Raw genomic sequence first — 72089 nt, forward strand, 5'->3', positions numbered from 1 at the left:
GGAAAGGAGGAAACGAAAAGAAAGAAAAAGAAAGGAAAAACAAGGAGAAAAGCTAACCTTTGACTTCTTGACTTTTGGGTGGGAAAATTTTGGGGATAAATGGAGTATTTATAGTGTAGAGTAGGTTAGGGTATGTTTGGGGTGTATAAAAATTATGGACTTGAATAATATAATAGTTGGCTCAAATATAAATATAGGATGGTTGGATTTATTATGAAGATGAGCTACATTTGGATAACATACTTATTGACCCAAAAATAAAACTCTTTTTATTTAAGTCTTATTAATAAAATGCCTTGGCCCAAAAATATATTTTACAAATAAAATAAATAAATAATTTATAAAATATATTACAAATACGGGGTATTACACCATGGACTAAAGATAATCTTGGAAGGAGGTTCATGGCATGTTCAGATTATGATGCAGACACTAACAAAAGGGGGTGTAGGGTTTTCAAGTGGTTTGATGAAGGGCAGACTGATTGGCAGAGAGATGTGATATTAGGGTTAATGGAAGATAAAAAAATGTTAAAGTGATTATGTTGAGCACCTCAAGGTGAAGATGAATGAAGCAAAGGAGTATGCAAGGAAGATGCAAATAGAGTATTTGATGCTGAAGATGAAAAAGGAAAAGGGAAGGGTTTCTGTAGGGTTCAAGTGTGAAGTGTGGGTGTTAATTGCATTAGTAGCAGTGTGTGTTGGTGTTTATGTGCTTAACAAAGTTGTCAATTAAGGAGTAGTTGTAATAATAGTGCTACTTTATGTATTTGAGTTCTATGAATGAATAAGAAAATTTTTTTTTATCTAATTTACCTTAATGTTTCTTCTTTGGTACCTCCATTTGTTGTGCTCTAGCTTTATTCTGCAATGCTTGTGTTGAAATTGTTTGCTGTTGTTGAGACTGGGACTATGACAGAGGATACTCTTGTGAGAAAGAGTAAATGGTTTGTTCCCCTTCAAAGTCAGAATAGAAAGCTGTTAGTCTTTGTGCAGTTGGCTTAGGAATGGAGGATGGCTGTCAACAATGATTAAAAAGTTAGATATACATATTAAGACATGCACCATTGTAAAAATAAATAAATAAATAAAATTACACTACTTAAAGTTGACAATACTCACAGTTTCAACCCTCTGAAATCCACTAGGATAGGTGTACACTCCAACACCTCTATTGTGCATAGGGATTAAAGAGGTGTGGGTTGCTATTGTGGCAATTGCAATATGAACTGATTCTTCCCTTGAAAAAGATGGATTGCAGTCTTGGTCTTTTGGTGCATTCTTGCAAGACCTTTTGTTATGGCCTGGAAGTCCACATGTTGTGCATTGTTAAGGTACCCCTGTCTTTCTTAGCTTCCATGATGCAATGACTTCTCCAACCCCTTGCTTTCTCTTTGTCTTAGGCATGTGGTTAACCTTTTTCAAGGGAGGTGCAATGACTGTTTATTCAAAACATGGCCATTCCTCTAGACCATTGAGTGGCTCTAGCAAGTATTGATATGCCAATGCATAGGTTGACTTTCTGAAGTAGTCATTCGTCAACATACTCTTCAGGTTTGTCAACTTTGTTCCATATGGATACAATTGCATGCTTGCATGGTATACCACTCACTTGCCATGCATTGCAGCTGCAGGTCCTGTGGGCTAAGTTCACAACATACTTAGTCTGTGTTGCCCATCCTATAACACCATAAGAAAAAGCAACCATCCCAATATGCAGTCCATCCCCTAGCCCAAAGCTTGTGCTTCTCTAACTATTGGTGAATTCTAAGACATAAAGACAACTCAGCTTCTTTATCATATCTCTCTTTTTGTGAAGTCTTTCCATTAAATATCTCTCTTATGTCTTCTAACATTGTTATAATTGGTTTGTGTCTCATTTTGAGTATGTATGCATAAAATACCTCACTCATATTATTGTCCACATTGTCAAAGCAAGACAAGGGTGTGTAAAAATTAAAGCACTGCACCACTTCTTGTAATTCTTTTTTAGGAGGTCTTCAGCAGCATCATTTGACAGCTCTCTCATTCCCTCAATCTTTGTAAGGAAATCATTCTCAGTGTTGATTTTTTCTATTATCTAGAATTGTTTCCTTAGCTCAAGGATTCCTCCAAACACACCCCTGAAATTACAGTATACATGTGTTGCACACACCCTTGTTTCTGCCTGTGTAAAAACCTACTGCCCTAAGTAAGCCTTTTTGCTGATCAAACATAAAAGTATACCCTGCACTCTTAGTAGTACCCAAGTTAGCACCCAACAGGGTCAAAAACCAACTCCAAGTGTCTGTACTCTCTACCCCCACTACTGCCCAAGCTATTGGGAACATTTGGTTGTTCCCAATCTTTCCCAACTGCAACCAGGAGCTAGCCCCCAAAAGGACCCTTCAAAAAGCAGCCATCTATTGAGATAAATAGCCTACAACTAGTTAAAAAAACCTTTCCTTAAAGCTTCAAAGAAAATGTAGATCCTATCAAACACTTTAACATTCAACTTCAACTTTACACTGTTCCCCCTGTTACTTCTCATAATATCCTAGTAGCAGAGCATATTGTTCCTTATACTCACCAACTATCAGACCTTGCCCTTTATTCCTAGCTATGAAAGCCAGGTATTTAGTAATCTTAACACCCCAATCTAACCAAACAGACTCCATTATATCATGAAACCTCATGTAGGGGTTCACTTTGAACTGATTCTGGTAGGTTTTTGAAATCTAGAAAGATTACATCCTCTTCACCTTGTGAGATCTACCACATGTATGGTTACTAACATATGATTTCACATAAAATAAACTCTTGTCTTTAGTCCATGAAGCCCATATCCTCCAAGGGCACCCTTTACTCTTTTGCTCACATTCAACCCCCACTCTAGCCTTATCATTCTTAGTGTAAGGCATGTTCCTACTCGGTGCCACACAAAAGTTCCTAAGGGCCATTTTAAAATCAGAAGGGTTGGCAAATTTTTATCCATGGTAAAAAGCTGAAGTCTGATCAGCAGGCTGTCTTTTAGCCCCACTGTATTTATCACTGGTTGGTGGAACCGGATACCCACAATCACCTTCATCATCTGACTCTACAAGGCTATCAAGGTCACTAAACCCCTCAAAATCACTTCCAAGAGTCTCGTGAAGTTCCCTCAAGCCTTGACCATACCTTACCTAAAATGCTTTAATCCAAAATCATTCATTTCGTGCCCTTAAACCCAAAATCATTCATTTCGCGTCCTTAAAAATCATTTATTTCATGTCCAAAGCACAAAAACGTCCAGATCAAATTATTTTGGTGCATGATTTCAGTTCAATTATTGTTTATTTGGATGTGGCTTGAAAAGAGCTTTCCAACGATATATTATAAGCCCAAATCTAACTTAAAACGAATAAGTTATGGCCAAAATACTAAACTGAGCCCAAACCGCGCCTAGGTCTACCTTACCTACGACCCAATGATCATATGAGGGTCCAAATACCATATTCCTAATCCTAAAGAAATTAGGATTCTTTAGGAATTTCTAGAAGTCTCTAGAAGGTTCTAATCTATCCTTTCCGAAAAGATAAAGATTAAAAGAGTTCGAAGCCGAATAAAACTTCTCATATGATAATCCTTATCCCGTTAAAATTAAAAGGCGTCCGGATATATTTAACAAATCTAATTCTATTAGAAATCAAATTCCGTACGGCTTTTTTATCTATAAAAATCATCGTAGAATGACAGAACCAACGCTACACGTCAGCTTCATCGCGCCGCGATGGACACTGGCGCGCTGCGACAAGTCTGTCGCCCAGTATCAAGAGTAATTTAATTCCGTTCCAAATTCTGATCTTTTTCTGATCACCAGATTCTCTTTTTTCCCTATAAATAGAGGATGTTTTACCCTATTTGGGATCATCAACAATTATCACCATCAATCCTTTCCTATTTAATCTTAACTAAATCTACTCACCTTTCCCATCTTATCCCAAAATCACTTGCCATTTCATATGACAATCCAAACTCTTTATTTCATATCCTTTGACGATTTGGAATCCTTTTTAGGAATTTCAAATTAATTATTTTCACTCACTTATTTTTTCCTCTCATTAATTTTTTTCATTTTTCTTTTGGGGGAAAAAGTCAGATATCCTCCAATGATAATAAAAATGACGGAATTTTTTCGCAAAATTTGTCACAAAATCACACACTCTCACAAGGCACACTCATGGCACACACTCATACGCACATAAAGAAGATGTATAACGAAATAGAGTACATAAAGTCAATGAATATATACATAAGAGTCTGAATAAATGTACATAAGTGTCATAAGAGCCAATAAAGTGTACAAACATAAGCAAAGTCCAAATAGTCCAAAAAGATAAAATGCAGGAACAACTAAGACTCTGGCAGACGAGGCTCCTGAGAAGAAAGACCCATGAACTCGTTCCAGTCCCGAGTCAGAGGAGTCACCTCCTGACTGGAGCTGGCACCACCCGTCGTAGGGATCACGATCGTGGGACCGCTCCACTGTGTGAACTGTGGACCTCCTGGAAACCGTATTGGTAGAAGCTCCCAACAGCAAAAGGAGGAGGCACAGGTTGCTGAGACGATGAACCAACCTCATATTTACCACCAGTGAACTGAGGTGGAGGCATGACAAGCTAAGATGATGGACCAGCTCCGAACAGATCAGGAACAACGTGCGGTCGCACCACCGAGGGGCCAAAACCTGACGGATACACCTCAGTCGGAGAGGATTCACGGTCGAAGCTATCACCATGCATCACTGACCTCTGCTTGGCCAGCAGTCTCCTAACTGCCCGGGATCTCAAGAGAAGTGCGACGGCATCTCGCTCCTTCCTCCCTCGAGCCGCCCTGCCTCGAGCGAGTGTGTGACCGAGAAATCGGCTGAAACAAAGACAACGAAATGCAAATCAGTTAAAAGCATGTAGATAGACAAAAATAGAACAAATATGCATAAGAAAAATTCATACCGGCTGAACACCATCCGTACGCTAGCTGGAAATCCGGTGGCTCCATCTCGCCAGCTGATACCTGCAGGCGTTGACAACAGCTGCCAATCGCACCACAGTCTTCCGAGAGAACTGCAATAATCAGACAAGGTTAGAAGAAAATGATATATACATGAAACTAAGGAAAAGATGCAAACTCACCGATCTCATCGAACGAGGGATGGATCGATCCACCATCCGCCACTCCTCAGGAGCTGGAGGGATCGTCTCCTCGATGGGACCATGTACCCCCTAATACCGGATGGATAGATGTGGGGGCTTGAATACCTCAGGCTCCCTCTCCTTTTGCTAGATAATCCAATAATCAATGCCGCTGGGGGCTACAGAAAAGGAAAAAGAAGGCGAATGACGATCTACAAACCTTGTCACAGTAAGGTGGACAAGCTAATCTGGGAAGCAGCTTCTCCTCGTAAACTCTGTCGAAAAAGACGTGCTCCCGGAAGTCCTCTGATAAGTCTAATTTATATATATTTTTATTCCCCATCCCATGGTCATATTTGTGCTTATTTGAGCTCTGCGGAGCTATTTTTATTACTAATATACGTTTTATAGTGTTTTTGTAGAGTTGGTATTGTTTTGTAGGAATTTGCAGAATTATGACAATTTCCGAGCTTATTATTAAACCACTACGAAGATATTAGAGTCGGATCGTATTTTATGACTGATTATTTTAAGCTCAAGACCGTACTAAATAAATTTAATTTTGTGATTAAGGGCTCGATTTGGCAAAGGATTAACTTTACAAGCTACCAATTAAAGCTAGTCCAAATAGAGTAATCAATGATAAGGCTCAAGCTTGGGCCCAAAGTAAAAAGAAGCCCAGAACCAAGAGAAGTCAGCTGCTGGGCGGTATAAAATAGCGGGCCCGATCAAGCGGCCCAATGCCCGATTGGGAGAGTGTGCTGCAACCCTTATCTTAGTCGGTTTTGTCACGTTATTAGGCCTATATAAATACTACGATTTGGGCAGCTTTTGGAGGGAGGTTGATGTCATGTTATTATTATTTTAGCTTAGTTTTTTAGGAGTAGCTTTTATTTGTTTGCAATTGACTTAGATTTAGTTTTATTAGTTTTTGAGTTCTTTATTTGCAGCTTTTCTTTAATTACGATACTTTTAGATTTCATTAGTTAGGTATTAGCTTTAGAATTATTTTCGTTCAGCTTCGTAATTTTGTAGTTTCATTGCTATTACTTTTATTAATACCTTTGTTTTTGCTTTTGTTTAATGTTATTGTTTCGTATTTGTTTCGTTATTATTGGCTTTATTATGCTTAATTTAATTGCTTTAGTTAATTTAGTTTTAATTATGCACGAGTAGTTTAATTGTAGGGTTCTTGGGGATCCATGAATAATATGAAAGGATGATTTATTATTGTTCATTGTTAATGTTGTGGTTAATTCCCTATTGGTTGTTATAATGCTATGCAATTAGATTTGCGCAAGTTTAATTTTATGAGTAACGCAATATTGATTCAAGATTCGACATATGAGAATTAATATTAAGGCCTAGTTTCAATAGGTAGAATTAATTTATAAATGGTTAAGTCAATATTCGAGAGATGCAATTTAATACCACTAAGTTAAATCTATGATTGTAATACGTAGCGAAAGCCCTTTACAATCTGGTTAATTAATGCATTGATAATTGATTGTTGTCTTTCATCCCGGAGTATTATTTATTGGTGAACCTATGACCCTAGGTCTTTTTATTATTGCTTATTCCCTTAGTTTAATTATTGTCATAGTATAATTCTCACAAAAACACTCGTTTCTTGATAATTTGGATTATAATAATTTATTAGGAATAAAAGAATATTGTTTCCCTGTGGATTCGACCCTACTTCCCTATCTATTTTAGTTAGTGGTTTTAGGAATTACTTTAGATTAGGTGATACGACTTTAGCCTGTCATCCTCGAACAAGACGCCCTCTCTAGCATATGCCACGAGCATCTCCTGACTCATCATCGAGCGAGGAGGATCCTCGAGAACTAGAGGCACGTCAGACGAGTGCTGCATGGCTACCCTCTTGCCCATATACCACACGAGGTGAAAGGTACCCCAGAAGAGAAGCCTCTCAGCCGTCATTTGAGAAGCCCGCCGGAAATCACCCAAGTTAGCCCATGGGCGATATCGTACCATAAGGCGCTAAAATCAAGAAATATGTCAGAATCTATGATGAACTGAGAACAGCATGAAGTAAGAAACGTCCTTACCTCAAGAATAGCAGTCCTAACGGCAACTGTAGTAGAAGCCGAACCAGCAGCACGGTCATGCCGGCTGACGGCTACCGGGAACGCCCCACCCCTGGGCCTCCTTAAAGCTAGAGAAGGAAAATACTCGTAGAGCCAGACCTGTGAGGAATCCAAGAATTCTAAGAACCAGTAAACAACGAGACTCGAATTAAAGTCCTAGAATTAGAGAAAAATATACCTCTACGACCTTCCAGAGACTAGAGACAATGACTTCCGTCCTCCCGCTCTGCTGACGGCATCCCTACCGTAGACTCAGGAGCAAGTCACCATAACCAATACTGGCCTAGTAGCGCAAGGCGCGCAGGTAGAAAAGCAAAGAACGACTTCCCCTGTCAGGAGAAATAGTCCCCGACAGGAGGATGAGGATGAAAATACGGACCCGCTGCTCCGGAGTAGTCCTCCGATGGTCGAAGCCCTCGGCTAGCAACTTAGAACGAACTGATCTCAGGCTCGTCCTCTTCTCTCTCGCCTCAGACAGGGCCCTATGAACGATAGGACCTAGAAGAACCTCGGTCCCCGGAGACGACAGCTGCAGCGGATCTTTCATGGGAAACCAGAGTGGAGGGGAGCTCGAGTTCGCTGATGACAGAGAAGTCGAGTTGGGTGATAATCATCTCACCCCATGGAAAAGTGAAAAGTGTTCGTGGTATCCATGAAGAACTCTAGGACACCCCGAACAATGAAACGACTCTCCTTAAAAGTCTGGAAAGCCTTGGTCACACGCAGTAAGGAAGTCAATCCACAGGACTCCCAAAGCACCCAAGTCGCATCATTTCTGGTGAGACGCCTGTGCAACGATGAAATGATCTCGTTGCCTGAACCATGGCAACGCAAACCCTCCTCAGTTGAACCTAGGAAGACCCGGTGAGAAATGTGGTGAGTAGGCTCGAAAGGAAACGTGTGCTCGTCCCAAAGGGGAAGAGTCCACCCTGATGACCGGCTAGTAGAAGCACGACCTGCATCTCACTCCTCCTCCCGGATAGGAGAATCCTCTTGGTGTGTAGACCGTGAAAGCGAACTAGAACCGCGACGACGAGGAGGCATGCTATTTTGATACAACAACAATAAATTAATTGTTCAAAAGTATCTAAGTTCGCCTAGCCGCGTGATACTATGTTTATCAAAACAGAGTAACACGATGATTTTGCATACCAAAATGATTTCTTGCAAAAGTACAACAATTGTTGCAACAAATCAAGAGCAAAGGAGAAAGAAAAATCAAGCCACATTGTACTCACGAACTAAGAGTGTTCAATAATGGAAAATCGCTCATTTCTTCACCAAATCAAGCAATTATGGTCTCAAATCGCTCACGAACTAACATACATTCACATACAAGTAAATCCATGACAAGAATTTCGACAAAAGACAAGCAAACAAAGAAACCCCGATTCGAATTATTAGGGGTTTTCGCACAAACATGCTCAAATTCAAGCCAAAATTGAGATTAATTCAAGAAAACTTACATGGATCGGTGTAAGGGATCGAAAATACGAAGATTTGCAATGAATTTGAGTTGATTTGATGAAGAAACAAGTGAGAACGAGCAAATTTGAGCAGCGGCGAAATGCGAACAGCGAAAAAAATGAACCAGGAAAAAGGAAGAAGAAAGGGTTTAAAAACCCGAAATTCGATCCCGGCGCGGCATAGCAGAAGTATTGCGGCGCAATAAATCCTAACCCGTCGCAATAAACTTGTCGTCGCGTGTTGAAATCTGACGTTGCCATGTCAGCTTTTGAGTCCCGCAAAACGAATTGTTGGACTATGATTATTCACTCGAGCCTCATGATGAGCACTTGATTTTTCCCGAGCCTCGTGATGAGAAATTGATGAATAAATTTTCCTTCCTTAAGCCTCGGATGAGTGGTTTACCAAAGATCTTGATTTGATTGGTGGTCGGCCTGATTATGATCATATTTGATTGATGATCAGCCCGATTACGTTTGATTGGCCCGATTACGATCACATTTTGATTGATAATCGGCCTAATGACGATCACTTATTGATTGAACGCCCTTGATTGGAGATCGGTTCGATACGATCACATTTGATTGATGATCGACCTGATGACGATTGCATTTTTGATAACACATTGATTGAACACATTGAGAAAAGATTGGCCCAATTACGATCGCATATTCCAAAGACGGTTCGATAGGACTCTCCAGGCGAGATATAACCGTCGGAGGAAGATTTCTACGGAAATCAATTTAAGCTCGGTAAGATCTTGAGGAGTATGGTTTTACGATAGGTTTTTCGAAGTGTGAGAAATTGTCACTTCCAAAGTGTGAAGGCAAGAAGTTTTGAAGACGGCTCAAAGCGAAGTGATCTTCGAACAGCGCTCCCTGAGAATGTGGAGGTTGTCACCCAATTTTTGAAGACGGCTCGAAGCGTAGTGGTCTTCCACAGCGCTCCCTGAGAATGTGGAGGTTATCACCCCTGATTTGAGAAGATGGCTCGAAGCGTAGCGGTCTTCGACAACGCTCCCTGAGAATGTCGAGGTTATCATCCCAACTTGAGAAGACAACTCGAAGCGTAACGGTCTTCGACATCGCCCCTAAGAATGTGGAGGTTGTCAAACAAAACAAACTTTGATTTGATGTCACCCCAGAGATACGTGCTCGGCAAACCCAGATACGCGCTTCTTTCCCTTAACTCCTTTATTTGCATAACTCACGCTTTCTGCAGGTATCGGTGTTAAGAAAAGGATGATTTAGGATCCCATAACGTTCTAAATCATTCTCCGTCCCCATCGGCTTACTTTAACTTTTGTTTTTGAAACTTACGTTTCTCCAAGCTCAGTCAAAGTGGGGGCTTCTATAGACACCTGATTGTGTCTCCCCAAAAACTAAACCTAGTGATGAGGACCTTTCACGTCTTTGATTAATGAGTTCGGTAAAAAGTTGAAGAGTCTCGTGAAGTTCCCTCAAGCCTTGACCATATTCCTTACCTTACCTAAAATGTTTTAATCCAAAATCATTCATTTCGTGTCCTTAAAAATCATTCATTTCGTGTACTTAAAAATCATTCATTTCGTGTCCAAAGCAAAAAAAAGTCCAAACCAGATTATTTTGGTCCATTATCTCAGTCCAATTATTGTTTATTTGGATGGGGCTTGAAAAGATATTTCCAACGATATATTATAAGCCCAAATCCGACTTAAAACGAATAAGTTATGGCCAAAATACTAAACCGAGCTCAAACCGAGCCTGAGTCTACCTTATCTACGGCCCAATAATCATATGAGGGTCCAAATAAATCCTAAACCAATTAGGATTCTTTAGAAACTTCTAGAATTCTCTAGAAGGTTCTAATCTATCTTTTTCGAAAAGATAAAGATCAAAAGAGTTCGAAACCGAATAAAACTTCTCATATGATAGTCCTTATCCCGTTCAAATTAAAAGGTGTCCGGATATATTTCACAAATCTAATTCTATTAGAAATTAAACTCCGTACGACTTTTTTATCTTCATAAATCATCGCAGAATGACAGAACCAATGCGACACATCAGCTTCATTGCGCCGTGATTGACACTGGCGCGCCGCGACAAGTCTGTCACCCCGCGTCAAAAGCAATTTTATTCCGTTCCAGATTCTGATCTTTTTCTGATCACCAAACTCTTTTTTCCCTATAAATATAGGACGTTTTCCCCCGTTTGAGATCATCAACAATTATCACCATCAATCCTTCATAAGCTTCAAAGCTCTTAAACACCCATGTTCTTAGCCTTAGCCTAAACACATCCTTGATACATCTAAATCATCCACAATACCTCATTCATGAGATTCAAATACTCTAAGCCATCCTCGACGTTGCCTTCGCCCTCGACGTGAAAGGTTGATAGTTCTGAGGGTTTGGTTCCAAATCTATATTTCAATTCATATTTGATTTATTTAACTTTCTTGAAGTTTACTAACGTGTGTATTGTTTGAATAGAAAGAAGGTTGAGGCATCAAAGTGACTAATTCAATCACCCTTCTTATTATTCTTTTGACTTTGGAATAGAAATCATGCTTACAATGTTATTTTAATTCCTAGTATCATGCTGAGGATGTTATATGACTTCTAGTATCATGTTTAGGATAACGCTTTGATTTTGTTATTAGTGACATGCTAGGATTGTTATTAATCTGTTTAGTATCATACCAAGGATCTTACCACTAACAATGTTTTTATGATGCTAGGATAACACTTTGATTTTGTTATTAGTGACATGCTAGGATTGTTATTAATCTGTTTAGTATCATACCTAGGATCTTACTACTAACAATGTTGTTATGATGATCGTTATGATTATTATATGTTGCTTGATTATCAATGATTTATTGTTATTGTTTGATCACGCCCCTTTCTTGCAGGTTTAAGGGGAATTTGTACTTGAAATCACGCCTAATAAGATAATTAATAATTTGATTTAGGCTAATATGACTTTAATTCAAGTGATCACCAATAATAGATTTGATTGTGCATTAATAATCAACCAACATAGATTAAATAGGTTTAGGGTTAATTTGATGTATGTATATTGATCGAAAAGCGCACATGAATATGATAAGAATTGAGTAGAGGCCTATTTAGGGTGGGCTTGGCTTCTCTTAGATCAAGTTCGTACCATCATTCTCGAACATCCAGTCATGGTTCCGGACCACTATGGAGTTAGCGATCATCGTGATCGTGAATGGGGTGTAACCTTCACACCCGTGAACGGTTTACAAGTTCCTAAAACTTGTTGGCGACTCTTTTTCTCTAGATTCTTTTCCTTGGAACGCCGCCATGCCTAAAAGCATGAACCAGAGTAGGGCGAGAGTTTAAAAATTCCCTACAATAATCATTCACTACAAATCAGCAAAAACTACCCTTATCCTTGTTAGGTTTTCAGCAATTCAATACAATAAGAATTACTTAAAGATGGTGGAACAAAACCTAAGCAGTGTATAATTCCAATAAAATTATACAACAAACAATACTAATCAAAGTATTACAAACCAAACACCAATATATCAATGTAATCAGAAATTACAAGGAAAAAGCAATAATATGAAAGATACTAAACTTGCCTCTACTCCAAGCCAAAGAAATCACTAAGAACATGAGAATACCAAGGACCACGTGAGTCTTCAATACCGGATACTTGTCTAAGGCGTGTAAACACTTTCCTAAAGTGATTATTTCCCTCACCACAGTGCTTGGGTTGAAACTGGAAAATCACTTTGAGATACAATAGACAACACTACAATCTTTGCACTAAGATTTGTAGCAAGATGATTAAATTCTCAAAGATTTAACTTAATTGATAGAGATTTCTATAAGAGATTGCAAGTTTCTTAGAGAAAAGTGTGAAGAAGAAGAATTCTTGGAGAGGAAAAAACAGAGAGAGCAAAAACCAGAATTATTATCGTTATTCTTTTAATTTCGCAATTAAAAGAATAAACAAAACCGTAACTGCCAGGAGGAGCGGGCGCTTCACCAGAGAAGCGGGCGCTCCTCACGACCCCGCGGGCACGGCAATTCAGCCCGCGGGCGCGGACAGGGAAATCGCAGATTTCACCCAACTTTTTGGAGATGCTTGGCCACGCCCATGCCGCGGGCGCGGCTCATAAGGCGGTGGGCGCGACTTTCCGTGGCTTCCCAGCCGCGGCCTCTCCATTCCAAGGAGAGGGCTCTCTTCTACCACACTCTAAATTTCTAACAATCCTCCCCCATTTAGAGTTTGTCATTTAAAACTTTCTCCACTTCTAACAATTAAGCCACATCTCATGCATCAATGTCAATGTCCCTTCGAATTGAATTGACACCTAGTAAAACACACTTAACGATGATCATATTCCGTGATTTCCATATGGCTTGAATCACACGAATATATCCAACCATTCGAAGGTGAAGTACATACAAGACAAATTGAATTTATCATCACTTGATACTTTTAAACAGCCATGTGTCTGTATCTTTCATAAGTTCATCAAAGTCTATATGTCTATCTAGACTTCTTGAAGCGGCTAAACTTCGAACTTTTATAGGTAGGTTCTCATATACGTAATAGTGCCCTTGTGACAAGACACCGTCATCTAGAGCTTCTCAACTTTAGATCTTTGAGAACTTAAAATAGACGCTACCTTACACATCACAAGTAACATAGCAACATGGGTCACAGAACATTGCTAACAAACATCAAAAATGCAATTCAACCACATTGAATCTAAGACTTGATGTTTCTTCAAGTGTTAGATTGGGTTTCACAAATTTGTGTTTTTGGACATAAACCCATTCCATTCAAAGCAAAATTGATGGAATGCCTTGGCATTGCTTTAGTAAAGCAATCCGCCAAATTCAATTTTGTAGGAACATAGTCAAGATTTATGACCCCATCATTGATAAGCTCTTTCACTAGGCTATGCCTAAGTGAAATATGCCGAGACTTACCATTATCCACTAGACTATATGCCTTTATTAAAGCCGAATTCGAATCACAATGGATTGCCACCGGTGACATTGGCTTAGGCAATAAAGGCAACTCTAACATGAGATTCCTCAACCACTCAGCTTCCTTACTAGCTGAGGGCCTGAGGCAAGAGCAATAAACTCTGCTGCCATAGTGGAATCGGCAATGCAAGTTTGTTTCTTGGAAGACCATGATATGGCACCTCCCCCAAACATGAACACCCAACCACTTACAGAAGAGTCATCCTCTTTGTAAGTGATCCAGCTTGCATCAGAATATCCTTCTAAAACCGAAGGAAATCCACTATAAGACAAACCATAATCCAACGTACCCTTAAGGTACCTCAAGACCCTCCGAACTGCAAACCAATGTTGTGCACCCGGGTTACTAATAAATCTACTAAGTTTTCCCACAACCAATGCAATATCAGGTCTTGTACTTGTCATGGCATACATCAAGGATCCAATTATCCTTGAATATTCCAATTGGGAAATTGTTTTCCCCGAAACCTTAACTAATTTAACATTAGGTTCCATGGGGGTGTTTACAGGACACTTATCAAACATATTAAACCGTTTGATCATCTTCTCAATGTAATGAGATTGACTTAGAATAAGTCTTCCATTTTCCCTAATGATCTTGATGCCCAAAATGACATCCGCCTCCCCCAAATCCTTCATCTGAAAAGATGAGGTTAAGAATTCCTTGGTCAATTCTACTTGTTGTAGACTTGTACCAAAGATAAGCATATCATCAACATATAGACAAATGATGACACCATGACCTTTGTCATCAAATTTGCTATAAATACACTTATCAGTTTGATTCACTTTGAATCCAAAGGACAAAATCGTGTCATCAAATTTTTGATGCCACTGCTTTGGTGCTTGTTTAAGTCCATATATACAAAGACTTAACCAATTTACACACCTTATTTTCCTGTCCTTCCAAAACAAACCCTTCGGGTTGTTTCACATACACTTCTTCCTCTAGATCTCCATAAAGGAATGCCGTTTTGACATCCATTTGATGAATCACTAGATTATATACTGAAGCCATTGCAATTAATAACCTTATGGAGGTAATTCTTGCAACCAATGCATAGGTATCGAAATAATCAACACCATGCTTTTGTCTAAAGCCTTGGATAACTCAGGCTTTAAATTTCACTATGGAGCCATCCAGTCTCCTTTTCCTAGTGAAAATCCACTTGCGACCAAGAGGTTTGCAACGCGAGGTAAATCCTCTATGACCCAAGTATTATTTCCCATGATGGAATCCATCTCATCATTTATAGCTTCCTTCCAAAATGCACTATCTTGGGAAGATATGGCCTCACTATAAGTCTTTGGGTCACTATCCACATTGAAACAATATGGAGTAGTGGAACTAAGGACATCCCTAGACCCTTCAACCAAATATATTATGAAGTCATCTAAAGGATTCCTAATTTTCCTTTGTCTCTTACTTCTTCTAACATGAGGAGTCTCATCCTCATTATTAGGAGAACATTCATGAGATTCAAGTTGATCATCAAAATCAACAATCTCCTTTCCTTTGGCACTAACTTGTAGATCCTTAGGTCTACTCATTGATGAAAAACGGTTTTCATCAAAAATTGCATCCCTTGACTCAATAACCGAATGAATCGATATATAGTCATTTTGTTCTATTACATAGAACCTATAGGTTTTCCTATGTTCAGCATAACCTATGAAAATTCAATCCAAGCCCCTTTCACCGAGCTTTCTTTTCTTGTTGTCAAGCACTCTTACGATTGCCCTACAACCCCAAACCTTGAGATACTTCAAGTTTAGCTTTCTTTTATACCAAAGTTCATAAGAAGTAGATTCTTTTCCCTTAGTGGGAACCCGGTTAAGAATGTGACAAGCAGTCAACATTGCTTCACCCCAGAACCCTTCACTCAAACCAGAGTAAGATAACATGGAATTAACCATTTCTTCAAGAGTTCTGTTTTTCCTTTCAGCTACACCATTTGATTGTGGTGCATAACCAGCTGTAGTCTCATGAATTATACCCAAAGATTGGAAATAAGCAGAATCATAATACTCTCCTCCCTTATCAGTTCTAATTTTCTTAATAAATGATTCTACTCGTAGTTCTACTTCTCTTTTATAAATATCAAACTTTGTCAAAGCTTCATCTTTGGAATGCAAAAGATACACATAACAAAACCTATAAAAATCATCTATAAAAGTAATCTTGTATCTTTTGTTCCCCAAAGAAGGAGTACTATGAAAATCACACAAGTCACTATGGATCAGTTCTAAAATATTAGAACTTCTCTCAACTCTCTTAAAAGGAGTTCTAGTGATCTTGTTCAACATACAAGTAGAACATTTATAGAAGAAATATCACAAGGTAGAATTAACTCTAGTTTAGACATGCAATTCAACTTATTGAAATTAACATGACCTAATCTAGAATGCCATAAATAAAACAAATTCACACCATTGTCATTATCAACATTAAAACAAACATCATCCATCATTACAAACTTCTCTCTTAACGAGAGTTTAAACAATCCATGAGTTAAATAACAACGTCCAATAAAAGTGCTACCTCTAGTAATAATACATCTATCTGCTTCAAATACTAGTTTATATCCAAGTCGATTCAGGATAGGGCCTAATACAAGATTTCTAGAAATATCCGGAGCATATAGTACATCCCTAAGAATGATACCATTGCCCGAACTAAACATTAGCTCAACTTGTCCTCTTCCTTGGACCATGATGGAAGAGTTGTTCCCCATATAGAGCTCTTCACCATCAACAACAACCTTGTGAAAGGTTTTGAACCGATGCTTCACCTTGCATACATGCCTTGAAGCCCCCGAATCCATCCACCATGAGTCATCATCCTGTACCATAAAAATGTTAGGATCCGTTGCATTTAAATCCATACGGAATTAAATTCAACCTCATGTAAGGGATTACCTTTGACAGTTGGGTCCTTGCTACTAGAAGCATGGCCCTCCTTGGATTTCTCCATTTTCTTCTTAAAAATGTAACAGTCCTTCTTGCGGTGTCCAGTTTTACCGCATTCCCAACAAGCAAACTTGTTGTTGTCCTTATTTTTCTTGGACTTTCCTTTGGAAGAATTAACATTCTTCCTCTTTCCACTAGTTGAAGCACTAGATTTACCTTCTTCCACCACATTAATGGTGGAAGTTCTAGGATTCCCATCCTTAGCATTTTCCATGGCCCTTATCTCTTCTTCAACTTGAAGATGGGTAGCCAAGTCAAACAAAGATATGTCCTCCTTTTTGTGTTTTAATTCATGTTTCACATCTTTCCAACTAGTAGGTAGCTTATCAATGATACTTGAAACAACAAATAGTTCATCAACACTAATTCCATGTTGTTTCAAATTACCATAAATACGTTGTATCTCATGAAATTGATCCATGATGGACCTACTATCAACAAACTTAAAATTATTGAAATTACTTACAAGGAACTTCTTGCTAGAAGCATCCTCAGCCATATATTTACCCTCCAAAGACTCCCATAGTTCCTTAGCAGACTCAACATGTTGATACACATCAAACAAATCATCCTCCATCCCATTGAGAATATGACCCCGACAAATAAAGTCTTATCCCACTTTGATTTCTCACGAACATCTTCCATGGTTTCATTCTCATGTTCTACAGGCCTAGGAGTACTAATGACATAGGCAACCTTCAACGAAGTATTGAAGTAAGAAGAAAATACATCTTCTTCTTGCTACGTCGAAATTCCACACCATCAAAATTCTTAAGTTTGACAAAATTAGTGGTAAGTTCTTTCACACTAGACATGATTCTAGATAATCACTTTAGATTGTTAGGTTTTCAGCAATTCAATACAAAAAGAATTACTTAAAGATGGTGGAACAAAACCTAAGCAGTGTATAATTCCAATCAAATTATACAACAAACAATACTAATCAAAGTATTACAAACCAAACACCAATATATCAATGTAATCAGAGTTACAAGGAAAAAACAATAATATGAAAGATACTAAACTTGCCTCTACTCCAAGCCAAAGAAATCACCAAGAACATGAGAATACCAAGGACCACGTGAGTCTTCAATACCGGATACTTGTCTAAGGCATGTAAACACTTTCCTAAAGTGATTATTTCCCCCACCACGGTGCTTGGGTTGAAACTGGAAAATCACTTTGAGATACAATAGATAACAGTACAATCTTTGCACTAAGATTTGTAGCAAGATGATTAAATTCTCAAAGATTTAACTTAATTGATAGAGATTTCTATAAGAGATTGCAAGTTTCTTAGAGAAAAGTGTAAAGAAGAAGAATTCTTGGAGAGGAAAAAACAGAGAGAGCAAAAACCAGAATTATTATCGTTATTCTTTTAATTTCGCAATTAAAAGAATAAACGAAACCGCAACTGCCAGGAGGAGCGGGCGCTCCTCACGACCCCGCGGGCGCGGCAATTCAGCCCGCGAGCGCGGACAGGGAAATCGCAGATTTCACCCAACTTTTTGGAGATGCGTGGCCGCGCCCATGCCGCGGGCGCGGCTTTCCGTGGCTTCCCAACCGCAGCCTCTCCATTCCACGGAGAGGGCTCTCTTCTACCACACTCTAAATTTCTAACAATCCTAATTCATTCATAAGTCCAGCAAGCAAAAAACAACATGACCTATCAACTACAACTTTGTCCAACAAAAAAAAGGCTACCCCACCCCAATTCCTTATTAACAGTCTTCATCCCCAAACAATAGAGGAAACCCATCACTGTAAGCCCACCATTCCCCAAACATGTGAACCTAGAACTATGATCCATCACAACTAAAAACAGACTGCAATGCCCACTTCTTGGTGGAAAGTGTCAAGGTTCTATGTGAAAGGATACCAAGACCTCTTCCTCCACATCCTTCTTCAATCCTTGCACACCAACTCAACCTTCTTCGCATCCCAGGAATCAAGTTTAACAAACACATTCTTGCACATTATATCCTCCATTCCCAGAACTAGATGGGCTTGGTTCAGACCATATCGAGCTATGTTTCTCCACCCCATGCAGACACTTGTCACCACTCAGTGTCCCTTGGGTCTCTAAGCCGAGGGAAAACGTGAAATTGAAAAACGTCAGACATGGACAACACTGGGTGAAGTTCATCAAGATCGGCCATTGTTTATCCTAAGTAGTAAAAACCAACTGTGAGCATAAAACCAATTTCAAACTCAAACTACAAATTTTTTACGCTACTTCATAGGAACTTCTAGGGTTTCAATTCAACAAGGAATTGGAAATTTCAACACATTTTAATTATCTAAACAAGAAACGCATACTAACACCTTGTTTACTTACAACAAACAAAAAATTTAACATAAAAAATCAACTGATCATCATAAACCCTTAAACCCTAACATTACCTAGAAAATTTTAAACACAAAACAACCACAATAATAAAGTAAGTAATGTACCTTGCAAATCACTGGAAAACGAGTCGAAATCGCACAACGAACTGAGGAATCGCCTTCCTTAAAGGTCTAATAATGGTTGGGTTTCGTTTGGAACAGGGGAGAAGAAATGAAAGGGCGACTAGATTTTTTTGGTAGAAATGAATATTTATTGCTGACTTAACTTACTTCAGTCATTTTGCGCGCTTTCCCAAGTAATTTAACCATAGTTTAACTTCACCAAGGTTAATTTTCACTAAATTAACCAAACACTTCGTTCTCGCTTTTTTTTATTTGTCCACGTGTCCCACTAAGTCCCTAATGTTTTCCTTGTAAGTGTTGCGTACGCAAGAGGATTCCCATTTAATTATTCCCAATTCCACGTCATTGCTGTAGGTCCCTAATGTTTCAAGTACTTCCGTCATGTCACAAGTCCCTGATGTTTGGTCCAGTCATCAAAGTAACCACCCAAAGTGGTGGTAGAAGGACCAAAACCAAACTTCTCAAACGTTAGGGACTTTTACCAAACTTTTGTCAAACGTGAGGGACCTATTTTGTACTATACTCCTTTTTTGGATCACCCCCTGAATTTGTCTATGAGTATAACTTTAGTTGATAGTAGTGTGAATGAGGAAAATTATGTAAATAAATATTTTTAGGGGTACACTAACTTACAAGTTTAAAAAAAAATTATAATTAACATTAATAAGGGCAAATATGTAAATAAACATTTTAGGGCATTATCATCTCAACACTATTCATAAATGTGTGGGTTTAAAAGGGTAAATACGTAAATAAACATTTTTAGGGGCATAATCATCTTAACACTATTCATAAGAGTTTATTCGTACTTTTGGAAAAGTAGGGATATAGGCACATAGTTTTTGGTAGTATAATTACAAAAATGCTATACTGACTAGACATTTTTGTTGATTTACGTACTCCCTCCGTCCCATAATACATGAGACGTTAGACTTTTTTTCACTATTCATGCATTAGTTTTGACCATAATTTTTTTACTAACATAATAAAAACATATGTTATCATAACATATGTTGTTAGATAGATATTAATATAAAGATTCATAATATAATTTAAAAAATAATTTTTATTAATATTTAATTATCATATCATATCATATATCATTAATAAATAAAGCCGGTCTCGCAGCCACACCATGAGACAGCGACACTTGACATTTCAGTTTTTCGCCAAGTGTCGCGCCACGTAGGTGACAAATACGTATTTTTATGACACATATGATGCTAGATAAGCGAATTTTGGATAGATTTTTTTAAGATAAAATTTTCGTATAGAGTTTTATTGTCGATATACTTCTAATATTTCATATATACAAAATTAATCATAATTTTAATAAATATCCTATATTTCGGTTTCATTTTCATCATAAAATTCATTTTCAAAAGTTCTTTAAAATAAGATCTATTTATAATGTATTTATTTATTTTAAAAAATATAGTGAATATTGGTAAAATTACTTTCAGTTCAATAAAATTTTAAGATGAAAATGTTGTATAGAGCTTTATTATTACTATACTTCTAATATTTGATATATGCAAAATTAATCATAACTTTTAATAAATGTCGTATAACTCGGTTTTTTTTTTCATCATAAAATTCGTTTCAAAAATTTCTTTAAAATAAGATCCATTATTTATAATATATTTAATTTAGTTAAAAAAAATAGAGAATTAGTAAAAATAAATTTTAATCAGTAAAAATAATTTTGGTTTGGTAAAAATACTTTCAGTTCAGTAAAATTAATTTAAGTTTAATAATAATAATTTCAAAACTACAAAAAGTACACTATTACGTATATGATATCGTATGTCTAAACATCTTGCATTATCAAAAAGGATTATACGCCCATATTTAACAATCTGGGCATCGCCTGTGTAACACCCCCAATTCACTAGCTAATAATAAGTAATAAATAAAGGAAAAACAAACAACCTTTGAATAAAAGCTGCGGAAGCATACACCTAAATCGGAGGTATTACCACCACACTCAACGACTTGTCAAGTGCTAAGGCTTACAAAATCCCAATAATTACAACTCAATAATCTAAGTGAGCTATTTATACAACTTTACAAACTTGTTATAAAATACTAATCGAAACACTTGAGCTCCTTTAGCTACGATCACTTGATCAACCTGTTTAGACAAACTAGACTATTCACCATTAAGGAGAAATTCCGAAATAGATCGTCGCAGGGCCACCATAAGAAAAAGACATGGCCGCAAACACAAGTAGCACAACAAAAACAACACACACGTCAGCAAAAAGCTGAGTAATCATCACATATCAGAATACAGAGTATAATAGAATAATTAACACTAATAACTCAATTAAACAATGTAGTTCAAAACTACATTACACATTGTACTCTGGAAATAACCTTTGTCAAACCCAACCTCGAATAATAATACGATATTTTACTCAATTAACTCATCTATCCATAAGTGTGCCACGCTCTTTGTTTAATACCTAGCCTTGGACATGAGTAATTCGAATAACAAACCAACAAGTATAAAAACTTGAATACTCTCAATAACCAGAAAACACCTCTAATTATGACCAATATGGGTCAAATCCCACTGTAGGGGACCATAAAAAAATATAAATAAAGATTGTACCTCATTAACTCATGATCATTATCTCCTTACCAACATGCCAAGGACTAAGGTAATTAACATCGAGCCTCAAACCAAGATCAAAATAATAATTCTCAATCTTTTGATCTCATACATCGATCAAATTACCATTCACGGATTAATAAACAATATCTCAATAACGGCACATGTTCCCAAATATTATAAAAATTCGAACTCGATTCAATCATAGTATATCTCAACTCTTATAGGGCAATAAAACTAATACCCAAATATAATTAACTCACAACCCAAAAACAATACTAATAACCTAAAACCTCAATATAACAATACTCCATAGAGCAACAACATTGAAAACCCTAAAATAAAAACACAATCAATCGATACGACACTTAAATCATATAATACAAGATACAACACACTAATCACATACAAGTATATATAAATCTTTATCATACAAATAACGAATCATAAAATTTACACACAATAATATGTTGTATAATCAATACAAACAATAATTTATAATTAAACAATTCCAAAGATTAATATTGGTGTGATTACCTTTCAACGAATCACAATAAAACTATGATATATAAAAGGGACGAAGTAGGTCGGCAACTTTACAATTCACGGCTTGCAATCAACATATAGCTAGATCAATGTGATGGTGGAGATTATAGAATAAACCAAAAACATTAAAGAAAATCAAATTTGGGTTTACTGATTTATGAAGCTAGCGTGTAAGCCAATAGGAAAAGAAAATAAAAAAACAAAAAAACGGCTCCGCTCTCTCTCTCTCTCTCTTTTTTTTTTTTTTTTTTTTTTTTTTTTTTTTTTTTTTTTTAATAAAACAGTAATGTAGGGTTAAAGGATATAAATACTTTATCATAAAAATATTCTGACCAACATAAAAATTAATTTTAGAATTTTATCAAATAAGATAAGAAAATAAAATTTTGAAATATACTACGACTCTAATTTTATAATTTATAAAATCATAAAGTATACAGGTATTACAATTTACCCTCCTTAAAACAAGTTTCGTCCCGAAACTTAAAAAAAAATAACTTACTCATAAATTTGAGAGAAAGTAAAACCAAACCAAACTTTTCTTTATAAAATATATATAGATGGAGTATATAATTATTAGGGGTATTACAGCCTGGGACGAAGGTTGATTCATAAATTAGTATAAAAATAAAGTTAAACTAGTATATTAACATGTTGATTGTGTCATATTATGTATTATGGGACGAAAGGAATAATATTTACCATTTTGCTACTTCATAAACGAATTCAATAAACTCGACCTCCCTCGTTTTGTTGCGGTCTGTTAGTTAAAGTAAACCCGTCTAGCCCTGTCTCGTGGATTCCTCCTATTGTACATGTTCTCGGAGGTAAATCGAACAGAGGTGAAAGAGAATTCAAGATTTGCTGACTTCAAATTTACGAATTCTGCCAAATCGCCAACCCCCATCTTAAAATTCTTCCAAATCCTCGAGAAAATTCAGCTCAAATCTCTTCCTGTTTCCAGAAAAATTCAATGCACCAGCTACAATTTTCTATGATCGATTGCAATCGCCTGAAATTCACCAAAATTGAAGTTTGAGCTCATCTTTATCTATTGGATTACGTTGATTTTGATTCGAAAGCGAAAATGATGGTGGAAGACCTCGGCGTCGAAGCCCGAGAAGCGGCAGTGCGCGAGGTTGCCAAGCTTTTGCCTGTTCCTGAACTCCTACAATCTATTTCTTCGATTAAGGCTGATTACATTTCGCGTCAGCAGGTAAATAACCTTTCTTTGTTTTTTGGTGCTTTTCGTTTATTGCCTTATATACTGCAATTGTGCGCTTATTAGTGGAAATTGTTCCTGGTGATGTGTGATTAAGTTTTAGCTGAAATGTACTCTTTCGGTTCGGAATTAATAGTCGTGTTGATAGTGCAATTTGGATCGGTAATGTGGATGTTAGGGAGTTGTTAATCTCATACTATTGTGGATTGATAGGTTGAAAACATGTTTGGATTGGAGGGTTTACAACCCTTTATTTGTACAATTAGTAATCACTTTTGCCAGTTTCCTAATGAAGACAATGTTTCGCCTTAAAAAAATGTAATGATGTTTATTGGATTTAGTAAATACCTTTATTTAATCTTCATACCCCTGTATCATGCTGCCGAAACATGGCTGTGTTCTTGGATACTTAGAGTTGCTGTTCATTAGAATTTGAACACTATTATGCTATACCATCTATGGGATTTTGCTCTCTTTTTCGCTTTTGAAAGAGATTTTGGAATACAAAATGCTGTATGGATTAATTATCATTCAGGCCGGACATGGATTGACATGGTGGAAAGTTATGTTGACTGGCATATGTTATTCTAGACAATTACTGTTCAGGATGCCAATGGACCTCATAGCCTGAGAAACTTCAAATGTGAGGAAACATGGCTCTACTGAAGACCTGAAGTTAGATAAATTGATTTATGAAGTTCAAGAGGCTAGAAAACCTAGAAATTCTTTTCCTTGCACTTGTACTAAGAATGATGCCTTGAAAATTCTTGAATTATTCTGTTCTTCAGTGAACTCAAGTGAGCTTATCACCATGAAATGAACTAAAGCATATTTACCGTTAATTGCACTGTACCTTATGGCCTCAAATATTTGTGTGTTGTTTTCAACTTACCAACCTAGATGTATTGTTGTTCAGGGTTAGGTAAAATTTTAAAACTTTCTTAGTTCGTCTTTGCCCTTGATGGGATTTAGACTAGATGCTGTACTTTTGTTTAACTCAAACAAGATTGGTCTTGAAAGTCCACAATTATGCTTGGATTTGCATTTTCTTGTTTTTCTTTTTACTCCTTAGCAAGTTAAACCTATGTATTGATCGTGTATATCTGCAGTTGAATGGCAGCTTAATGGTTTCAAACTTTATTGTTTGGAGATTGAGCTGGTAAATTTGCCATAAGCTGATGATTTTGGGATTGTTTGGACATGTTTTTGGCAGCCTGAACTTTATTAGACAGCAATGGTGATCTCTATGGCTAACCCTTCCACTTTCTAACTTCACTAGAGCCTACCATTATCCATTTTCAGCATACTTTAACAGGTTCGCTAGCCCTCTTATTTAGTTTTATAAAAAGGCGTAAGCATGGCTGCGAGGGTAAATTGCCAACGTGAATTCACGCTAGAATGTGGCATGACGTTGCATTGGAGCGTGAATTCACTTGATATTGAAGGGACAACCGAAAGGGACAATTTGTATGGATTTGCCAATGAATCTTTAAAAAAGATTTATATGCTTTGCATGGCTTTAACAAACAGTGATAATCGAAGGGACATAAAACATGCAAAGGTTTCCTATCCAACTACTATCGAAGGTGTTTTTTTGGCTGACAATCTTGACACAACTCACAGTGGATGGAGTTGATCTCTTTGGTAGTTAGGTGATTATTGATGGAGAATTGTGCCAGGCTGGCAGCTGATTCAAGAACTTACTTATTTATTTATTTATTTTATTTTATTTTTAAGTAGTGGTTAAATTAGCTAACTTGACTACTTGGTACTCCTTCCATCCTTTTGGATACGAGACGCACCGCAAGAGCCAAAACCCTTTAAAATCACTTCTATAGTAATATATAAGCCTTATATATTTAAAATAACATATTATAAATGCATAAAATAGCAAAAGGAACCACAAGATACCGCTAAAGGCGCTAATGGCATAAAAGTCTTCAATTAAGAGGTCTAAGACACAATTCACACATTCAACATAAAATAAACATGTAAAATAAGTAGAGAGAAAAGCACATATAGTAGTTCTTCAAGTTTGCTACCCGGCATACTAAGACACTAGTAATCTATCTCATCAATGTCATACGCATCCTCCTCTTCTTGATTAGCTTCATCTTCACTAGTGTCCTCTTCTATCTTATCATAATAATTATCAAACACCAAAATTGTTCGAGGTGGTTTAGTAGCGGGGCTACTAGCAATGCCTTTCCTTCATCAACTCTTGTTGATCTTCTAGTTTCATACGAAGGTTCATTAGCTCCGGTAACTCTACTAACACACTCCAAGTCAATTCTTCACCATTAAAAAAAAAAAAAATGATATGTTCATATGGGGTCTTGTTAAGTTTACCTTAATGTGTATTTTTCCATACAAATACTTAACAATGTGAATGAAAATTAAAAATTCCGATCCGTTCTGATCTAATTTAATAAGAATAATTGATAAGTTCTTGTAATAAGTCAAGTGAATATAGCCTAAGTGACTTTGTCCCATATAAATGAAAAGATAAAGAGGCTTCTAATAAGATTATTGAATTATATTCCAGCCTTACACACCACATGATTGTCGTAAAGCATTGTGCCACAATAACTTATTTTCCTCACCCTTAACAACCCTCGAAATCTAAATTGCCGCCAATCAACATCTAAAGGGAAAGCTAAAAATTCCTCATGCAATGCAAATAACTTGGTATCTGGCCACATCACAATGTATAAGTACGTGAATAAAACTCACTAGCAGCTTACCAAAGCATAAATATCTGGTGAAATAACCAAACCCAGCCTACACTATTGAAGCATGTCATTAGTATTGTTCCTAAGGATCACCAAATTCCAAGTGAAAGTGCTCATTTTAGAAGGAACTCTTGTCTTTAGAAAAAAATTTGCTGCTTGAAAAGTTGGATACTAAGAGGGCTGAGTAGCAACAAAACAATTTACAAGGTGCTTGTGCCCCCTCTCTCTTATATATATAGGGGATGGCTCTCGCGAGAACCCTTTCTTTATGTGAGAACTCTTTCGTATGTGAGAACACTATCTATGTTTTAAATTTTTACTTGTATGTTCTATATATTAAATCAGGTGCTTTAAAGTTTTTGCTCGCAAGTTCTAAATTGTAAATGAGTTAAATAAGATGTTCTAAATTATTATTCACATGTTTCACATGTTTAAAATTTTAATTTAGTTCTAAGTTTTAACTCATATGTTCTAATTTAAAATTAGTTGTTCTAAGTTTTAACTTATATGTTCTAAATTTAAAATAGTGTGTTCTAAGATTTTCTAATCATATGTTCTAAATCATTACACGTATGTTTTGGACTTTTAACTCACTTGTTCTAATTTTTACTCATATGTTCTAAATTTTAAGTCAGGTGTTCTTAATTTTTACTCTTATGTTCTAAATTTTAAATTAAATGTTCTAAATTTTGCTCATATGTTATAAATTTGAATTAGGTTTTTAAAATTTTCTCAAACATTCTAAATCTAAAATCAGATGTTATAAATTATTACTCACTCAAATGTTCTAAATTTTTTCTCATATGTTTTTTACAACTTTAAATCACGTGTTCTAAATTTTTTACTCATATGTTCTAATTTTTTTCTCGTATGTTCTAAATTTTTACTTACATGTTCTAAATTTAGTTCAATTCTCATATAAACTTGGGTTCTCACATATAAACCTATTCTCACCGGATCCTTCTAATATATGTATGGACTACTGGTACTCCTAATTAATTAAATCTCTTCTTTTGCCTTTTTAATGAATTTATTTTTCAAGCGTAAAAAAAAAAGGTTCATAGTCATAGCTTTGGAGAAGGCATATTTTGCACTATTCTATTTGGCCATGATCAATCTTTTCTTCTCTTGGTTTTGGAATTTGCAGGATATCTTCTTCTTGGCTCTTCTAACTTGATGCTATGTGTGTATTGATGTATTTATGAAATGTAATATGTGAAGGAAATTTTATACTTGATGAATGAGTATAATATAAATTATTAATTTTGATGGTTGAATAATTTTTATTGCAAGCAGAGGTAACAACGTACAACAACTAAGTTTCAGGCCATTGCCTGTTATACATCAAATGTTTGGGTGCCATGCATTTTGTAGTATTTGGTAGCTAAGTGCCCAAGATGCTTTTAAAATCCCCTTATTTGCTTTCTATAGAATATTTTGGTAGTTCCTTGACCTGACTGTAAATTTCTATTGTTATCATCAGGCAAATGATGCTCAGCTTAGCACCATGGTTGCCGAACAGGTATTTTCAAGCTTTTAAATAGCTTCAATATTTTCCTAATATCTGTGTAGCGTTATTGTTGTTTGATATCTTTCATTGTAAATCTGCTGACATTTAACCAATAATATGCATTTTTGTAGGTTGAGCAGGCACAATCTGGACTTAAATCACTTTCCTTGTCAGAAAGAACAGTTAACAATCTTCGAGATAACTTTGTTTCCATCGAGAAGTATGTTGTTTGAGCATAGCCTCACTCTAACCTTAAAGCCTTCTTTTCTTATACATCATGAGTTCTGGAGATTTGGCCTTAACTAGAGTTTTCTCTTGGGTCACACACACACTAAGGATTTTGGCATGTTTCCATTATTCACCTAATCCAAACCCATATGGTATTAAATCGTGCTTTTCTTAGACATTGTCTACCATTCCTATTCGAGAGAAGAAAGGGGTGGGAGGCTAGTATGATGGTAAGAGTTTGAACTAGGCGTAGAGATAGAGGTGTCATTGCCTGGCTCTAATGATTAGCTGCTGGTTTAATAAAATTATTAAGAATGTACACCATAGGTTAAGATCTAGACTTTGATGGACTCTTGACTCTATTTCGATGTAAACTTCATATTGTTCTTAGTTTCTGAAAATATGTTTGTAGATTATTTGATATGGCTTAGGAGGTATGTCATTGCTTAAAAAAAGATAAGAGTATTTAGTGGCATGAATGCTCAAAAATTTGTGGTGTGAGGCTGAGAACAAGGGAAGTAGTTGTCCTTTTTGGCTTGCTGGAAGAGTATGTTCATAAAATGGATTGGCCACTAGTGGCGATTAAGATTTAGGTTGCCAGTGAGCAACCTCATATTTTATTCTCAATGTGGATCGTTAGTGGTGCAGATCTAAGTTGGATAGTCTTATGGAATGCTCTGCTACTAACTTCTATTTGCTGTATATTGTACACCAGTTGTTTTCTTAAAAATATATAAGAATAACATAGGGCCCACTTTGTATCCTTGGGATTTGGGGTCGGCTAACATGAATTGTCATAAGGAATCGTCCATAAAGGAAAAAGAGCATAGCAATATAATCAATTGAATAAAAGTTGGGTAAAAACAAGTGAGTAAAGTGAAATAGAATTTACGAGAATTTTATAAGAGTGGTGCACTCTTGTGCTAGCTCCCTCATACATGTCCTTAATAATGTCTATATATTTCTGCAAAATGCCTTTCCTTGTTAAACCTCACCAAAGTATCTCCCTTGGTCTCTTATTGTAGGCCTTCTCCAAATCAACAAAAACCATATGTAAATCCTCTTTATCCGTCTGTTAGCAAATCTCTATAAATTATCCATAAGAATATCCAAATTTTTGTATTCATAATGCACAACTGGTCTATGAATTCTGGTAGGTTCCTATCTCATTGTGTGAAAAACTACAATCCTCATACCTCTCAATAGGTTGTTGTACCTTCATCCGAAATTTTTTCAGTAATGACTGGGAATTATAATTTCTCAGAAGGTCCAAGTTTTACAATAACAATGTGTTTTGCTTGGCAATTGTAAAAGGTAGGGAAGGGGAGAGATGAGGATGGTAGTGGGAAAGGGAAATTATTGGGAGGAAGAAGTGGGCTTGCAGTAATATTCCAAAATTTTCCACTCCCCCTCCTTTTTCTGCTCTCCCCTTTTGATTTTTCACATTGCAAATATTTATGGCTCACTCAAAATTTGATTTTCTTGTTGATATCAGACTATGCCAAGAATGCCAAACATTGATAGATAATCATGATCAGATAAAACTCCTGAGCAATGTGAGGAATAACTTGAACAAGACTTTGAAGGTTGGATTCTCAATCATCCCAAGCTTGGTTACTCTGAAGAGATGTTGCTGTCCATCAAATTTTCCTATTATTGATTTGTAATGATTAATTTGTTATTTTTTTTTAATAATATTTAATTAAATGAACCTAATGCAGGATATTGAGGGAATGATGTCCATATCTGATGAAGCAGCTGAGGCACGAGAATCACTAAGTGATGATAAAGAGCTTATCAACACATACGAGGCAAATCAAAATTTTGCATACTTCTCTCTTTTTAGGTGTTATTATGTTTTTCTTCCCTATGCTTAGCCCTGTTAATTATGGCAGAGATTGACTGCTCTAGATGGAAAAAGGCGATTTGCGTTAGCCGCTGTTGCATCACATAAAGAAGAGGTTGGAAGAATAAGGTAAGCTTTGTTTCCTGGATGCTTGGTAATGTTTATTGGTGGTTAAAGAAAAGCGGGATAATCAATCATCCCAAGCAGTTACTTGGTGATGACATGTTTTGTCCCGTGCTTATGCTTGGGTAATTATCTAATTTCTTAGCATTTATACACATATGTCCCATTCCTATCACAATGGTTACACCTAAAAAGCTATAAAAAAAATTCAGGATTGGCATATCTAATCAAATAGTTCCTTTAGACATGGTGTCAACCGCCACCCTCTTTAGGATGAAACAAAGATAAGCATTGGTAGTGAGGAACCCTTAGGTGCTTAGATCTAGTGCTAGTAATAGTTCAAACTATCTAGAGACTCAAGAAGCCTGTTCTCAATTGGCTTATCTGTATGAGGACAATTGGATTTTTATGATAAATTTGCTGTAGATCTTGATTCTGGAGTCTTGTTTTTTATGAATTCGGTTGTCTAGTTAAAAGAGTAAGGTTTTTATATACATATAGGATTAATACCCTGAAAAACAAATTTCTCTTGTATGATTTCGGATCAAAGATGATTGAACTCTGCTCAAACAAGAAAGTGACCTCGTATACTAAGTCATCTCAACTCAATAATTGAACAAGATTATACTGAAAGCTGTGGGTTTTTTTTTAGTTTTTTTTTGTTTTCTTTTTTTTTTTTTGGCATTAATATGTTGATGATGTATGTGCTTTCGGTTTCCTTTATCATGTGATGCTTTCAAGACTTATAATATTGATTGTTACCCAGAGAATATTTTGAAGATGTAGACCAAACTTGGGAAACATTCGACAAGACCTTATGGGGTCACATTGGCAACTTCTATAAACTTTCTAAAGAAAGGTATGTGCATTCTTTGTTTGTAAGAAGTAAAAATGCCGTTACTTTCTCAAGAAATTACTCTTATTCTTTGATTTTTATGATTCAAATGCAGACCGGTTATTTCAACAGTGCAACTGAATTTTATTTATAAGAAAACGCATGCTCTTTCTTTCTTGGTTGCTTACACAAACACTTAGGGTAAAAAGAGGGGAGAAAGTAGCAGACGCTAAGGGAAAAAAGTTGCCATCCTTAGTTTGGCCGCGAGAAATTTCCCATTTGTAGTTATTTGCTTGATATTTGTAACAAACATGAATGTGATTAATGAGCAACTGGTACATGAAGGTACTACTTTCTTGAAAGAAAACCAGGAAAAAAAGTGGACCACTTCAATGAATATGTTTTTTTTATTAATGTGAATTTATGATCAGCTATTGGGAATAGTAAATTGAATGCTTTGTTGTACTCTGTAATATTCTTTTAGTTCTGATGAATATGTTACTGTACACTTTCTGTTTAGCTATTACATATGACTTGTATTACCTAATGGTCATTCAAAGATACAACAGTTGAGAAGTTAACTAGGCGCGCCAGGTTAACCTTGATGGGATTTTATAAGTATTTAGAATCGTTAATTGGGACAATTGGCTAATCTTATACGGTTTTAATTAGAAATGTTTAAGGTAGGTTAACTTATTTGATTGATAAGTGAGGGTGAAAGATTTTGTATGGGTTTTAAAATTAAAATACCCTTGTCTCTGTTTTTTGTTTTTGCTTGAACTTGTCCTATGTAAATAACATGCTTTTTGGGTTGTTATAACAACCCTTATGTTCATGTTTTGCCTCAGATATTTTGTATTCGAATGTGCTAACTGATACCTGCTATCTTCTTTGCAGTCCTCAAACTCTTGTTCGTGCATTAAGGTACACATATATGTCTGAATCATCTATTCTATGTATCACCAGTGATGGAATTGTCTACAAAGTTTTTTAGTACAAGCTCTGTCTGTTTTGTGTTGTGAGTTTGACATGGATGGTATATTATGAAACCTTTTTCATGATTGAGGTCATGGATTTTTCCCTTCTTGTTTTTCTAATCTTCTATATGTGGAAAAATATGAATCATATTCCTCAAGGACCATAATCTTTTGAATAAGCATAATTAATCAAATGAGGCCATCCTTAAATTAATGTGTCATTACAGATCTGGAAAGAAAATTAGGCTCTGATTTTGCTTGTGCTACATGTCCGGACATAGTATAGGGACTATGACATTTAAGGTTGCGTTTGTGAACTCAAATTTACTTTCAAATACTGAAATTCTTTGTGTAATGTTAAATGATGAATTTTATTTCCAATACTTGTTCTTTGGAGATAATTATCTTAATTCTAGAATAGTGAACACAGTTTGGAGGGAAAAATGTAAGCATGAAATCACTTTGAACAGAACTCCCCTCATGATGGCAGTAGCTTTTACCTTGTAAAAGACAAGAAGAGGTATCAAATATTCCTAAATTACACCTTTGATTCACCTTTGTTCTACTCATAATAGTCATGGAAATACAAAGACCAAAGAAAATCAAAAGAAGCCATATAAAGTGGAGCCTGATAAGTTAAAAAGTTATACTGCAAGTGCACAGTGTGTGTTGAGACTTAGAAAATACGGGTTGATCCAACATGGATAAGAAATTCAACTATTTTTTGTACAATTGACTTAAACTATATCAAGCAAACAAGTCTGATTTGAACAATTTCATCCATTGTTTGGTCAGACATATGTAATCTCATACCAAGAGGGTTCTAACTTCACCTATCCCCCTAGAATCCCATACCCACCTCACCCCATAAAATTCACAATCTCTTTCTTTAAGAAATGTAAAAACCATTTCAAATTGTAAACCAAACAAGTTTAGACAAGTATTGGGTTTAGAATCCATATCTCCCTAATATGAGATCCCCATACCAATCCATTCCATTTTAACGAACCAAACGACCCCTTACATTTCTATATATGTAGTATGAATGTATGATTGCTAACATTATCAGATTTTTCAATGGTAGTCCCTGCCTAGCTTTTAGCAAGCATGGCACTAATGCAGCACGAGCGTGGCTGTTGATTGTATTAATTTCTTGACAACAAGCACAAGTAAGATTACAATTGCAATGACGAAGAACAATTAGTCGTTGGCGTCTGGGCGCTTTGTTGCTTAATGATAGTGTCACAAAAAAAGCTAGGAATTTCGAAAACTTAAACAAATGATTCTTAAATTCGATCCATCACATGAACATTCTTATCCACTCAATGATTTAAATGTCTATCAACAAGATTTTGGATTCATCCATATCATATTCAAGTCGCCTCATAAATTTTCCGACTAATGCTGAAATCGCATCCACTGAAAACTGTAATAGGTTTACCTAAGAAGAGGGGTTTAGGTATTCTAGTAATATTACTTTACTAGGTTAAAATGGTATACTAAGAACTATTAACCTACTAAAGTAAAATTACTAGAATACCTAAACTGCCCTTCCTTAGGTTAGTCTATTATCCTTCCCAAAAAAAAAAAAAAAGGTTAGTCTATTACAATAATATGTGATAGTTTCAGGCCAAGCACAACCAAATAACAGAGAATTGCAAAAAAACAGTAAAATAGAGAAGGAAAAAAAAAAAAAAAACGGTTTACAGACTTTACACACAACTCTACTAAGCACTATTAATAGTGACTTGAGGTCACAACTCTCTAAGGATTCATTCCCAAATTTTGCCTACCATTTTCTTCCCTCCCTCTCTATTTATACTAAGCACTATTAATCTAGTAAAGTCATATTACTAGAATACCTATACTGCCCCTCCTTAGGTTATTCTATTACACACTTCTAATTTTGAATCTTTGGTACCCAGACCGCTTAGCCCCGTTCATCTTCGGCGCAAGAGCGCTCAATCAAAAGTTTAAAATACTGCAAATAAAGCCATTGCCAATTTGCCAGTACCCATCTGATGAGTAGTTCCTCACCCAGAAATCAATTTACCATATAAAATTAAGGGTTTAGGTCTCTTCGAGCATTTTCTCAATCTCTAAGTAGAGAACTAGAAATAGGAAACCAATCTGTTCCATGCAGCTTCCTGGACCCAAATTCCTGTTCCTTGAGTGTTCTGAATGCCACTAAGTTGAAGCCTCTTCTAAAGCTTGTTTCCATGCTCGTTATATCCCCCAAATGCTGAATTCTCTCTGTTTCCGGGGCCAGTTTTTTACCTTGCATGGTAATGTCCCTCTCTTTCCTATTTGAAGGAGATACAAAAAGAAAATTGTAGTATCATGATAGGATATTCAATGAATCCAAATGTTTTTCCTGTTTGGTTGAGTGCTTGTTCATATTTCAATATCGTAAGAGTTTTGCATTGCATGCTCTTCCTCTGAAGATGTAGATTTTTCATATTACATTGTTGATGTCCAAGATGTCAAATTGACATTTATTGTTTCCCTCTTGCTGTCCTCAATGATTTGTGAACTTTACAGGGTTGTTGAAATGCAAGAGATTCTTGATCATCAACTTGCTGAGGAAGCTGCTGAGGCTGAGGGAGATGGAGCAATGGCATCGATTGGAAATGCTCGTCGAACCACAAAGTAAACACCTTTTGGCTGAATTATTTGCATTGATACAGTACAAATTTATCTGAACAAATCTTTCTTCACTTATGCATGAAATCAGTTCTCTTTCAATAGAAAATTTTATCTGTGAATAAATTGGTTGTCTTTATTGCTTGCGCTCATTTATCTAAAGAATTCTGCAATCTACAAAGTATATCAAATCAGATAATTTTGTTTAAAATCAAGAGTTTTTCATTCCTTTGTTCTGATGGAAGATCAGTGGTGAAGAATCACATTAAGAGGTCACCGAGAGGGCGTCAATCCTTTACAATAGGGGGGATATGGTAAAAATAATATGCTCCCTCCGGATCACTTACAATTTTCCTAAACTTAAAACCTGTAGATAAATTGAAGCCCTCTATCATGCATGGTCTCATCTACAAATTTAAGGAAACAGAACTGTTGTTCATTCCACTTATGGTTCCAACTGTTAAAGAACCTCCAATTATGGAACTTCAATATTTGGTATGTAGGACTTTCCTCGGAAAAATCTATAATCCCTCTCCTGCAATGAACTTCCCTAGTAGCCGGAGGAGCATGCTTCCTTATTAATGTAGATCTCTTGTCCTTCGACTCTATTATAAAAGGATCATGCCTCTCATTCGGTGTCTTCCTCCTGTTAGTTTCCCAAGTGAAGAAACTTCTTTAAAAAGGGGCCTTCAACTTCCAATTGGTCTCAGAAGTGAAGAAAGTGTTACCAGTCCCTTAAAGCGTGTTGCAGATTTACTAATAGACTAAACACCTACAGATACTACCATGCCTTATAATCATCCTCATAAGATTTGGAAATTTTCTTATTATCATGCTGTAAATTGCTACTGCTGCCCTTTCAATTAGCGGTATATACTAGGATAGATCCAAATGCATTTAGTATCATTTGATGATACCATTGTATGGACTGTAGATTCTTGAGCCCCCTTCAGGTTTTGTTGCTGATGCTGAACATTAGAATGGAAAGAACTCTGTTTCCAAGAATTTGGAAATGACAAGAAATCTTTTTGTTGATTAAAAATTTGATGTAATGATGTGCATTTGTTGGGAAATAAATTAACTTGAAGCAAGTTACCAAAACAGTCGTCAGTTGACCATCACCGCCTCTGGACATGCAAAGTTTTTGTATCCAGTATCCTTTTCATCCCCTACTTAACAGTTATCAAATGACCGTGCTATTATTCAAGATATACTAGTGATAAGCTGATAAGGCATTGCTTTGGTTCGTTAAAATTCGTGCTGGGAAAGTTACCCACTGTTATTTGCTTCTTCTGCTTAGCTGATTATGGACAGTATACCATACCCAGTGTCCATATGTGCTCATTAAAAAAATCCCTTGATATCAAGAATTACGATAAGTGTTATTGTTTCTAACACATTACAATATTTCACAATTACTGAACTACACTTTCTTTTTTTTAATTTCTGCTTCAGCTGCCTTTTCTCCAGGAGTAATTCAATCTGAAAATCTCTTTCCTAATTATTATTGCTGTTGTTGTTAGGGATGGAAAAAGAATTAATGCAACAGCATCTCCTCAGCTGAAAATTCAGGGAAAAGGCTACAAGGACAAATGCTATGAACAAATAAGAAAAACAGTAGAGGACCGGTTTAGCAGGCTTCTTACAGAGGTTAGTCTTTCACATCAATTTCAGCCATAAAGCAGTGTGATGGTGCTCTGTGATATAGTTTTGGTAAGTCCTTGACTATATCCAAGATACCTATCCACTGTCTCCTACCTTGGCGTCTCAATGAATAGGTGATACTGGAAGTTGTTCTTAATGCAACTAATATGAAACCCATAGTGAATAAACCGATGGACTAATAATAACCACTGTGTGCATGATATATGTATCTTTATTTTACAAACTGCAGAGGTAGAGAGATGGAGTCAGTATATCTCTCATCTGCAGATCTTAATTCCTGTATTGGCTGTATATATCTATTGATTAATATTATGGGTGGATGAACATCACAGTTATTCAATTTGAAACATAAGTATTGGATTAGGAATGAATCTCTTTAATCAGTATATGAATTTCATACGCTGGATTTATCTAGGTCTGTCTTTCCTTGCTTAATGTCTCCAAAATGACAAATCTTTTTATATGCTGTGCTGGTCTTCTTTGCTGCAATACTGAGTGGTTTTATGAATTTGAATGCCCCAGTGGTTGGGGTTAAAATGTTAAGGATTTAGCTCAATGACTCTTTTGCCTAGATGCATGTGTGGCTTGGTTATCATGTATTCTTTGGGGTTTATGATCAATTTGACACTGAGTACAAGTACAAGTACAACAACAACAACAAAGCCTTAGTCCCATAATGATTTGGGGTCGACTAACATGAATCGTCATAAGGGATCATACGAATTTATAAAGAAAAAGACATAACAAAATCATCATTTAAAAGAGTTTGAAAAAAGGTGAGTAAAGTTAGTAAACAAAAGAGCATTTAAGAAAAAAAATTAAGGGAGTTTTAAAGGGAACCAAAAATAAAATTCAAGAAAGTTTTAAAAGAGTGGTTAGAACGTTGAAGTAGAAAACATAAAGGTTTGAGAAAACTTTAATAAAGGAAAACAATACAGCTCATAAAACATTGGTGGGCTAAAAACAAATTAAATACAAAAATAAATGTAGAAAGTATACATAATCACAATACGTTGTTGACGTGAATTTTCTCCCTCCACAGCGCCCTATCCAACTCCATATTTTCCTCAATTCTCAAAGCACTCATGTCACTCTCAATCACCCTCCTCCAAGTTTTCTTAGGTCTTTCCCTACCTCTCGCGATCCCCGCACTTTGCAATTCTTCAAGCCTCCTTACCGGAGCGTCACTTGGTCTCCTTTTTACATTGAGTATGTTAGAAAAATGCTATGTTTTATTTTAAAAGTTCAGAGGCTTGTGTTCTCATTTGCGCACATTTTGTGTCTTGCTAGCTGAGAGACAGGTTTCTTTCATTCTAATATGGCTACGCAGAAGTTTTTAAATTTGTGCTGAGTGAGGTGGAAAATTCATGGTAAACATGTGTGCGTGTGTGTAAACATGTATAACGGATTGTTAAATTCTCTTAACAGTTGGTTTTTATACGGATTGTTAAATTCTATTAACAGTTGGTTTTTATTTATATATCATGAAAGCAATTTGGTTATAGATGCTCATACTCAATAAAGATTGGGAAATGTGTCAATTTCCCTTTGACAGTGTATCATATAGATGAAAGGAATAATGGAGTTAAGCCGTCAAGCTGTCGAAGCACTGACAATATTGCATGTTTCTTTTGAGGGAGGGGTTAAAATAGTTTGTTGGACAAGTTGGGTTAAAATGATTTCTTGACTCATACTGTTGTATTCTTTTGAATGACGCTTTATTTATTTGATATACATCAATTTAATAATTGCTAGCAATTTTGTTTTAAAATTATCTTTAATAGATCACTGTTCAGTACTCCTTTCTTTAGAGTAAGAGCCTATATTCATTGTAATTTGCAATGTGAAATGTATTTTTCTTGGTAAACGGAAGCAAATAGAGTTATTCACTGACAAAGCTTTCTAACTATTGTCTATGGGCCAGCTTGTTATTGAAGACCATAAAGCAGCACTGGAGGAAGCTCGTGCGGTATGTTTAGATCCTTTCTGCTCTTATTTTAGATTAAACTTGTAACTTCTACATTTTATTACTCAGAATATACATGTTCATCACTAGTAAATGTGATACTTGTAATTGGCAAATTCATTGCTGTTTAATTGTCGGCCATTAATCATAATATAATTGCCATGTTCCCTACTGATTTTAGATTCATCACTGTTACATATTAGGTTCAAACGAAAGATGAGCTAGTTCAAACATTGATAAATTTTAGGTTTATCATTTGTTCGTTCCCGATACTCTGTTGTTCTATATACATCACAGGTTCATAGAATTGATTAATTAGAGGGATCCATTTGCCCATATTTTCTGCGTCTTATGAATGGCACAAACATAATTTAAAGCAAAATTAATCACTAAATCACATTAAATAGCTAAACTTTTTAATGGTTACTAATCCACTTTTTTCTGACCTATTTCTTGTCTCCTCACCTTGTACATAAAAAATGTGGTTCTTTGTCTTTTTAATGTGTTGAATCTTTCTAACTGCTATGATTTTGACTCTGAAATCCCTCACTCTGAGTTTATATATTGCGTTGGAAACCTAAAATTATAAAAATATTCTGCAAGATTTAGTTAATGGGCTCGGCTGTTACATTGGTTCAAATATGAGGATAATCTAATTCATTTGGTTGAAAGAGTAAATCATTTTGAACCTATGTAACTAAATAGACTGAAAAATCTCTATTGCTATTATTCATATCGTGTCATTTTCATTAGGTGCTGTGTTAAGTTACCTTTCCAGCTGAGGCTTTCTAAAAAACAAGGAAGAGTCGTTCACTCAATCAAAATAAAGCTAGATTTTCTTGTGTATTCCCAATAAGAAACTAATTCATCCTGTAAGAAAGACAAAGAAATCAAATATTGAAAGAAAGTATGAAACTAAGAGAAATTTGCGCTCACAGTGCACAGGTACTGTAGTATTTATTCAAGTTTAGTAATTAATATTGTTTTCTGTGTCCCTACAAAGCACTTTTCCTGATAAGGAAGCCATCTGCTCATCTGGGCGATCTGGCTCTGTGTATGGGTAGCTATTCTCAAATTATTAATTTTTGGCATCTATTCTTATTGTATTTCGTCTAGGGAATAGAAAATAAAGGTGGATTTAATGAGCACTAGAAAAATGGCCTTCTTACTCATTTGCTTATGTTATACTTGTATTTTCTTTCTTAACTTTTAGATTGGAGAAGAGCTTGGAGATATTTATGACTATGTGGCTCCTTGTTTTCCACCAAGGTTTGTGTCCTTTAGATTTATTTTAATATTGTTTTTTATCTCTGTTATTCTTTCATTATTTTTTATAAGGAAATAGTATTAAAAGAGCCTAGTATTGACCACATGTTGCTCCAAAGCCATCTTACAGGGTTAAGATCAGGAATTGCTTTTGGTGTGATTTCATATAGAACTTTTCCTATTAGAAGTTTATTTATTGATAATATTTATAATTTTCTAGGTAAATGATTTTACCTATTTTGTTATTGAAATAAATTTAAAGACTAATAGATCATTCTAGAGCTGCAAATTGTTGTGCTATGCAATCCTTCAATTGGCTTTTAATTTATTATTTCTAATAATTCAATATAGAAGCAAAGCATTTGTTGATGACATTGACTCCAATTTTGTGTTTGCACTATTATTTCAAGTATGGGTGATACTTAAATGCATGATGAATAAAAATAATTAGAATACCATGAAGCAATTATCTTGTAAAAAGATGCTGGTGTTTAGAAAAAGATGTCTGTGAAAAACATGCTTCAGCATTCTGCCGAGTACTAAGCAAATCATGCAATTTGTTAGATTTCCTAATTCAAAAGTTTCTAGTGCTTATCTTCGATTTTATCTATTGCATAATGTTACTAGGAAAATTTTAATTGACATAAGCGATATGTATGCATAATTTATCATCATTTTCTTGTCATGTTTTTCCTATTTTGCTGATGACAGATATGAAATTTTCCAACTGATGGTCAACCTGTACACAGAGAGATTTGTTCAGATGCTTAGATTGCTTAGCGACAAGGCAAATGAACTTACCAACATTGAAATATTGAAGGTATCTTCTTGCAACTAATTATATATGATAAGAGAAAGTGTTTTAGATCTTCCGATGGCAAATTACTTTGATGGTGTAGAATGGAACAAAGTTAGGCTTCTGTCAGTATTGTTAAGTCAATTTTGGAAGCATTTGTTACCATAGGTCAGTGCACTGTTTGAGTTTCAAAAGCTTAATCTGTGAGTGAGTGTGACACCTTATCAACCTCAGCCTTGTGAGCTTGGACTAGATGGGTCTATGTTGGTGTGTTTGCAGTTCCCTGCCCAATTCTTACCTATCGAGGAAAGTGAAGAAAAGAGTTGTGAGGGGAAACAATGATAATATCAGACCAGTAATAGGATAGTATAGTGCAGAGAAATAGAATTCCTCTTAGTTCTCAACAGACATCAGCTGCCATTTATTTGCTGATTTTCCTTGTTCTTTGTTTCTTTTTCAAATTGACTGATGATATTGACTCCCGTACTAACTAGATTGCCCATTTCAGCTGGTCACACAGATTAAGGAATTGTCTTTTGGCGGGGCATTGTTGAGTGAAGATAGAATTAAATATTGAAGCAGTGGTTCTTATAATATTTTTTTTTAGCTTTTTAACTTTAATTTTATTTTACTTTTTTTGTTTTATTATTGATGGATAGATAGAGTGGGACACTTGGGAAGAGAGATAAAAATTACAATGAACAGAAATGAAAAAAAAAAAGTTTAATATCATTATATTGAGTGGACAAAGTCTGAATAAATGAATGGTCAACCTTGTAAAGTAGACTTATTTGGAAAAATGTAAAATCTTTTTAGGAACAGAGGGAGTAATATATTAAGAATAAATGACCACTTTGTAAAGAAAACAAAGTGATTATGACTGTTATGAAGGGGTAACTAAATGCATTCATTTTCTCACACACTTTTTTATATAGCTTAGCTTGACTTGTGAACTTGCTTATTTGTTCGCTTTTGTATTTGCATCAGCTTTCCACAAATATTGTGTGGTTGACTGACGTGTATCTGCTTATACTTTGCTCATGTCCAGGTAACTAGTTGGGTGGTAGATTACCAACATAATTTGATTGACCTTGGTGTGGATGAATCTTTAGCTCAAGTTTGCTCTGAGAGTGGTGCAATGGATCCTTTGATGAATGCTTATGTTGAAAGAATGCAAGCTACAACAAGAGTAAGATCTTTTTTGTCTAAATGTTAGTTATCACTTTTAGTATATCTTTCTATGTGTACTCTTATATTGCTTTTCCTCGGCAACTAGCTGGACACTGATTCTGCTTCTTTATTTTAGAAATGGTACTTAAATATTTTGGAGGCTGACAAGACACAACCTCCAAAGAGAACAGAAGAGGGGAAATTGTACACACCAGCTGCTGTGGATTTGTTCAGAATCCTAGGAGAGCAAGTGCAAATTGTCCGTGATAATAGTACTGATGTTATGTTGTACAGGATTGCATTGGCCATTATCCAGGCAAGTTCATTGGCACAATCTGTGCTGAATTTAAGATAAAGGTGTCAAAATGCTGTATGCCATGTGTTATATGAAATTTTTGTTTTTTCAATTTTCCTTTTATGATCTTCCACCTAAGCAGAGATTCGTTGTACTTCTCTCGTAGCCCTGCTCATCTGATGTACATCCTTTTTTTTTTTTTTTTAAGGTGAACTGAGAAAGAGGGGGGGGGGGGGGGAGTAATTATCATGTCCATCTTGGCTGACATTCGATGCTACTCTTGCTAGAGTACGACCAGCACACCAGTCTTTCTATCACGTACAAAGTACTAAAAATGACAAAGGCTAAACCTAAATACCTTATACTACCTCCATTTTTTAAAGTACTTTACAAGTATAGAGTGAACTACCACTGGGGCTTTTCAACGCTCAGTACCTCCGTTCCTTTTTGCGTTACACTTTCTTATTTCATCCGTTTTTTGTTGGATACACTTTTGCTTTGGCAAATTTTGTCACACCCGAAGCCCACTTACAACAGTCTCTTACTTTTTCTTTCAAAAACCCTACATATAACTCTCGCTACCACTTTTAAACTCTCTCCTACCCTCGGTTTCTATTAATACAGTAAGTGTAGCTGTCATTTAGGAATGGAGGTAAAATGTCCAATTTATCAATTCGCTTCTGAAATACAGATGCAATGTTCCCAAGGTGGCATAAATGGTGTTCAGTCTTACTATATTTTTGTCCCATGATTCCATTGACAACAAGGTTATTCTTGCCCTGAATATCTTACCACTTGCAGCTCAGTGTTGCTAATAATTAAATAGGTATAAAAATTAAAATTCTTTTTCTAGTTTCTGGGAAGAGAAAATTATATTTAAGCATGAGGTAATAAATAAATTATATTTATTTTTGCATTTAACTTTTTTATTTAATCCCACTAATGTATTATAAACTGTATTGTTTTCCTTTGCTAAAGTTTTCTCAAACCTTATGCTTTTTACTCCAACGTTTTAACCACTCCTTTGAAACTTTCTTGATTTTTATTCTCGGTTCTCTTTTAAAACTCCCTTAATTTGTTCTTGGATGCTCTTTCGTTTGCTCACTCTACTTACCTTTTTTCAAACTCTTTCAAATGATTATCTTGTTATGTCCCTCTCTTTATATCGTATGATTCCCTATGACGATTCATGTCAGCCGACCCCAAATCATTTTGGGACTAAGGCTTTGTTGTAGGTTCTTCATAGCAATCTTTGCTTTCTTTTGTTTCATGTTTGTGGGATTGTGGCACAGTGTTGCTATCTTCTGCATGCATGGTGCTTGTTTAAATAGGAATCAACTCGTTAGTATTTTTTCACTAATTACCATTGATCAGTCACCTTAGAGTCATTTGGCATATCAATTTGCTTCCTTCAGGTAATGAATGATTTTCAAGCAGCTGAAAGGAAGAGGCTTGAAGAACCTGCATCAGAAATTGGCCTTGAACCCTTATGTGCTATGGTTTGTGAATCATTCTATTTTCTCTTTCTGTCCTATATTACTTACTTGAGGTTCATAAGTAATTGATAATTTTTTACAAACACTGTGCAAAAACAGATCAATAACAATCTTCGCTGTTATGATCTTGCAATGGAGCTCAGCAACAGCACTCTAGAGGCTTTGCCTCAAAATTATGCAGAACAGGTGATTCCCCTTTGTAATCGATATTATTCATAATGTATTTCCTGTATCTGTCACCTAGTTGTATGTGAGTTTTCCTCCTTTAGCACGTCGAGGAATTTTAGAGGGTGTTTGGTTGGGAGTTGGGATTAGGGAAGGATATGAAACAAAAAAAAAAAAAAGAGAAAGGATAACAATTTGTCATGAGCTCCGCCACCATACACTGTAGAAGTGTAGATCATTTTCTTTCAAATTCTGTCTCCATTTAATTGTCAGCTGCAGCAAGATTCTAACTTGTCGTTGTCGAATTTGATCGGAGTCATCAAATCTTGAACATTCCTGGCCAAGTTCGACCATCTAAGTAATTGTCAGCATCTTATTTGTGGAGGTTGGTTTTGTGATGATTGTTCCTTGGACTTGTGTTGGTGGTAGTTTGCAATGTTGATGGCTAGGTTTTCAGTTTTCGGTGTTGGTAAATACGGAAGTGTGCCAGTTCAGTTTACTGCGATGATGGTGGACTATTGGCTGTCTGATTGTTCTGTTTAATGTTGACGATGATAGGTGAGGCGTGGTGATGTTAGTTGGTAGTTTGGTGGAGTATTGAAACCCAGATGTTTGTAACAAGTGGGGAAGATGTATGGTTGCTAGTGGTGGTGGCAGTTGAAGTATTGCAGGGGATGAAGGCTAAGGCTGGGTCTGACCATGCTGGTGGGACAGATGGTTTTCAAAGTTGATCAAGGTGGTCACTGTGTAGATGACTTTGGAGCCTTGTCAGTTATATTGAAACCTCTGGGAGCTGATGATAGGGGAATCATTTTAGAGTTATTGGGGGTAACCCAAAATGAAAACAAGGTAGAGGGAGTGTGAATAATGACTGTCCAAACAACAGAAAATGAGTCAGGATCCCCTCTCCCTTTCTTGAAACTCCCTATACAAACTTCCCCTTAGGATTTTGTTTCATTTTATCATTTATAATGATTGATCAATTGGTGGCTTCTAATCCTGGTTGTTCAAAACAAATAGGGTTGTCCTAAGCTGATTAACACATCCTGAGGTTCCATACTTTAAATCTTTTTAGTAACTCTGTATAAAATAGGGTTAGGTCTAGTTATGAATTTTGGGTCCAATTCTTTCCATTTGGTGTTCAAGTTGTACTAGTTTAGTTCATTTCAAGTTGCTCTGTCCTGTATCCCTCTGAATAGGCATTTAAAAAAATCAGGAAAGTCTTGCAAAGGCCTTGTTAATGCAGCACTCACTGCATTTCTAGATGATATTTCTACAATTTGTTATTAAAATTGGGTCTTAAGTTTTTCAGATGTAAAATTAAGGACCTTCTTGACTAATTGAAGGATAGTATCAAACAAATTTGTGTAGAAATTATGCTAAGAAAGAATCTATTGATTTGGCTTCATATTTTTTTTGTCAAGTTAACATGGCTTTCTTTGTGGTGGACAGGTCAATTTTGAAGATACTTGCAAAGGTTTTTTGGAAGTTGCAAAGGTGAGCTTAAATATTTTGTGGTTTTATGGTACGTTAAAAAGTTTATTTTTGAGCTGTTACTCATTCCGGCTTGTTGATTGTAGCATCCAATGTGGTAACATGTTATTTATAATTAATATCACATTGCGCTTTCAAAGCTTGTTAGATTAGCTAAAACCCTTTATAGAACTGACTTTACTTAATGGAATGGCAAATGATGATGTCCGAAGCACATATAGAAAAAAGAATGGATACTCCCTGTGTTTTTTCTTTTTTTTGTTTTTTTTAATCTTCCAACTTTTGCTTTATTCTTAGTGGAAAAGAAAATTCTCTCTTTAACCCTTCTTCACCCCAATGCATAGGTCCACTTATACTATTTAATGATAGTTATAATACCATTCTGTCTTAATAACATTCTTTCCTATGCAAAAAGTCAATAAGGGACCCACTTTCCACTATTTCTCTTGTTTCCTTGTTTAATGTTGCTACAATAAATAGGAAGATCAATTACGAGGAGTAACATGGAATCTAGATTCTAATATTTAGGGACCAACTTTAGTGTTGAAGCTGAATCCTGACAGTTGTTAGCTCATTCACAAGGTCTTGAGTGAAGCAGTATAATCATTCAGGTTTTTTTATTTATTTATTTATTTATTTTATTAATTGGCTAGGTTACTACAGCTATTCAATAACTTGTCATTTGCATGTTCAACATGTATATGTCTCATTGAATAGATTCTTGGTTTGATCCTTGCAAACTAATTGTATCATTGTCAAATCATCATAAAAGAATCCAACTCCTATGCTGCATCTATCTTTCCCTTACACATGTATACATGACTATCCAGAAACATATTTTATGTGAACATTCATGTCGGGGGTTGAGACTTGAGATCCCAGCTTAAGCTTGTTGTTCACAGGAACAAGGACAGCTGCTGGTGTAGAATATAGTTACTGGCCTTGTTTTGCACATTACCTTTTTTATTTTAAGTCCTTTTCCTGTGTGTGTGCGAGAGGGATTAATTTTTGGATAAAGGTTTAGCAACTTCTTGGTCTTCCTGACTTTTTTAGTCTTCTAACTTCTATGCTTTTGACAGTAGAAGCACGCATTTAAAAGCTTGTCCAATCATTCTCAGTAAAATTATGCATTCTACCACTTGAGCACTATGGATACTAAACTCTGCTCATAATTCATAGGAAGGTGTGCATCAAACTGTTACTGTTATATTTGAAGATCCAGGAGTGCAAGAGTTGCTGGTCAAGCTCTATCAGAAAGGTAATGTACCTTTGCTAATCTTAACTTTCTTATATGACTCTGGTGCTGTACATAGTCCTTATATGAAATTTTAACTTCTTATAGTAAAGGTAATGCCCACTTTCCTTACAACAGGATCCTTTTACATCCAGTTGGTAGCTGATATGTGCCTACAGCTGTTATAAATATTTTGTTTTCATATAGCTTTCTCAAATATACCAAGGTGTTTTTTCTTTTTTGTCATTTTTTTCATTTTCTTATAATTGAAAAAAAAAGTTTGAAGTTATTTGGCTACTGTTTTATTATCTCTTTTTCTTAATCTTTAAGTTGGGTACCTTTCTCCGCTGCATGCAATCTTGCTCATTTGACCCTCTTCTTTTTTGTACTTATAAACTACATATTCCATTAAAGTCATCTGCACGACTGCACCTCATGTCACGTACTTCCTCCATTTTTATTTAGATGTAACACTTTAAAATTTACACTATTCACACTATGCAATATTTTTAAAGATTTTTTTCATGTTAAAAAACATAGTCTGATGAAGTCTTGTTAGACTCATCTTAATTTATACATTCCAAATATCAAAATTCGATAACTTTTGCTTATTAAAAACTTAAAGATTTCAACGGTTGAAGATATGCATTGGAAAGTGGGAAAACTGAAAGGTTTAATCTAATAAAAAATGGAGTAAGTATTTGTTTGTGTGGACTTAATACTTTTCTATATTTTAATTTTATTATTGTTACTTTTTTTTTTTTTTTTTTTTTTTTAATCATGTAGATCATAGAATTCTTCCACATTTTAACTTGCTGTTGATGTGTCAGCTGCACCTTCATTGGTAATTGTTAATACTAACATCAAAGGATTCTCTTAACTTTCAATACTAACCCACCTTTTTGTTTAGTTTTGCTTAGCCTTATGGTGACCAGTATCAAGCTCTTCTTATGACTATTGTTAACAACTCCTGCCTACCCTTTTCCCTACTGTGTTGCAGAATTAATTTCTGGTCACATATCACTTCCCCATCCCCCCCCCCCCTCCCGCCTTCCGGCTCTAAATCAAGTAGCAGTATTAAGCTTATTTATTTTTCATTTACTTCCCTGATACCAATTTCTCAAAGTACTATCTTTTTACCTATAGCATATCTGATTGCCCATGCGTGGAAACCCACGTAGCTGTACTTGTATATTTTTTGTACCATGTGACACTGGTCAGTACCCGCACCTTAGTATAAATAACATAATTCTTCTAGATGATAAGCATCAATATGATCTTCCTGCTATTTTTGACCTTGTAACATGTCCTGTTGCAATATAACTGAATGTTCAAACTAAAAGGATTCTCAGATAGTCAGATGCGATGTTCTTTTCTTTTTTTTTTTTTCCCCAATCTGTAAATATTTATATCTTTTGGTTTCTTGCAGAGCTAATGAGATAAATATTTTATGTTTGGCTGAACTTGTACCATGTGCTTTGTTTCAGAATGGTGTGAAGGACAGGTAACAGAGTACCTGGTAGCAACATTTGGAGATTATTTTGCCGACATAAAAATGTTAGTACTTTCTCGCTTATAAAAATCCAATATGTTGTGCTTAACAAAGATTAGCTTGCATGAAGCTGCTTTACATTGCTATCTATGTTGACATTCATTCTTGACACTACGCCACATGGCATTAATAGTTTCAAGAAAACAATCAGGTTACCTCCTTGCATGAGCAAATGAACAGGATTTTAAAAAACTGGATACTGCTTGTAGTTACGTAGCATTGCAGTGAAAACCAATCCTGTTTTCTAATAGCTTGTAAATTCACTTGTCCTTGGTTGAATTTTCTTCTAATTAAGCTTGTGATTATCGATCTTGAATCACTTAAGGCTGTCGGGCACACTCAGACCTTGAACAGTTTGAAAGTTGAGAATGGTGTCTCAGAAAATTAACAATTATTGTAATGGTATATTCTAGTAGAAGTCGTTGTATTAATCGTTGAGGTCAAGATAATGGGAAGGCTATTATTTAGTGGAATGGAATTATCTAAAGAGGACAAAGATGTAAAAGAACATTTAGTTCGAGTTTCAAGTTTTGACTACCTTATATGGGTCTCGTGTGGTCAATAATGCAGTTAATTAGTGTTAGAATCCACCCTATCTTTCCATTGTTAAGATTATATTTTAAAGGTTTTAATCCCTTAATTTCTCAAGGCATATATTTTGGTTCTTCCTGTGTTGTGTTTTTGACCCTTGGCTATGACCTGGTGCTAATTTAAATGCATTATGATTCTATTGTTCAGTATTACCTACACGAATAGGCTATCTTAAAATCTCGCCTCTTTGTGACTTCTTGATGAATGACATCTAAGCTTCTTATCATAACCCTTGTTTGTGACCTGCTGCTGCTTTACATGCTTTATGATGTTACTACTATATTATTGTTTCTTTTGAAAATAAGCTATCTTGTGATTAGACCTCTTTGTGGCCTGGTGTTAGATTCACACCCAAGAACTCGAGTTGTTGCTCGAACATTGTGTAACCTTGTTTGTTAAGCCAACTCAAACATTTAAAATTGTTGCACTAGCAAAGTCCAGCTAGCCTACTCAATCCGCTTTTGCTCATTAAGCTCTTGTAAAGCACACCCAAGTCCTCACACTTGTGTGCCAATAGGCAAGAGTGCACTCTCTGTTCAAGCCATGGTTGTGCATGTGTTAGGAAAGAGTTTGATACACGTTCCAAGTATCCAGACATTCGAACAGTGGCAATTAGGCTTTATTGAAAGAGAATGAGGGTTATCTTTAATTTCTACCATTAGAAGACATACACATGGAGAATACGATTTTTATGTGGTACTCGAAAGCTCAAGGATTGTTGGGTGGTGAAGAAGTAGGATGAGGATTCCTTTTTCTGTCTCATGGATCATTGAAAGGAGATCCTTTGTCATCATCTCTCTTTACTGTAGTGGTATATCGTTCTTAATAGGCTGTTAATAAATGTACTACTTCCGTTTCATATTATTTGCAACAATTAGACATTTTCTACTCACACTTTATGTCAGATCGTTGCTAATAATAAGAAACGAAGGTAGTATATATGTGGTCTGCAACTCCTTTTTGAGGCTGCAGGGTCAATTTGTTAAAAATGAAATGAGCATCCCATCCCATGTTGGCTTCATCAAGCTTTTAACCTCTACAAGCAGTCTTGCAAATTCCTGTAGCATTAGCTTTGATGATTTGTGCCATGAGAATTTAAATCTTAGCAGTTCCCTGACAATGCTGGGGAAAAAAACACACTTAGAATCTCCGTGCAGTGCTAGATACTTTTAAGCTGAATCAAGCATGAATCCCATTCAGCTGAAAACAGAATGGGATGATATAGAGCTAGAGGGTCTTAAGAAACATGATGTAATTACTATTAACATTAATTTAGACTCGCACATTCCAATGAAAGATAAGTTCTTCTGTTGCTGTGCTGTGGTGGTTGATCTATCATAAATTGTACCTCACTTTTCTCAATTAGCGGAATAATTCAATTTCTTTCTTATGGTGTTCATATCAGTGCTACTGGCTCAAGCCAAAAAAAAAAAAAAAAAAAAAAAAAAAAAAAAAAAAGAGAGATTATTATTTCTGAGTTGTCTCTGTTTAGTCCTTAACTTGTTTCAGCATTGGTATATTATATTGCAACTATATCTAAAGTATATAATCTCTATAACACCTGTATCTGTAATATAGGTACGTTGAAGAAAGATCATTCAGAAGATTTGTGGAGGCCTGTCTAGAAGAAACTGTAGTGGTCTATGTGGATCATCTTTTGACACAGGTTGTCCAAGAGTTGTGGATTCCTCAATCATGACCTGTAGACTTGGTTATACCTATCAGTCTCATAAATTCCAACTATATATAATTATATTTTCCTCACGGCTTTGCCATTGCCATGTTTCTGCAGAAAAATTATATTAAGGAAGAGACTATTGAGAGAATGAGATTGGATGAAGAAGTATTGATGGATTTCTTCAGGGAATACATCAGCGTGTCTGTAAGTTTCCAATCAAATATGATCCAAATGTCAATATATTTTTTGTGATCTCTATAACTTTCAGAAAACAAGGTTTTGTACTTAGTTGTGATTTTTTAATCTATGCTACAGAAAGTAGAATCCAGAGTAAGAATACTAAGTGATCTGCGAGAGCTTGCTTCAGCTGAAAGTCTTGATACATTCACACTTGTATACACAAATATCTTAGAACATCAACCAGACTGCCCGGTAAGACTACTAATTTGTTTGATTGTTTCCCAAAACCTTTTTCTCTTTTAAAGTGGGGAAGATCTATTCTAGTATTACTGAAATCTCACTGAGTCTTCTAATTTTATCCATCATTTCTACGTTCTTTATGAAACTATATCATTTCTCTGTGCAGTCTGATGTGGTTGAGAAGCTTGTAAGCTTGCGAGAAGGCATACCAAGGAAAGATGCTAAAGAGGCAAGTCTATCTTGTCATTTCCTAGTGTACACGTCAAATAATAGCAGAAATATGAACCTGGTTTTATCGGGAAAATATGAAACCATATATGCTTTCTGCTGTGTTGCAGCCAGACTGTATATCTTTGATTTAAATACCTCTTACAAGCATTGATTTTATCTAATATATTCTGAAGAGTCATCAAGTTATCAGTGGTTCGTCAAAACCTTAAAAAAAAATTCCCTTCCAAGATTATGTGAGGTTCCCTTTTAGATCAAAATGTTACATCAGGTCAAGTGTGATTACATGTGCTATAGCATCTATAGTACCAGAACTCGTTTATTAAAAAGGTCTAGATTCCATTTTTAATGTCTACTGTCTAACTTTTAGTTCAAGACACTACTAATGGAGAAAAGAATTTGTTGCAAAAGTCAACCTCTTGTAAAGTTTTGAGAGAGGGACTTCTGTCACTCTAGTATTTCTATGTTTCAGCAAGTTCGGTAGACAGAAATATTGTTTGCCAGTCAGCATAGGAATTTGAATAGTCACAAGAACCCTATTTATTTGCAATTCAAATGTCTAAAATTCACTTTTATTGTTCAGGTTGTGCAAGAATGCAAAGAAATTTACGAGAACTCATTCGTTGGTGGAAACCCTCCTAAGGCTGGGTTTGTTTTCTCCAGAGTTAAGTGCCTACAAGCATCAAAGGGCTCCATATGGCGCAAACTAACATAGGACTTACCTGCACAGCTGGTTTAGAATGTGCATGTTTGCATCCAGATTACGTAGCTGTTTTCTATAGGTTGTCATTATTCTTTCTTATGGAATTCCCCTCTTTCGCATCTTTCACCTTCCCCATTTTTATGAGTAATTTCTCATTTTTTGAGGTTGTATTATAGGTTAAGTGTTCATGTAATTCGTTGTAAGTTACAGGTCAACAATAAGAGATAAAATTGAATTAGCTTCTGTTTGTAAAGAACTTATTGGATTGAGTTTTTTTAAAGAAAAAAAAAAATCTATTCGGCTTTGCAATTGCAGACAATGCAATTCTATTGTTAATCTTAATTTTGTTGTACTATATGACTATATCTAATTCTATGATAAATTTATACTTCCTTTGTTTTTTTTTTTGTTTTTTTTTTTATTTGTTTTATATAAGACAGGGTTATCCGATCTTTCACCATTTGAGTGCCCCCCCCTTTTTTTTTTTTTTTTTTTTGCTTATAGTTTGGATACTCATGACTAGATTCTGGCCTAAAAAAAAGGGAAATATTTTTACGTTATCCCCTCAAGTTTCAAAAATTCTACTCCCTCTATTTCGTATTAAAATTTAAGAAAATTTATAGGGTAGATGCCTAAAAGAGTTTTTTTTTTTATAATATAAAGTATTGTTGGTAGGAAAGAGATAATAAAAAAAAGTAGTGTAAATGAGGTTGGTAGAAAAGAGAAATAATAAAATATTTGTGAAAGTGAGATTAGTGGAACAGAGAAATTATAAAATAAAGGTGGATTTCATCCAAATATAAAAGTATTGCAGTTAATATAAAATGCATGAAAAATAAAAGTATTGCGATTAATACGAGAGAGTGTATAGTGCAGTCTAAAAAATTTGTTCTATAAAGTGACACCCAACTTTCTAATAATATACATGGTGCCATAATAAGGTTATTATATGACTACCTATCATTAAACACCAAATTACTAACTATCTTTTAGTTAAATCAATAAATAAGAATCATCCCACCCCTCCATAACTCTTATCAATTTATCATAGTAACGTTTAAACGACTCTGTTGTCAAGCGTCTCACATTGTCGTTCATCTTTTTTATCTTTTTAAAATTGGAATCAACTCTCTCACTCTAAGGGGGTGTTTGGTATGGAGTTAGTATAGGAAACGGAATGGAAATAAATTAGGAGGGGAAAAGGTAACAAAAAGTGTTACCCTTACTAGTTGTTTGGTACATCAAAGGAAACGGAAACAATTATCACCATTCCATTTCCTCTTGTTTGGTATAACAAACGGAAATGAAAAATAAGAATGAATAATATAATATTGTCTATGCTACATTTTTTTATGGTAAAAAAAAGATAAAAAAAAAATAAAATAACCTGTATTGCGCATATATATATATATATATATATATATATATATATATATATATATATATATATATATATATATATATATATATATAGCAAAGTTGACACTCATTAATTATCCAAACATTGACTAATAATAAAATAACCTATATTGCTCAAGTTGCATATGTTCAACAAAAAAACAAAGACATTGCTCAAGTTGCTACTTCTTCTTAAGAAGATCAATTGCATATTGTTTTTTCATATTAAATGGTGCTTGATAGAAGATGCGAAGCTTATATTCTTCCGCCATGAGAATAGTAGCAACCTTTAAAGCTTCGGATGGAGAAATGCCATCTAACTTCATCACCTCGTCCAATACCTTGTTCACCTTTTCATCCATTCTTTGCTCCCTTTCTTCCGCTTTAGACCATGCACTAGCCATAGTCCCGAGATTAACATTGATATTTTCAAATATCTTCCCAAAATTGTTGGAACAATCATGGAGGGAGGCCACCAAATCATCATCATCATTCCTACACAAACTCTTCAAATTTACCTTGTTCTTTCCTTTCACCTTAGTCTCCTTCGCCTTTATAGAGGGTTTTCCGGATTGAGTAGTAGAATCACTTGCGGAAGAATGAATTGTAGAAGCCTTCACTTTTGCCATTTTTGAAGGAGTTATATGATCATCATCTATCTTCATGGGGCGTTTTCCGGATTGACTTGTAGAAGAATAAGTGTCCGAATGAGTAGAATTCACATCATCTTCTTCATCACTCTCGACATTGAATGGTTGCTTATCAATCACTTGACCCATTTCTTCTATAGCATCAACAAACGACTCACTTGCATCTCCGGTAGCTTTGTCTTTTGCGTATATCTCCGCAAGAGTTTCATAGTGAATGAATGGAACTCCAAACAACCCTTTAGCTTTCTTATGAGTCTGCCATATAAGAGAATGCAACAAGTCAAAACATGAAAATCAGAACTGAACCAGGCAACTGTTAATCACAGAAAATAAAACCACAAAAAATATAATAGAAACAATCATCAACAATAATCACCACAGTCCAAAGCAGACTGCAATACAACACACAAAGCACCAGCACCCCTTACCCCAAGAAACAGCCCCAGCAAAGAAAATTACATAAAAAGTCATTCTGCCCAAGCTTCTTTTGCACTTATAACCACTAGCTATAGTGTAGCCTTTTAGCATCATCAATCCATATATCACCACAAGAACCAGATTTCATAATATCTCTTATTCTCCACACTTGCTTCCAATTCCAGCTTGCATTCTTAGGACACTTGAATCTCTTCCAGGTTTTTTTTTTAATCCATGAATAATCTGCAGAAAATTTGACAGCACTTCCCCTAAAACAGACATATATCTAATTTTTAACCTCGTAAAAACCTGCACAAAAGACCAGCCATGCTTCATACATGGCAACACAAAGAAACCAGGTATAGATTTAAAGCAAAATGAGCATTTGTAGCAGTACATAATTCATATATAAACTGTCCAGCACCTACCCCTATCACCTATTCCCCTCCCTGCCCCCTTCCATTACACACACTGCTTCTCTCCCTGTCCAGCAGCAGTTCATACCTTCACCCATTCATACCTTTACACACAACTGTCCAGCAGAGCAGCAGTTCTAAAGTGTAATTGAAAAAAATGAACAAAGAAGAATGAAATAGCAGTTCATACCTTCACCCATTCATCGTACACGACCTTGTCTACTTGCAACAATTTCTTCTCAGCATCCCATCCAAATCCCGAGGTGGATAGCATTTCTGCAAATGCACTATATTTCTCCGACCAATGCTTGATCCTCGACTCAATGTGGGGAACTGCTCTCAAGCCACAATTAGGAAGTACACCATTGATCATCTCTTCCAACTTATTCATGTAACCATTCTTAAACCCATTATCACACTTCCACTTCGGATCGCAACTCAACTCATGCAAATATCTTATTAGAACCGCATCTTCTTCATACGTCCAATACCTTTTATTTTTACCTCTTCCTCGATTGCTAGCCTCCATCCTAAACAAATTAGAAATAACATAAGGCAGATTAGAAATAACAGTAGGCAAATTAGAAATAAAAAGAACAGAAGGCAGATGACCATGTCTATAATATAATCGAAGGTAAAAAAAATCATACATTTTTTGCTATTGACCATGTCTTCCTCTCGCCCTCCAATCATTAAACATATCTTGAGCTAATTTGTTTCTAAAATTGGTCCAATGATCCGAAGTAGCAACACTTGTAATAAATTCCCTTTCATCATCGGAATCACTTTCGGAATCATCATCGGATTCATTCAATTCATCTTCGTTTATATCATCCGTAGGCATGAATTTTCTAATTAGATTATGCAATAAGCAACAAGCCATCACGATACGTCCATGAGTTCTTATAGGGAAAAATGAAGGACTTCTAAGAATACTCCATCTTCCTTTAAGTAGGCCAAAACATCTCTCAATCACATTTCGCGCCCTAGCATGTTTCATGTTATAGAACTCCTCGGCACTTTCGGGTTGTCGATCCGTCCATTCTTTTAAATGGTATCTTTGACCTCTATATGGAGCAAGAAAACCCTCACAATTCGTATATCCCGCATCAACCAAATAATAATTACCTTCAAAGTTATTAAAGGAAAGGATTACTACCTACCAAAACTAACAAAACTTATACACTCACAAAAGAATGAGCTTCACTTACCTCGAGGTACCCTAAAACCGTTTGGTCTAGAGAGAGCATTGCGAAGTACACGCATATCATGGGCCGAACCTTCCCAACCAGGAAGAACATAAATAAATTGCAAATTGAGTGCACAAACACCCAATACATTCATAGCAATTGTTCCTTTTCTTGTTCTATATTTTGGTCGTTCTTGTGAAGGCACATTTACATTAATGTAAGTCCCATCTAATGCCCCTAAACAATTCTACAAAAATAAGAAAAAATATTACTTACATACAATCAAAAATAAGAAAATCCTAGAAAAACTTAGGGGCTTAAAAAAGACCAATACCTTGAAAAATTTCCACCTTTCATCTTCACAATCATCTAATATTGGTGTGGGATTGTAAAGTAATACTTCGTGTAATTTGAGAAGAGCCCTTAGACAAAGGTGAAATTGTCGGCTCACGGTTTCTCCACTTCTAAAGAAATATTGTCCAATAGACCTATTCTTCTTGTGGTGAGCCAACGTGTATAAAAACATGGCTACGATCTCTTGAAGTGACATGTTTTTTGTTCCACTCAAACCACCAATGTCTCTAAGCATCTCACAAATAATATTGAAAGTTCTTCTATTAACGCGAAGCTCACTCTTGCATTTCACATCACTCTCTTTATAAAGCCCTCTCAAAACTAACATTCGTAGCAACTTTTTGTTTCTTTTTCTTTCTTTCAATTGAACACCCTTTAGTGTAACAACACACATCATATGCCACATCCAATACATCATCAAAATAATAATAACCATTGAAATAACTAGTTGTATTTGTTTTAGCTTTTTCTTCCTTGAGGAACGCATAAGTCGGGGCATTGTAGAAATCTTGAAAAACTAGTCCAAAAAATATACAATAGTATCAATATATTACCCATCAAAAATCATTAAAATACAAGAAACAAATACATCATCGATCAACATAATCTGATTTTTGGCCGGATGGAGCAATAACATACATGAGGTAATCGTCTGCGATAGAAAACTAGAAAATGATTTTATTTATTATATAATAAGCACGCAATTACAACATATAAGAGGTTGAATATATATAATAAGCACGCAATATCCTCTATCAATTAGATAGAAATAATTTGGTGTGTTAACAGCAATCAATACCAATTAGACATTCGTTTAAGAATTTATAAATTAATCTACCCAAGCCAACCCCTGTCCCCCATATAATAAAGGAAAAAAAAGTCATAACCAATATCATTTAGTTCATACATACGAATTATACATTATTAATCAAGTAGATGGCTTGATGGTATGATGTTTAAATGAAAGTTCAATAAAATTGGAGATTTAATAGTAGAAAAACTACTGCATTTGACTCTTTCCGAAAAACAAAAATAAAAAAACAAAAAAAATTGACAGCTATTATGAATATCCAAATACTGCACAAATCGGATGAAATCATTCGTCATCCCATTGTCGAATTACTCACTTGATACTGATACGTTTCCAGGCGTTCCAGGTAAAATATACTACCATCCTTAACTTCAAAACTCACCCAAAAACCACCATCACCATGACATTCACTTACCCAATCAAAAACACCACCGATCCTCACCACCAGAAACCCCATCCACCTCTCATAAGTTCACCTCCAACCCTTGAACCCGATAAACAGCAATCAACAAAGAATGTTCCACCAATCACGCAGATTAGCAAATAAAACATAGTAATTATATCAATATCTAGTTAATCAACAAAGAATGCTCCACCAATCACGCAGATTAGCAAATACAACATTGTAATTATATCTAAATCAGAGTCATGTATATTGTCGAGCGAGTATAGCAATAATCAACAATTATAGCAATAATAGCAATAATAGCAATATATAATTATATACTATCAAATTCAGCAGAAAATCAACAAAAGATAAAAAAAAATTCAATCGAACAAGCAAGTAAATAATTCAAACCAGAAACGGCAAAATTGATATTGCATGAACCCTAGAAATTGAACGAGAGAAATGAAGATAGCAAACCTGATATTTGCAGTAGAAAATTGAAAATTTAGGAGCAAGATCTGGAGAATTGCAGCTTTCCTTGTAGAATCGTCTAGCAAGATCTAGAGATTTGCAGTAGAAAATCGAGCGAGCGAAGAGGAGGGAGAAGAGTTTTCTGTATTTTTGTGTTAAAGGAAGGAAAGAGAATCTGTTTCCTCACTCATTACGGCGGAAACAATTGGGTGGAAATGGTTACCACTTACTAACGGTTTGTGTTACTTTAGTCCGTAACCAAACACAATGTAACGGAAACACTAACATGATTCCGTTTCCACCCCTTTAAAAAACCTATACCAAACACCCCCTAATCTCAATATTTCTCTTAAAAATTTAAGATTGTTTGTATTACATTCGAGGGTTTGCTTTGTCAATTGGATTTGCTAGAAATATTTGTGCACTAATTTTCTGGATTATTGGTGCAATTACGAGCGGAATTGAGGTTAGTATAACAGCTGGTTGTGGCAGAGATGAAGATGGCTGATTTAAGGTCAGACCATGAACATCAGCAACCTTGCAAATTTGAAGTACAGAAGTTGCGGCATAGATGAAGATGGCTGATTTAAATTTTGGAATTTTTTTTTTTTTATATTTTTTTTATTTATATTTTATTTATTTTTTTGAGAAAACGTTAGGCAACCATTTTATTATAAATTAGTATCCACTAAAATTACAAGACTTTACGGGAACGGACCCATGCAGACAAACTCAGAACAATCACGAGTATCTCATCTTGCCACAAGATGGGCTAATATATTACCTACCCTCCTTACATGTGATAAAAATTAAAGCATCAAAAGACTCTGATAAAAAGCTAATATCATCATAAATTAACCAAATGGATGAGCGACCTCTGGAGCCATTGTTGATTGCCTCACACGCTGAAGAAGAGCCTCCTTCCAGCCATACTCGTGTCACACCTAGCTGCCTAGCCATTGAAAGCCCAAAACGTGCCTCAGCACACTCCACTTCCCACACGCTCTCAGCTTGTTTAACCGCCGCCCATACAGTCTCCCCTCGATGGTTTCTCGCTACTGCTCCCAATCCCATATAGGAATTAGTTAGATGAGCATCAACATTTACTTTTATAAAACCTTCTGAGGGACAAATCCAAGTCGTTGACGACAACTTTGAACTTCGTGGTTGGCCTGACAACACTTTCTTGGCATACATACAATAGTCCTCAACGAGCTTTACATAGTCCGCTGCCATGTAAGAAGCATTAAGAGACAAGCCCTCATGAACCCCCTTGTTCCTCTGAAACCAAAGCAACCAAGCCATGGCACATAATACACGCAATTCATGCCGATCTAACTTACCTGCAAGCCAGACTAGCTTTGAGCGAAATAAAGAATTAGGAGAATCATTCAAAATAGATCGAAAAGGGCTAGTATTCCAGACACCCTTTGTTGCATCACAATCAAAAAGCACATGGATGATTGATTCAACTTCACCGTCACACTCCCCACACGGCTCATCCCCTAAGATATGTCTTTGAAAGAGCTCTTGCTTGACCGCAACCCGCCCTTTGCACATTCGCCACAAGAAATGGATAAGTTTCGGAGGGCCACCCAACTTCCATATAATACGCCAAACTTCCTTTTCATCATCCACAACTTCTTTTAAATTTCAGAGTTGTTCCAACTGTTGCTGCCTTTTATTAATAGCTAATCATCCTATTGCTCTTTAATTGCTATTGTTCATTCCTTTTTTTTTTTTTTTTTAGGAACTTAATTGTTCATTGGCTTCGTACTGCTTTTTATCATTTGACTAAATTTTCGAGTACCACGTTAGTGCCAAACTTGCATATATTAAGTAGAAATATGATTATGTCTTCAAAAAATATTTGAGATAATTCTTAATTATTGATTTAATTAAAGGATAGGTTTGTAATTTGTTGTTTAACTAGATATTTCCCAAGCCATGCTCTATTTTTCAAAATTGAAATTTGAAATTCAAATGTAAAAGTATCTAGAAAAATGTAACTCAAAAGTTAATTATAACAATAAATTATCAAAAATAGAGTTTCTAGGCAAATTAATAATTTTACAAAAATAATATATATAAGGAAAAATTGCAAAAATTAATACAACCTTTGGTACGTTCTTTTTTAATAATACAACATTTGGATTATAAATTAATGTTACAACCTTAGGGGGTATTCATTTTAAACAGGCAAAAAAACTCGTAACTTGCTGAATCGGTTACCTTTGACACGTGTCATTATGTAATTTGTCTAAACATTAAATATTTAATTTTTTAAAAAAATATGTTTTGATTAATTTTTTTAAAATAAAACCCCCTGCCCCCTGCATGTTCAGCCTCTGCCCTGCTAGCCACCGGTGACTAGCCAACGTTCCCCCACCCTGAGCAAATCTCCGACCACTGCACCGTCAATCACGCATCAAGCCCATCATCACCGTCAAGCTAGTGGTTGCTCTGTTCTTTAGCTTCACGCATCATGCCCATCATCACCGTCCATCACGAATTTCAACAAAATCAACAGTGGTGGGAGAAAATGTTGAAATTGGTGGTGAATTGCTGATTGGGGTGGCAAATTGGTGGTAATTGGTGGCGTTGGCTGTGATTTGATGCGCAATAAGGGAATTGATGATGCGGCGCCGCGGCGGGGCTTTTATTGTTGGTGCGAGGAGAGACAACGGCAGCAAGGCTGCTGTTCGTGAAGGAGAAGGGAGTTGTGGTTAGGTGGGGTGGGGAGTTCAGGCTCGTTGGTGGGGTTTGTGGGAGTTTTTGGTGGTGGGGGTTGGCTGCGGTGGTCGAGAAGGGGTGGAATCGGGGCTGCAGAAGGGTTGGGTGGAATAAGGACTGGTTGGTGCCTTGGTGGGTGTGTGGGAGTTTCAGTCTGGTGGTGGGGGTTGGCAACGGTTGTCGGGAAGGGGAGGGGGCGGTTTTGATGGTGGGGATGGGACCACAGTGGTACAGTGGTGGTGGGAATGGGTGGAGCACTAGTGGTGTTTCGAGGAAGGATAGAGAAAAGAAAAAAAATTAAACTTTTATTCAAGTCAATCGTATAGCGACACGTGGCAAAGTTAACTTGTTAAGCAAGTTGCATTCGATTTTTGCCTGGTTAATATTAACACCCCCAAAGGTTGCAATATGTATTAACTAATACCAACAAAACGTTGCTGACATCATGTCTTCTCCAAATTGTACACATGTCATTTTGACATAAATTTTTTTCCCGCCAATTTACTATGATGATGTCATTAGTCTTTTTTTTTAATTTTTTTTTTAATTTACCTTTTTTTGTTTATCTAATAAACCTTTCATATGCTTTATTCTTTGTCTATACTGACTTTTTCTTTTATTAGTATGTTAATATTTCAATGTTCAAATGTGATCATTGTGAATTTATTTTTTCTTTTCTTTTTTGTATATTTTACTAGTAATATGCTATAATAGAAATTACTTATCATGTATACAAAAAAAATTAACAAAGTAGAAAACTTTCTTTCTCCGTATTATAAACAAATCTCACAATTTGTTTGTTTAAAATCGTGCATCTCACGGGAACCAAACTAGTTGAGGTATAATCTAAAGGTTGTATCATTTTTTGCATTTTTTCCTATATATAAAGTAGAGTTTAGGAGGGAAAATTCCCTCTAAAAAGACTCTATTTTATTATAGGTATATCCGTATATATATAGATATATAGATTGTGAATGCGTGTATAAAGGAGAAAGTATTATCAAATAAAAAATGCCAAATAAATACTCAATGATACAAATAGTATTAATTACTACCTCTGTTAATTTTTATCTGTAACTTTGGGGGGCTTTACGGTTCACGAGGCAAAACTTGATAATGGTGATTAATGTATTATAGGGGTATGTAATTAAGGTGGAGAGAGAATGTTTGGATAATTAATCAACCACACACTGCTACCACCAAGACCAGCCAACACCACCGCCGCCTTCACCACCACCACTACCACCCCCACGAAACCACCACCACAACCAACCCCACGAAGCACCACCACCCTCACGAAAACCCACCACCAGCGTCCCAGTCACCGAAACCCACCGACGGAACCACCACCTCCACGAACACACACCAAAACCCAAAACAACGACCACCCACCAAAACCCACCGATGGAACCACCAAAACCCACCCACCAGAACCCAGATCCACGACCACCCACCACGAAAACCAACCCACCGAAAATGACAATCCACGAAAACCAACCCACCAGAAACTAAACCCCCAACTCGAACCCAAAACCACGACCCACACCGCCTTCACCAACACCACCGCCGCCTTCAACGCGGGCTTCACTACCACCAGTACCACCCCCATGAAACCACCACCACTACTAACCCCACGAAACCACTACCACCCTCACGAAAACCCACGAAACCGCCAGTTGAAATTGAAGAGAGAGAAAGAAGATCAATGGGGGAAGATGAGGATGACAGAGGAGAGAGCAAATATGGGGGAAGATGAAGATGAATGAAGATGGTTTTGAAAGAGGAGAGAGAAAATATGGGGGAAGATGAAGATGAAGATGAATGAGGATGGTTTTGGGTTTCTTGAATTGAAGATGAAGAGTTGATGAATTAGATTGGGTTGGTTGGGGTAAATTTGGGTGAGAATTAGTGATTAATAAAATTTGATTATAGTTAGTAAATTGTGTTTTAATTTTTTAAATGAGGGTAAAATTGACATTTGACTAGTTTTTTTTTTACTAAAAGAGGAAAGAAAATCAAAAGTTTCACATAATGTTTAGCGGACCAAAATAGTAAAAGTTGCACATAAAAATTAACGGAGGTAGTAGTATACATACTTATCTAAAGTAAAAAAATAGTCAAAGAATTAAAAACAACTTTAATCTAAAAAAAATTATGATACTTTAATTTTTATTTAGGCGGGAAAATTTTTCATGAGAGAGTGACATACATACGTTTGAGGTTAGCGATGATGTTAACAGTTGTTGTTTTAGTACAAAATTATTTACTAGCGTTTGTCCCGTAAAATGCACGGATCCAAAATAAAAAAAAGACTTGTAAATAATAAGGTCAATTAAAATGACGTTATCGTCATATGCTCGAGGATAAGATTTGTTCTATTTATGGGAATGGAGATGAGTCGATTATACATGCTACATTTGAGTGTAAGGCGGCCATTGAGATATGGGCAGCTGGCAACTTTAACTCTGTTGTTTCGCAGGCACCATCTCTAAGTTTTGGGGATCGATTAGTGTGGCTAGCGTCGAAGGTTTCGAGTGAGGAGCTAAAATCAATGGCCACTCTAATGTGGGCGGCTTGGTGGTGCAGGAACAAGTTTGTCTTTGAGCAAGCAAGTGTGTGTGCTGTGAGTGTTGCTTCCAATTTATCAAAATCTGTGAGCGAATATAAGGATATGTAGCTAGAGTTTTTATGGGGCAGTATTCGTATGTTTTGCCTAGAGCTGATCAAGTATGACCCGGCCCGATAAGCCCGCACGACCTGGCCATTTTGGGCGGGTTTGGGCACAAAAAATCCGGCCCGAAACTTGGCCCGGCCCGAAAAACAGGTATGATTTTTTAGCTACGACCCGACCCGAACCCGGCCTGGCCCGCCCAATGATCACCTCTAGTTTTGCCTTCTGTGAATGCGTGGCCATCTCCGAATGTGGGTGTTATTGAATCAATTATTGTGATGTTTATGTGGGGAGTGTGACTGGCCTTGGTGTGGTGTTGCATGATGATGGAGGCAGGTTAGTGGCTGCTGCAGTTCAACGGGAGCAGGCGGGATGGCCTTCTGATCTAGCTGAAGCCGCTACGTGCAAGTTTGGATTACAGGTGGCGTTAAAGGCTGGGGTGCTCTAGTGTGCAATTGGAGAGTGATGCTGCTAGTATTGTCCAAGGAATTAGAAGGAAGGCAGTGGGTTTTAACCCTTTGTGTACGATGATTGTGATATTTGTTCTCTCTCTCAGTTTTTTGGTGTGTTTTCGGTATCTCATGTTAAGCGTGCGATTAATACTTTAGCTCACCATGTAGCACGATGTGACTCTAGAGGTTGTAATGAATTTATTTATTTAAGTCCGTTCCTCCAAAGTCTTTTAACTTTGGCGGAAATTGACCTCTTTTAATGATATTTCTCGTAGGTGGTTTAAAAAAAAAAAAAAAAGACGTTAGGTAATGAAATGACTTATATAATATCTTTATTTTTATTTTTTTGAAATTTGAATTTACTTACTATCAATCCTTAAAACTATCTTGTTAGATGTAGTATCTGATTTAAAATTTTTTTATAAATTATTGTAAGTTTTTATTCATTAACCTTTTTTTTTTTATGTTATTTTCTAAGGTAAAAAAAGGGGGGGGGGGAAGTTTTTGGTGGGAAAATTTTTGTTATGAATATGACATGTGCTCTCTTTCTCAATTTTTTGGTGTGTTTTCGGTATCTCATGTTAAGCGTGCGAGTAATACTTTGGCTCACCATGTAGCACAATGGGACTCTACAGGTTGTAATGAATTTATTTCTTGAGGTCCGTTCCCCCAAAGTCTTTTAACTTTGGCGAAAATTGACCTCTGTTAATGATATTTCCCGCAGGTGGTTTTTTTTTTTAAAAAAATGACGTTAGTTAATGAAATGACTTATATAATATCTATTTTTTTTTTTTGAAATTTGAATTTATTTACTATCAATCCTTAAAACTCTCTTGTTAGATGTAGTATCTAATTTAAATTTTTTTTTATAAACTATTGTAAGTTTTTATTCATTAAATTTTTTTTTATCATGTTATTTTTTAAGGAAAAAAGGAAAAAAAAAAAGGTTTTTGGCAGGAAATTTTTGTTATAAATGCGACACGTGTACTTTAGGGATAATTCTGGTGATTATTTTAGTATAAAAATATAGATAGATGATAGATTATTAGCCATACTTATTAGGGTCACTATGTATATTATTAGAAAGTTGGGTGTCATTTTAAAGAACAACTTTTTTAGCCTATCACCATATAGAATTTTTTAAACTTGAGGGATACCGTATAGAATTTCTCAAAAAAAAAAAAAAAAAAAAATGACCCAAAACACAGTCCCTTAGGTTAGAAAACATAGGTCCTTGGGTTAACCTTTGAGTTTACATTAAAAAGGAAGCTTTTGACATTCAATATTTTTGCACTTTTTTTTTTTCCTTTTTTATTTTTTTTTATTTTTTTTATGGGGTTTAATTGTAAAGATTGATTCTTTTAGAGAAAATTCTTTATTTTGGGGTTTTGATTGAAGATGTGGTTTATGTTGACTGATGTTTGTCATATAAAAACTGGCTTGATTGTTGCATTGGGTTTTTCAGTTCAGTTATTTTTTTTAGAGTGGGGTAAATTTTGATGGAATGTTGATGATTGATGACGTTGATTGATTGGCGTGTCGCGTACCTAACAAAAATAAACCAAATGAGACCACTACTATGTAGACGGGCAAGTAAGGATCGAATCCCAAGAGACTAAGGTTCACCTAATTAATTAGACTCAAGCAATCACTAAGCAAGTAACCAATCAATGATGATGAACACTAAGAACTAATAAATAAATAACTCAATTAATCTAAGGAAAGTGATAAATCAATGAATTAAAGCATCCAAGATCAAGCATTACCACGAATATAATCAATGCATTAATAAATATAACCCCAATAACAAATCAATTGACAAGAGGAAAAGCATTCCCTAAACAATACCAAAGGTCTCTTCCGAGTTATCAATGGCTTCCCAAATCAACTATCAAGCTATTTCCATGGAATCAAGCAAACAAGGGACATTAAACACAATACTTAACTTCCTAATCATTCAGTCATCTACTTCCGTGATGATCTTCAAACCCTTAATTGAAATACCCAAATCCCGTTAATACCCAACTTCCGTTGCAATAAGAACAAAGGGATGATAACAATACTAATTATTCCTAATCTAGCATTGGCATAAACACAATCAATCAAGCATGTCAATTGGGATTATTATTGGAGAATTTAATGATTCAATCTAAGCATTAACATATCCAGGCTTTGCAAGATCCCGAATTTATGAATCTACTCACACATACTAGCAAAACCAATAACAAGATTCAATAGATAAGACATAATCAATAAGCAATAATAAATAAAAGAGAAGTGAAATAGATGAATACCAATTGCTTTAATCGAAAGAACTCGAATTGTTGATGAACAATAAATCAAACTAAGAGTAGAAATTAATTGCTTAAAGAGAGTAAACTAGGGTTTTTAGGTAAAACTAATACTAGAGGATATAATAATCTCCCCTCTAATATGATTACAAAAGGGTATTTATACCCCTAAAAAGATAGAAATTCAAAATTAAGTAAAACGACTTTCGCGCAACGGTGCCCGGTCTGACCCGGCAAGGGATGCCCGATCGGGCGGACAAAGTACGACTTCTTCTCCTGCGTTGTTCTTCTTCTCTTCTTCTGCCCGGTCTGCCCGGGCAAGCTATGCCCAACAGGGCATTGAGGAAATCTTCATCTTTCACTCAACAACCTCTCTATAACCATCCAAAACAAGTCCGATTAATCCAAGAAACTCCGTAATCCTGTGAAACTCAATAAAATAGATCGAGCACACTAGAGAAGAGATTGTTAGCGAGAAATGGCTACGTAGAACTCAAAACCATGCAAATATACGCTATAAAACCAGGGTAAAACATGGTATAAAATGCATACATCAAATTCCCCCAAGCTAAACCTTTGCTTGTCCCTAAGCAAAACAATGATAAATAAATCAATACTTCACCCCAAAAGCAATTCAAATCAATAAATACGATTCAAGGTAAATTCGACAAACATGTATCAAAGTCAGTCAATCAAATCCACCCAACTACCAATCTTCCCTAACAATTGTCAAATAGAGCAAACCACAAGAGAGTATAGAATTCAAGACTAGTTCTTGTAGGGTTTCGTAGTGACCCGACACTACGCGGAAGGAAACCCACCAAGACCCGCCCCTTAATTAAAGCAATTAAACAAGCATAATAAACTTAATCAAACAAGATTAAGGACAAGAATTGTACCTTTGACGCGTGCTTCGCTCCCAAAGAGCTCTTACTTCAAAATCCCGAAAAGACGAGATCTCCGACGGATCGTACCCTCGACCCGACCCGAGCGTCCTAAGTCTTGAAGGTTAGTCAAGACCCGGACAAAATGACTATGAGTTTTACGAATCAAAGGTTTACTCTTTTCAAGAGTTGCCTTTTTAATTCCACTCAAGGTTGTTTCAAATCCCAACACCAAGCTTGGTATTTATAGGGAAATGATCCCTTGATTTTTCATCCTCCACCAATGTGGGAGAATGTATTTTTGCTAATTAATTTAATTCTAAAATAAATTATTAAACAAAACTAATCACAATGCAACAAGTGTCAAATAGAGAGAGAAGGTTAGGTAAGGACCATGAACCTTGGGGGGGACCATTGCCTTGCTCCCCAAGGCATGCTCTAAGCCAATTGGTCCCCACTCCCTCAAACCGCCTCTTACAAAGGGTTTGCTAGGCTGCTGCCAGCTAGCATGGTGCTGGCCAGCCCAGCCAGCTAGCATGGCGCTGCCCAGCAGCCTCACATGCCTGGTGCTAGGCCATGCTAGGCGCTGGTGCTGGCCAGTGCTAGGCGCTGCTGCTGGCTGCCTAGCACTGCCTATCGCACCACGCACACTCTCGTATCGCATCGCTAGCACAACCAACCAGCTTACTTGGCTGGCGCACCATGCATCGCCCAGCCAATCTGCCCAGCGCCACTATCGCACGCACAGCACGCATCGCCCAGCTAGTGCTTGCTGGGCATCGCTGGCGCTGGCCTCGCATCCCACGCACTGGCCATGCGCCACGCACCATGCACACACACACTGCCAGCCTAGCCTACGCGCATCAATGCGCCTGTAGTGCGTGGGTGCTTGTGCGAGGCCTAGCATCATGCTGGCGCCCAGCCTCTCGCATGTGGTGCGATGCTTGGTGCTGCCATGTGAAGGCTAGCACACAAGCATCCACGCACATGGCGCGCCATTGCCAGGCAGCCAACCATGCTAGCACTTGGTGCTTGCGATGGTGCTGCCAAGCCAGGCACGCACGCACGCAGCACCTAGTGCCTGCCATGGTGCACCTGGTGCCTGCGATGGTGCTGCCATGCCAGGCACGCACGCACGCAGCACCAGGGCCTGCGATGGTGCGCCTGGTGCGCCCATTGCTTGCGATAGGCGCCATATGCACCCAGGCACCAGGCTAGCGCGCTGCTAGCTGCGATGGGCTGCCTGGTGCTTGTGTGGCTTGCGATAGCTGCCATGCGCACCCAGGCACCCATGCTAGCATGTTGCTAGCTTACGATGGGCTGCCAGGGCGCGCCTAGGCTGCGATGGTGCCTAGCACACCATGGCGCGCCTAGCACACACATGGCGCGCCTAGGCTTGTTATGAGCTAGCCTAGCCTAGCTACGGCTACGCTCATACTTGTTGCTTGTGATTTTGCGACGCTCGGTCTCGACGCCCTAGGCTCGATTTCAGACGTCTGTATTCGTAAAACTCTGTCGACTCATTAAATCCTTTCGGATTAATTCGACGTCTCGGATCGGAGCTTCGATTGGGTTCGACCCGAAGGGTTCAGTTAAGATCAAGCTGTAATATCAATTACACCTCGATATTACTGATCGGAAGCGGCCTCCACCTAGGCATTCCGATCACTTGACCTTATTGAAGAATTAGCTCTGTAATAATTCTGAACCCTCTATCGGAATAATACACTTGTTGGAAGGACACCATTCCTTTCAGTTCTCACACACTCAACTCTTATTTATGTGGCGAGTAAAAAGTGTACTCGTTCGCTCTCCAACCACCCCTTTATATGTGAACAATACCCTCCCAACTCACGCACTCGTGTGTTTAAAAGACATACACTCAACCTAATAGTCGACTCGAAATATATCAAATCATTCTTCGTATTGATAGATAACTACTTTCACATCCATACAATTCTATGCACAAAAGTCGGAAAGTCTTTAAAGCTTGTAACATAAGGTTAGGATAAAGGGTAGGAAACATTTGGGAAAATGTAGAGTAAAGCCATGCTTAAAGGAGCCAAATCCTAATAAAACCAAGGTCAAAAATAAATAATGACCAATCATCTCCAACACAACTCAACACTACAAAAATTTACCAAACAACCAATCCAATATTATACAAATTTTCTAACACTTAAGACTTCACTCATACAAATTATAACATTATAGAACTTGAGTGAACAAACAAACCTTGAACTTGAATTTTTCTTTCTCATTTTTTTTTTCTTTTTGAGAAACCTTAAACTAGAACACTTGAACATTGAAACAACTTTTTTCTTTTGCTCTTTTTTTTTTTCTTTTATCTCACATTGGAATTTTTTTCAACTTTGAACAACAATTTTTCTAATTTTTTCCAATTCACAAAATAAGAACAAATAAATAACTTCTCAAATCCACCCAAATTGTGCAAATTATGTGCACACTACAACTCCCTCACCCCACTAACTATTAGCTCCCCCAAGCCAAGCTTGGGACTAGTAACCAATAGGGCTTAAATAGGCTTGTAATGTGGCTAAATAAACAATAAAAAGGTCAAGGCAACAACACGGGTAGCAAAAAGGGAACAAATGTATCTAGTATCATCTAAAGGCTACCTAAAAGAACAAACGCCTTCGTCCTCCTCATTGTGCATAGTAATGAGTCATACAAACATTACTCAAAGTTGCAAACCAATACTCAACTTCATTGACATACCAGGAACTAACACACATTCCTAACCAAATCAACTAGTCAAGCACTATATTCACAAGTAGTTGGACAAAATTGACTCATGTTAGGGCATCCAAGCAATCAAACATCAAATCATGACTAACCTATCCACAATACTCATCATTATATACCAAGAATCAAAACAATTTTCATGTATGGGGCACAAGGAAGCATGATTTATTATTCATTGGATCGTATTTTTGTATTTTTTTATATTTTTGAAAGCATTAAATCTAACCTAAAAAGAAATAAAATCTATAATATGAAAGGAATAAAACTAAACTAAACACATGAAAAACAAAAAAGAGAGAGAAAAGAAAGATACCTCAATCCAAAAATCTCCCCCAAGCCAAAATCAGACAATGTCCTCATTGTCCTAAAGGGAAGCTAGTAGTCAAGGTGACTACTACTCATCATCATCACCACATCAATGTCACCAAATCCTCGAGGATTGCAATGCATCTCTTTGGAACAAATTTGGGCAAGAATGAAACAAAGTGTTAGTGGGAAAAAGATAAAAATTGAGTCATGTGCACTATTCTGATCATAACTTTTTATCTATAAATTATAATGTAGTGATTCTAATTGGGTTGGAAATTAGACTTGAAGATCTTTCCAACGATAGGTCACACGCAAAAATCTAGTAAGTAACAAGAAAGTTATGGCCTGTCGAACTTAAGAAGTGTTCCCCCAAGAAACACTTCACCTCAAAAGTTACCTCCCACCGCCCGGTCAGACAGGGCACGAGATGCCCGATCGGGCGCGAGAGCTCAATTCAGAAGTTGCGAAAGTCGACATCTATTTTCTTCACCGCCCGGTTTGACCGGGCATGGGATGCCCGATCGGGCGCGAAGGAGATTGAAAGTTTCAGCAAATTCAATTCTTCTTTAGCTCAAAATCTGCACAAAAACAAACTCCCACAAGCATAAGTTACACTCTCCTTACCTCTCTAAGAACCAAAGAAAAACGAAAGCACACAAAAATTAGAAAAGAATAAAATAAAAACAATAAAATACGGGTTGCCTCCCGCAAAGCGCTAGTTTATCAAGGTCTTAAGCTTAACCTTCTTTATTAGCTCAACCTGGGTCACCACACAAAGAAGAAACTCCGCGATGTTTCCCATGAAAATATTTGCCTCCAAATGACTATACTCCTTCATTTTATAATTGACATGCTTTGTGTTTCGGGGTTTTCTGATGTCCTGCGGGAGAGTTACAATTCCGAGACTGGAACTAGACGCCTGTACCTGCAAAACAAACGGATGCTCCGGATGATTGGAGATCCGCCTCCGACGGTCAAGTTAGTACTTGATTAAGGAGTAATTAATGCGGAGATTAAAGTGATTGGGTCTCTCTAGGTGAGAGAGTTTAATGTGTGTAATCTGCGTAATCTCCCTTAATGAGGATTAAGGGAGGTATTTATAACCTCGGGAAACGTGCCAATCTAGGTTTAGGTTAACCTTGGGCTGATTGGGCTTCCCTCGGAAGTTGGGCCTGGGTGGCCGACTTCTCCATTAGGCATGGAGTATACCACGTGTCATGACATAATAGGTCCAAGGCGGACGAATAAGCGTGTGCCACGTGGCAAGCCCTGAGAGGTCCAACTGGGGAACACTTGGCAGGACCTGATTGGCCCACGTGGCGCATTCCGATTGGTGGGAGCAAAATCCCCTAATCATTTGCCCCTCACAGGTGGCACGTGACTGGTCACGTGTTACCTGTGACAGGTATCGCCCTGTAACAGGCGACGACCTGCTACAGGTGTCACTCGGCGAGAGGCCGAGAGATTCTCCCGCCAAAATTTTGAATTCTGGAAGTGACCCTTCGCCTATATAATGGAGTGTTGACTTCGGTCATTTTCACACTTGAAAACTTTGTGAGAGAACATTCGGACCCCTGAACTTGCTCTGACATTTTGGACCCTTTCTGCCTACCGCCTGCTCTGACAAGCCGACTGCAAAGGATTTTCAGTACTTCATCAATCGTCACTCGTTCAGGTAACCGTCGGTTCTCTTACTCTTAATTTTCTCTTTACTTTATTCTTTTTTGAAATGGCACCACGGAAGCACACGACACGACCTAGGTTAGTGATCAGCCGGTCACCGGGGACGGCTGAATCTAGGACTAGGAGTGCCGCCTGCCCTTTTCTGGACCCATCTTTGCCCTTTATACAAAGTCCGACTGTATCTGTGTCTATGCAGAGCATGATGGCCAGAACAAAAAAGACTGCCAGGATCTCAAACTCAGACGGCTCCTCCCACAGGGTGCCGATTAGTGAAACATCTGACCAGGCGCCAGATGTGGAAGTGAAACAAAGCGGCTTGAAAGCCGGCAGTTCTGAAGGAGGAGTCAAAGTGACCCCTTCCCATTTTACAGTTGACAATTCTACATTCTCTCCTGATCCTTTTAAAGGAGAGGAGGCGGGCCCCTCCGGGAGAGGGGAGGAGTCGTCCTCTTCGGACTCGTCAGAGGAAGATTCCGAGTCTAGCTCTTCTGGCCATGCTTCTCTGGACACAGAAGAGAAAAACAGTCGCCTGCAAGAGGCGAGGCTTTCTCACGCAGTTGAGAAGGGGGACGATTGGGCGGAGCCATCCGCCTCTCACCGAGAGAAAAATACCCCCTACTACTGCACGGTACCTCGGGGCCGGATCACAGCCATGCAAGAGAAAGTGGAGAGCTTTATCGCAAACCATACAATGGGCCCCGGCTTTTTAGTGTTCGTGCCGGATCCAAAAGACACAGTCGTCTGGCCGGCTGGTACCAGTTATGATGGCGCCTGCTTTGGCTACTACGAGGCGGCCATCAAGGCTGGGCTGCGCTTCCCACTACATCCGGCTGTTCAGCGGATCTTGGATGGGTATGAGTTGGGGTTATGGCAGTTAGCCCCGAACTCCTGGGTCAACGTACTCGGCTATGTGGCCGGGTGCGAACTGCACGGGGTGGAGCTGAACTTCGAGGCTTTCGCCCACATGAACTACCTCAGCCGGACCCCTAAGGCAGGCGGTACCGGCTGGTATCAATTGACGAGC

The 72089-nt window shown here is 36.6% G+C and overlaps 3 protein-coding genes across 3 annotated transcripts; 1 reads left to right on the top strand and 2 right to left on the bottom strand.

The window, feature by feature from the left end:
- Nucleotides 1-23099: 23099 nt before the first annotated feature.
- Nucleotides 23100-51260, top strand: LOC110728590 (exocyst complex component SEC6-like). The gene is made up of 25 exons (XM_021908229.1): nt 23100-23562; nt 27784-27822; nt 27942-28030; nt 29534-29624; nt 29760-29849; nt 29934-30013; nt 30774-30866; nt 31740-31766; nt 34361-34468; nt 35986-36112; nt 38052-38096; nt 39307-39362; nt 40071-40179; nt 41204-41344; nt 41462-41641; nt 43036-43119; nt 43216-43302; nt 44734-44778; nt 45955-46033; nt 47497-47566; nt 49731-49818; nt 49945-50034; nt 50146-50262; nt 50417-50479; nt 51062-51260. Exons 1-25 carry the CDS (start codon nt 23434-23436, stop codon nt 51191-51193), a joined length of 2259 nt encoding a protein of 752 aa, XP_021763921.1. The 5' UTR covers nt 23100-23433; the 3' UTR covers nt 51194-51260.
- Nucleotides 51261-52761: 1501 nt separating this feature from the next.
- Nucleotides 52762-54735, bottom strand: LOC110728657. Its single transcript, XM_021908300.1, has 3 exons — nt 54713-54735; nt 54253-54592; nt 52762-53484 (listed from the first exon to the last, which is right to left on the bottom strand). Coding segments are annotated over exons 1-3 (1065 nt in total). The 5' UTR covers nt 54715-54735.
- LOC110728658 (protein ALP1-like) lies at nt 54721-56179 on the bottom strand. Its single transcript, XM_021908301.1, has 2 exons — nt 55274-56179; nt 54721-55190 (listed from the first exon to the last, which is right to left on the bottom strand). The coding sequence occupies exons 1-2, from the start codon at nt 55404-55406 to the stop codon at nt 54721-54723; spliced, it is 603 nt and encodes a 200-aa protein (XP_021763993.1). The 5' UTR covers nt 55407-56179.
- Nucleotides 56180-72089: the final 15910 nt, after the last annotated feature.

This window comes from Chenopodium quinoa, unplaced genomic scaffold, assembly GCF_001683475.1.
Source record: "Chenopodium quinoa cultivar QQ74 unplaced genomic scaffold, ASM168347v1, whole genome shotgun sequence".
Lineage (NCBI taxonomy): Eukaryota > Viridiplantae > Streptophyta > Magnoliopsida > Caryophyllales > Amaranthaceae > Chenopodium > Chenopodium quinoa.

Excerpts from the sequence above, each read along its gene's own strand:
- LOC110728590 (XM_021908229.1), top strand. The coding sequence starts at position 23,434 with ATGATGGTGGAAGACCTCGGCGTCGAAGCCCGAGAAGCGGCAGTGCGC. Across the intron at positions 31,767-34,360 it reads ACTCTTGTTCGTGCATTAAG|GGTTGTTGAAATGCAAGAGA; the intron begins GTACACATATAT and ends TGAACTTTACAG. Across the intron at positions 39,363-40,070 it reads GCTCCTTGTTTTCCACCAAG|ATATGAAATTTTCCAACTGA; the intron begins GTTTGTGTCCTT and ends TGCTGATGACAG.
- LOC110728657 (XM_021908300.1), bottom strand. Across the intron at positions 53,485-54,252 it reads TGTACGATGAATGGGTGAAG|ACTCATAAGAAAGCTAAAGG; the intron begins GTATGAACTGCT and ends CTTATATGGCAG.
- LOC110728658 (XM_021908301.1), bottom strand. The coding sequence starts at position 55,406 with ATGAATGTATTGGGTGTTTGTGCACTCAATTTGCAATTTATTTATGTT. Across the intron at positions 55,191-55,273 it reads CGGTTTTAGGGTACCTCGAG|GTAATTATTATTTGGTTGAT; the intron begins GTAAGTGAAGCT and ends ATAACTTTGAAG.